Raw genomic sequence first — 72,089 nt, 5'->3', positions numbered from 1 at the left:
CATCGTGACACATGCTGGTAAGATTCAAGACGAGTGATGATCAGTGGATGTCCATACTCTTCTATGGGCCAGTGCTCGATGATGTGACTGGAGGCATGAGGTCCTGAGGTGCAGGTCCGTTCTATGTTCCATCAGTCCCATGCAGACCATCACCGGGTGTTGTACGTGATCTGACAGCAACACTGGAACGCTTGATGGCATTTTGTTCCTTCCAGTGATCCTGAAGGCTCACAGACTCACAGGGAGTAATACAGATGTTTCAGAGGTGCCAGGAGGGGAAGGTCTGCTCTCCAGGGCAAGATACAGGCCATATTTCTGTCTTGGGTCAACACTTACGCTTGTACTGGGGCACGTCCTGGCTGCCTGTACCACACCTTCTGGCCGGATATCTGCGGCTGCATAACGATATCAGGCACCAAAGGAGGTGTCCTGATCTGCCATAGGGACATGATGGGGGTCCCTTTAGCAATAAAGATCGGAGTGTTGACCACAATATCAGTAGGCCATGTACCTATTACTGGAGGGACTACTGAGCCTCCCACCTCCAACAATCTCCCCCAAGGTGCAAGTAGGCCACACCATTTGGGTCCTACCTGCACCTTCCAGGGCCATTTTATTCTATGGGCACCAGGATCTAAATTCTCAGAGGCAGGGAGCAGAATATTATTTTTGTTACCAATCTGGGATCTTACCTGATGATCAGTGCCCGTAATTTGGATCCTAAGCAGGGTGGCCCATGTTGTCTGCAACATTCTCAGGGCACTGGGTCTTTCATTCAGGTCCTGCAAGGTTTCATACAGTCTTTTTGTCTCATCTTAGAGCAAGCATTTTATAAAAGATGTTCTTTGACATGTTTCCCAGCTTGCCCTCACTTGTTTGGGGCATGTCTAGGATCAGCTAACCAAGAATATGCCTAATTACAAAGTTACCTTACATTCACCCTCTACAAAATCTACTTCCAGGCTGAGCCTCTTATCTCATGACCCCCCGTGACGTGATTGCTTTAATGGAAGTCTCATTTGCTGTTACTTCAAAAACAAAACAAAACAAAACCCACAAGAGGTGAGTAGACCTTTTCTTGGCTGAGTCCTTCACTTTGATACAGCATCAGATACTCATAGGCAGTGCTATCCCAGGTAGAGGTCACAAAACTCTGGGTGACATTGTGGCAGTTGTGCTTGCAGTTCAAAGGACAGCCCAGTGGCTAAGCCACTTACGGCAATGCTGGATGCTGAAGCTTCATTCCTCTTAAACCTTTGCTTCCCTCTCTAGTTGTGAAATTGTTTTTTCCCCAATAAATGCTTATTCTATGGGGGGAAATGTCTTAAGTGTTTTGTGGCTTAGTTTCTTTGCCTATGTGACTACTCGAGAACGAGCTGATGTTGAATATAAAGCAGCCCCTCATGTTTGTCTCTTCTGGGAATGAAAAAAGGTATGCATACAAAGCAACCATCACGTATATCCCTGCCAGGTCTCCATCCTTCTATCACATATCTTCATTTCCTAAAATGCCAACTGACAATGGCTTCAGTAATGACAGTAAGCTTTGGAGTGAATACACATTTACTTCTGTCAAAAACGTCTGATCAGTAATAAGAGCAAAGCAATGACAGGTGTCATTTAAAATACATATGAATAAGCATACCTTTTCTGGAGGCACTCTCAAGAAAATGAATGTAAATGAGTCTTCTAAGGTGAATTACTTTAATTTCTCTGCACTTTGGTGTCGATATTCTCATTAAGAGTTCAAAAATTTAAATGATCTTAATTTAATTTACTTCCTTTCCAAGGAGAACAAAAGCAGACAGAATTAAAGCTGCTGTAATTCAAACAGCATCCACATAATTCTGTGTGATGTAGTTTAAGTCATATATTTTCAGTTCTCATTTTAGTTTGTTTGGATTGCATTTTCAGTGTGTCCCTGAGAAGGCAAAAACCAAATGCACTGTAGTTTGAAGGGTATCTAGATAGCATGTAGTGCTAAACAGATATATATATTTTTCTTGTCCTAATTAACGGAGCATAGAAATATTGCCAGAGACATTTCTACTCAATAGAGAAACTGCATAAGTGGATCTGGCACATATATTTGATGCTTCTATTAAAATTTGAATCTGACTTTTATTGCATCTGGAGTTTGCATTGAAAAAGTATTATATCAGAAGAGTTCTTTTAACTGCATGTGATATTTACAGGCACAGAAATTACACTGAGCATGTTTGCATGAAAACAGAAACAAATTAATTCCTGCTGGCAAGACAGACCATTTTTAGATGAATGTACTCCCATTGGCTCTTCAGACCTTCTCAAACACCAATTCTTGTCTATAAAGCCCCTTTCAGATTCCTCAGCATCAGATTGAAACCAGTGGCATGTGGGATAGGCAGCTCCATTTAGAAAGCCATGGAGAAGCATCATGATGTTTTTCAGTCATAATGTCATTATCCCTCGTTCATGAAATTGATTTGGACAGGCTCTGAGCTCACTTTGCAAAGTATTAGTGCTACAGATGAGACAGTGGCTGTCTCAGGGTTGTTATCACTGAAGAGCATGCCCTTGAGAACTCTGGCCTGCCAAAAGCCACAGGCAAATCACGCTGGTTTACCTGGGCAGGCAGCGATTCTCCACCTTCCTCCATCTTGAGCTGTATCCTAAAAAGCAGGTAGTTTATGCACAATCCTCAGCACTGCTGATCACAGAAAGCAACCACGAACTTTTAGGCCTCTTGAAAGGGGCATAGAGTAGTGTCCGAGGGCTGCTTGGGAGAAATCAATGCTAGATTGAAGCAGAAATGGGATCTGTGGTCTCAGTCACTTCAGTGCAATGCTTTTCTTCAGTGTGATCCACCTTCCTTCATGAGTGACTGATAACTAAGTCAAAGTATTGTGGGCAATAAGAGATTTCTACCACAAACACACCCTTGTTTGCCAAGCATTTTCCATCTTTCAGGCAACCAAACTTCAAAGCCAGCTCCTTGAACGCAGCATATGTGTGAGAACTTTGCCACTGGCAATGTTCTCTTTGTGTTTCAGCTTCTACACTTCATATTTGTTGGTATTAGAAATCTGAACAGAATGAAAAGCATCCAGAGAGAGCAGAAGGCCCAGTGTATTAGCAATTATTGTTTGATTATACAAAGTGACAGCACCAACTCTAAAAGGTAGAAAATCAGTTTACAGTTGTTTAACAACTTGGAATTATTTTTTGCATGATGAACATCTGCTTTCAACCATTTTTTCCCCACATTCCTTCAAGAAAATTTCAGTCAAGAAAGTTTGCCTGTTTCTGGGGCTAAAGCTGAACAAAAAGCTCTCCTCTGCCTGATGTGAAATACAAAGACATTCTTCTAGCAGCTTAAATAACCTCCAGTCTGAAGCAGAGATCAGTGGTGGGGCTAACTGTGGCTGTGGGGCCACAGTCCCATGGCCAGACCCAATGTAGGTACCATGGCAAGCCGGTACCCAGGCCTCAGCCCCAAGATGCAGGCACCCAGGAGATGGCTGCTAGATTAACACAGAACTGTGAGGTCATGTTAGAGAAGAATATCAGTAAGTATTTTACTTAGACTTTCAGAAGTATATTCCAGTGTGGAGTTGTCTTTTTGTATCCTCCTATACCTTGAGAGCCGCAACCAGGACTGCAGATTTGGTTTAATCCCCACAGTTCACATCACACTGGGGATGGGCAGCTCCTTCAGCTGCCCCGATGTGGATACGTCCATACGCACTTGGGATTTCCCTATCACCTGGGGAATACTAATAAGTATAGGCTGGAGCAGAGGCCTGTAGCAATAGGAAAGCATGTTTTTCCCAAGGTGTTTAGCAACAGCTCTTACTAAATATATGGGAAAAGCCCCATACGCTGGGGACAGTTGAAAAAAATTGAAAGAACCATCACCTCATTCCTTGATACACTTGGGTCAGGAAGGGATTTATTTCAATGGCCTAACAAGTGGAAATCCTTAGTTTTAAGCTCAGCTTAGACTCACTAATTCTGCTCCAAAGCTTTTAAGAAGTCTCTTTTTCTGTTTCAGAGTCCCCATTGTACTAACTAGATTAATCAGTGTTTACATAGGGCTTTGCTATAATGTGTTATGTAGATTTAGCACTGTTAGGACTAAAGATGCACTAAGAAGTTATTTAAGAATCCACATTAGGCAAAATACTTTAGACCATGTTTAAAATGGAATTCCAGAGTAATAATCCCATTGATTTTAAACCTAACTTTATTAATTTCTTAGGAAAAATGAGCAATTGGTATGCATGCCAGTTTTCAATATATATATATTTTTTTAAGGCATAAGCAATGCACTTTTTCTTTACTCATCCGTAAATCATACTGAATATTTGTGGGTTATTTCACGTAAATAATTTGTAGAAGGATATTGGGAGACTTTAAACGTTTGGAGGCAGATGCCTCTTCTAAATCCCTGAAGAAAAATTGAGAATAAAAGCATTTTTAATTGCTTAGAGCAGATGGTAGGGTAATAAAAGTGCTGAACAGCTATAAAACAAACATCAGGAAATGACATCCATCAGAAAAGAACCAGTAGAAGTGAGATATGCAAACACAGATGTTAGAGAGAAGTAATTTTAGAGTAAAGACTCAAACTTTGTATCCCATGCATGATGCTCTGTTGCCTCCCAGCCTTTTGGTCCTTCTGATTCCAGTTTGCAACTGAGCGATGATGAACAAAGCATACCAGGAATTGCTTTCTTATGAGAAGGAGCAGCCATATTCAGTAATTATCTCTAATTAGCAGCAGCAGTTGCATTTTTACACATTACTGATTTATTCACATACCATAAATTCAAAATATCCCATCCTGTTTCCCAAAGAACTGGCTTCCCTACTCTCTGCTGCTCCAACTTGCCCTGTTAACACTTCCCTGCAGGAGTGGAAGGGGCCAGGTTTCCTGGTGTGGTTAATTGACAGCAATATTCAGCACTTGAGGTACTCACCTGTGCGCTCCTTAATGACCTGTGATAGAACTGGCTGCCTCTGGGTGACTGCCTGGACTACTAGGGCTTATGGTATCTCGTTTTCAGACTTTTGTACGTGATATTTTGATAGTTACTATAATCAATAATTACTGTACTATTCTTTCTAGAGCTCTAGAGCTTAGTGATGATCTGTAAACATAACACTCCTGAACTTATCTATTCTAGAATATCAGTAATTCCGTGGCCTATTTTTAAAGGAAAATGGTTTCAGGATCTCTCATGATGTGGTATGTTTTTATATGTTAATAGAATTCTTAGCTCTAGTATCAGCTGTTCCCAAAATCATTGTGTCCCTGTAGGACTGGTGTCTCTTGATGTACCTTTGGGTCGTGCACAAGGCACACAGAAAATCTTTATTGTTTTGTTTTGTTGCTGTACTGAAAACTCTGGGAAAGAAGAATCTCCAGAGGGAACTAATGTTATGATTTAGAGAATAAATCTATATTTGTTAAACTTAGAATTTAAAACTCTGGGGAGAAAAAAAAAAAAGCAACTTAAAAATTGAGTTTTATCAATGCTGACATGAAGCTGTGGTATGAAGCTGTGTTTAATGGTATGGAGCTGCATCAAGGGAGGGTCAAGCTGGGTGTTATGAAAAAAGTTCCTTCACCTGAGTGTGGTGGGCATGGAACAGGCTCCCAGGGCAGTGATCATGCCCCCAAGCTGTCTAAGTTCAAGGAGCATTTGGACAGTGCTCTCAGTCATAGTGTTTGATTTGTTGTCCTGGTGGTCCTGTGTGGAGCCAGGAGTTGGGCTTGATGATCCCTGTAGGTTCCTTCTAACTCGGGATATTCTGTAATTCTAAAATATGATTTTTTTAAAAATGGTTATTTTGTTATGTCACAAACCATAATACTGCCTTGAATACACAAACTGTGATTCAAGCCTCTTTAAAAGCATTTTATTTACTTTATCTCCTTACGTTTTGAATTATGCTTCAATACGCTCTGATTTTTATCACTGTCAGACTCTACAAACTAGTAAACAGAGAATCTCAGTTAAATTACTTGACTACTGAAACAGATTTATGGTTATGTCTTCAAAAAAGACTAGCCCTGCTCTAAACACACAAAAATTAAAATTAACTGTAAAGGAGAAGTCTACAATCAGAAGAGAAATAAAAGTTCATTTTTATTAAACAGAATCATAGAGTATATCAAGTTGGAAGTGACCTATAAGGATCACAAGGTCCAATTCCTGGTTTCACATAGGGCCACACAATAATCAGACCATACGGCTAAAAGCACTGTCCATTCACTGCTTGAACTTGCAAGATCAGTGCCATGACCACTTCTCTGGGAAGGCAGTTGCAGTGCTCAACCACACCCTCTTGGTGAAGAACCTTTTCCAGATATCCAACCTGAACTTCCCATGTCACAGCTCCATGCTGTTCCCTTGGGTTCTACCACTGATCATCAGACAGAGGAGATTATTACCCAAGTTTAACCAAACTCAAAGAGTAAACAAGGAAATAAAGTAGGAAAAATAGGTTAGATGCTTTCAGATTTTCATTTTTATATCAGGTAGCCAGGATAAGGGATATCTGTATCTCAAAGTTTGGTTGCTTAATCTTCATTGGTTTGGTTCAGTGAGAGTACAATGGGCCATAGCACGTGTGTGAACAACATGTGGCAGTTTCTAAGGAAGTAGAGCTTGGCTTTCTGCTTTCTTGCAGAAGTACAGAAAATTTCTAAGCTCATTTCCTCCCTGGAAATGGAAAATCTTGTTTCCTTTTGTGGTTTCTTTAGAATTCAGGATGTGCAGAAGAAGACCTGAGGTCTGCTCACAGCAGGAGGGTTCACATCAACAGGCTGCAGGGTGCACACTGACACCTGCTGCCTCAGCTCCACTCGTGCTCCATTTTCTTTGGGATTCCTCACCGCATAAAATTTTAGACCTGTGAATTATGTCTGTGCTTTGAAACCACTTCCTGGTTATCTGATGTTTCACGCTACCTGGCAGCACTGCAGTGACAGGCACTTTATCCTGCGTGAAAAATAGATGAGGTAGCTGAAAATACAATTTCTGTGGTTGTTTTTCTGAACCAGCAATATTTTGTTTCTGTTCATGACCCAACTTGTTTGGCTGATCTTTACAGAAAGCAGATATAACATTTCATAGTGCTTTTGTCTATCATGCATCACTTTTTACATTCCTGGTTACAGACTCCAAAATGGGAAAACAGCTTCCAAATAAGGCTATAAGATGTGCAATGCCCTTCCCGGGACATGTATCCCCTTCCCCTGCAGTATCACCTTTCCTCTGCCCTGCAGGCACCAGTTCCTCTCAGATAAATGAGACTTCTCAGTCTCTTCACCACAGCTTTTCGTCCACATGCATTTATTTAGGTCTGCACATGTGAAAATACGATTCAGTTGTTTACAAAGGGAGTGTATGTTGCAGAGAGCTGCTGTACACATGTACAGGATTTCAGCTTCAGCTGTACTACAGAACTGCAAACTCTGCTATTAGGTCCAATATGTTATTGGGGAGACAGACAGACTTCCATGGAAATAGTCTGAAGTTCACACATCCCAGACTGAGAGCCAGCACTACCAATAGCCAAAGAAATGGTAGAAGAAAACAAATGAAACGGAAACTAAGGAGAAAATAATTTACGATTAAAATATCTGCAGCATGTTTGTGAACAATAACAAGGGACTTCCCAGAAATTTAAAGCAGGAAGATCTTTTTTCCTTGAGAAACCACTAAATAAGAGCAGGAAAAAATTAGGGGATTCTTATGCCCAAAATGCATTAGGTCACCGGAAGTTATTTAATTGGAGTTCATAGAAAATGTAATCTTCCTAAAAGGTGAGAAAGTTCTTAACCGTTGACTATATACAAATGAACTTTCTTTTGTCCAAAGTTAACCTCACATAATTTTTATCATATAGCTTATTTTCAAATAAACGCCTGAAGAGTACTTTCACATTAATAAGGAAAATGCCATTTGGGATCACAGGATATTGTCAGCTGGAAAACAGCTGGGGCATCCCTGTCCAACTCTTGCTCACAGCAGGGCCACCTCTGAGGTCAGAGTGGGTTGCTCAGGGCTTTGTCCTCATCCACTTCTCGCAGCAATGAGTTTTTTTTCCCCCTTCAGAATAAAGGGAAAAGTTCAAGCAGAAGCTGTATTGATTCAGAACAAAGCAACACTTTAGAAGAGGATCTTGTCTTCGGTGGTGCTTAACCCTATGCATCTTTCCCTGATGTAACGAATGCAAGGAGGGCAGCTTGTCCCTCTCCAGCCTGTTCCTACCAATAATAATTCTGTAACTCTGAGGAGCTGCAAATCCAGAAATTCTTACTTTCTTGGATTCCTCTATTTGTCCTTTTCTTTAATTTAAAACATACATACAATAATGAAAATGTAGGACAGCACTACCTATTGTCTGAGCTTTTAGACTTATGACAAGAAAGAATGCAGTCAAATGTGACCAGATTCATAGCAGCCAAATAATTGCATGACAGAAAAAGCACAGATCTGGCAAAACACATATTTTGGTATGGCCTTCTTGGCAAGAAGTCTACAGGAAAGTCTGCACATTATCCTGCATCAAATAATGCATTCTTTGTTCAAAAGATAAAATTCTAGGAATTAATAAACATTCACACTACAGAAATTTTGATTGTGTACTAACTTTGCCATAAAACCCAGGGCTCACTTCTAGCTGCAGCTGAGGCCTGAGATAGCACCAAGCAAGTAATGGGAGAGAATCAATCCTGAAGAGAGAGAATTGATGGCCTGCTTCTGAATGGGATTGATTTGGTACTTCTGGGGACACAAAAAGGATTATTCTTTATCCCTTTGTATGTTACTATCAGAAAATGAATAGACCCTTTCCTTTGCTACAGGAGCTACTTTCCTGGTGAAGTCTGTCACATTTCTCAGCTTACTTACCAGGAGTGAGTTTAGATGAGGAGAATTTGGGATCTTACCAGCTGAACAGGTCATGATTAATTATTTTGGGACATTTCAGTGCTGCTTTGTTTTGCACCCTTTGCCAGAACAGATGTAGTGATGAGCCACTCATCTCCAGGAGCTGCTTATTTTTACAGTCAGTTTTATTTGTTCTATAGTGCTCTGACACACATAAATGTCCAGTAAAAGGCATTTAGCAGCTTGCTGCTTGTATTTCTCTACAGGTTTTGTGTCTGTTCCTCTTGTCATTCCCTAATGCAGGAGTTATCGACGTGCCAAGCACGGCTACTTCAGCACCTTGCTGGTAAAATGGAAAGCTGTGAAGCATTCAGGAGTTCATCTGGATCTCCTGATTTAAGAAATGCAACTATGTGCCGTAAGTCAAAACAGTTAGAAGAGAACTTGCCTTAAAGAAATCAAAACCACACAGCATTGAATAGGCATGTTAAATAAAGTTATAGACATAAATCAGTTGTTATGTACAAATCAGAAAGGAAAAATAAATAAAAATCTACTCAAATATAATTTCTGAAGTAGTTTTTAATTTAGGATTATATACACCTGAACCTGAAAATCTGTTGTGAACAGACACCTTTAAACAGGTATGGCAATGAGGATATGTACCTGCACTGTCTGTCAAGTGCATCTTAAAAGTGCTTGGTTTACAAGGTCAACAAGATCTTACGTTGTCAGCACTGCAAAGCCTGCCAGATAATGGCTAAATTAAGTTGAATTTTTGGTCCATTTTCTTTTTCCCTCTTTTGTATCTTCAGTAATTGAAGTCTCACAGGACAGTTTTCATGTTCCCACATCACTGACTATGTCCTTCATTAAGCTGTTTTCACTATACGGAAAACTGTGAAGCGTCTTGAGAGATTTTTGATTGGCTTCCTGATTGCAAAATAACATCAATTCTTGTTCCAAGCACATCTGCAGGAAAGAAAATTACTTGAGTTTGGCTCTTAGCTTACAGGTCTTGCCTACATTAGGGAATTTTTACACAAAAATCCCCAGTTATTGGAAACAAAGCTGGGAAGACATGCATTTAACATGCAGCTGAAAAGAAATGCAAGGAGCCCCAAAGGTTTGTATGATAATATATCTCAAATTAACATTTCAGGGTTTGATCTCATCAGAGGGAATGAAGAGGATCTAATTACAGAAGGATCATTTTATATCAGCATTGTGACGCTAACAACTCCAAAAGACAGAAATCATTTATTTTAATTTCTAAAATATGCAGAAGTGATGTCACATACAGCCTGCATGCAGATTTATTGACGCAGAATAAACCGTTTCTGTTGTCATGCGTAAGAGAAGAATTGCTCTTTAAATATAATTAAGATTCTCAGAGAGATTCGTTTCAATATTTAATGATTTTTAGGTCTTCCTGAAGTCATGTAGATTATTTCTCAGATTCTGCACCCTTTCCAGCTTTGGAAAATAGTTTTGCTGTGAGCATTATGTGTTCCCAAGAGCAACAAATCTGAACTTCAAAATTATCTTAAAAAAAAATACTACAATGCACTGTATGTTTTATGAGGAAAGGCTGGGTGACCTGGGTCTGTTCAGTCTTGAGAAAAGAAGACTCAGAGGGGATCTGATGAATGGTTATAAATATCTTGTGTGGGAGTCAAAGCGACATGGCCAACCTTTTTTCAGCGGTCTGTGGGGACACGACAAGGGGAAATGGCCATAAACCGGAGCATAGGAAGTTTTGCATCAATACGTGAAGGAACTTCTTCACAGTGAGCAAGACAGCACTGGAACAGGCTGCCCAGGGAGGTTGTGGATTCCTCTGGAGAAATTCAGACCTGCCTGGATGCCTACCTGTGCAGCCTGCCGTAGGGAGCCGGCTTGGCAGGGGGGATTGGACTCAATGATCTCTGGAGGTCCCTTCCAACCCCTACAATTCTGTGATTCTATGATTCTGCATCTGGCAACCATATGTCCCTCCTCCCACAACCCCTTACCAGGTTTGCAGAAAACTGCTTTTCAAAATACGTAATGAAATCAACAGAAGCTCCTTAAATATCTGTTAAGCTTGTCTTTCTGCACATGCCAAGTATTCTGTGTATGCAGTCACATTAAATAGTAAGTGCATAATGCATGTGGAGACAGATGGAGACTGGGGGAGAGGCAGATTGCTGAAGGAGCAAAGAGGAAGGAAGAAATGAAACGATGTGTTGGGGTTGCATGTGGGCAGCTGGTCCCTGGCCTACACTGATGTGAATGGAACAGGACGTGCGAAAATGGCTGGAGTTGGCAGATGACAGTGAGATGAACCTACAAAAGTAAGTGGGGGCACAGAGGTGTGGCTGAATTTCACAGTGATCAAGGCAGTGTTGCAAGAGAAATGCCCAAATGCAACAGCCAGCTGTATGGGAACTCTGGGGCTAAGGAAAACACCTCAATTATGCCCTGTAAAGCTGAAACAATTTCAGTAACTGTAAAACAAATAGCAAAATTGAAGGTGAACACAGCAAAACCGGGAGCAGTGAGCAGAGTGATTAGGGCTGTTCATCTGAGTGCAAAAAGGGTTATAAAAGAGCAGCTGAAAAGATCAAGGAACAGGAAAAAGGAGGATAAGATATATAATGACATGTCACATGTGGACTTCCCCTACCAGAGCTGAATGTTACCCTCCAAAACTATGCGGCTTATGTCTCAGGGAGGTGTCTGAAAACTTGCGGTTCCTTCAGCCCTGCTTTGCCTTGTTTGGTTTGTCCCAATGGACACACAAGCATGGGGCAGGGTTTACCCAGTGGTGACAGTATGTTCAGGGGCACCCACAGATTTGTTCATTGCTGACCCCTCGTTAACACTTTGCATTGAACCTCTCCTGCAGAACAGAACTAAGGATATTAATATACAAGGAAGTATTTCTCATAAAGACACATGCTGTTAAGGCAAACGCAGACTATCCATGGTTTTCAAGGGTAGCAACTTAGTGACTTATCTCCTTACAAATTCTGGTGTCTAAACCATCTTATAATCACTCTGTTCTCTGCAGTCGTCATGTTAACCAGGGCTAGAGATGCTCTGTTTCCCTACGCTTCATTTTTTATTGACTCTTTACATGAGTCAGTCTGGGACCGCAATGCAAGCCTGCTGCCTCAGGGATCAGACATTCTGATTGAACCACAGGAAACATCATTTCTTTGACCCTAAGGCTCTTAAAGACCAAAAGAGGTCAGTTAGTCTACACTCTACTCAAACATCAGGAGAAATTACACCTAAAGATAGGCATTCATCTGAACCTGAAGAGCTTTGGCTATGGCTGCTCCAGAACAACTCGCACAGCCTCCTCCATTGCTTCCTGTCCTAGTTGCATTAGTGTGGCACTGTTTGGCCTGCCACTCCCTAATGTCCTTTGATCTCTTCTTGCAGTAGAGAAAGGGTTGCACCCTGTGCAGTGATGGTAGTCAATGATTGCTGCCCAACCATAGCACCTATCTCTATCCCCATCTCTATCTCCATCCCTATCTCCAGTTTCTCAAAAATTGTGACTTCTAGCCCTGTTCCCCTTATTCCATCCAAGAAAATCCACATAACAGACGCCTCGAGCAAGGTGTAGAATGCCCACTTGCTAATATGGCATGAGCAGAGGTATGGCTGGGCAGAAGGCACATCAGCTTCTCACGGCACTCTGTGTGCCTATGGACACTGCTCACACACTGCTGCCTCAGAGCAGGCACTAGTGGCTGAATTTAGTGACAGGCAGTGTCAAATTCTAATAACTCCAAAACTTATTTCTACTGCTGAGCTTATTTGAAAATAACCAATAACTTCAAAATTATTCAGTAACACACACTCTAGATTTTAAAAGTGACAGTTGTATAGAAAGTAATAACAGCAAAAGATAGGTTATTGTATTTTGCACTCAGATTAAGTAAATAATTCCTTCATTGGCTGTGCAAAATTAGACGAATCCACAGCAAATATAATATGCAGGTTTTGAGCCCTGGAGGCTCTATTTCTGATACAATTTTAAAATCTTGGTACAAAGTGAGAAGTCTGAAAATAGGGCCAGGCCTAGAGAAGACAAGGTATTTTCTAAACCCAAAGAAAAGGACTAGAGTTGTCTATTCTACCAGAAAATGCATAATATTACTCATTTTCCTTTCAGAAATATTGATTTTCTCCAGAGTAACCAAACCTAGTGAGAATGTATATTTAATGTACAACTCTGTGTTAAATCTGGAAAGGGTTGGGTGTTTTTTTCTTTTTGTTTTTCTTTTTTTTTTCCCAATAGTAAAGAGTCCCGTTGTTTATGCTTTGATTTCATAGTATTCCAGATCCAATAAATATCTTATTCTCTTTTCCTCCCCTCTCAAAACATCTCTGAAAGGAAAGAAGAAACATGTAATTTTACTGTACCAGAACCTTAGATTTGTGGAATAATCTGCAGTTGACATATTTCATCACTAGAGGGAAATCCATCACAGCGCTCCTCAGTAACACAGGTAGGCAGACTACTCTCCAGAGCTGCAAAATGAGCAACAGACTTGAGTTTGGATGCAAAAGTTGTAACAGCTAAGTAGCATGTAGAGGAAGAAGACTGTTCCTTTCCTTTCTGAGGATGCCCAGATAAATCATCTCTGGTGTCCCAATGTAGGTGTCTGCAAAGCAAAACCAGGACAGAAAGCTATCTCAGCAAGGGGAGTACAAGAAAGGAGGTAAAAAGGCCCATTTGTACCACAAATCCTCAAACCATAGGCATTTGGAAGAAACAACAGCATTTGGAGACATTTGTAAAAACCACTTTCTGTTGCTCTCCCCCTGGCTGGTCTCCATCGACTTGGCTGCCGACCATCAATCAAGACACTGAAGACACCTTGTTCTGTCCAGTTTTAAAAGATATGTCCCTGGGACCAAAAAGCCAATTTTCAAGTTAATGCTCATAAATGACATGAATACATCATGTATGTAGCTGTACCTCTCCACTGGAGTCATATCATTAGGGATGATCTCCAGACCTGGCTGTACTGCTAAGAGAAAGGAAGAAATAAAGGAGATTGGCTATCAAGGGAGACAACTCAACTTTCAATCCTGGCTTTTAGGGATTTCATGGTATATTTTATCTTTGACCTCATTTGGCAGAAAAGTCAGGGGAAGCTACTGAAGCCACTGAATAGAAGAGGGTTGCATGAGCCACTGCTGTTTTATTATTCTGCATGACTGTTTGTCCATTTTGAGTATAAACATTTCATTTTCATTTCAAATGAAAACCACCTCCAGAAACACTATTTCATGCTGCTTTACAGTGACCCTCTGTGCTGAAGTACTGAGGAAATCTTGTGTATAGCTGGTATTAATTATGTTCCTTCTAATTGAAAGCTCCTTTGTAATGAAACATAATTGCCAGAATTTTTATTTTCTGTTTTAGTGTTATGCTCCTTACCATTCAAATATTACACCTAAATACCGGGCTACTTTAAACCCTGAGCTTCAGGATCTGAAGGAAGGAAAAATGAAGGTACTTTAGTCAGTAGGCCAGAACCTGAGCTTCTTGGCAGAAAGATCCTCAACTCTGCCAACCATGCTTTCTGCATTTATTTTCATCTCCAGCAGTATAACTAGTAACTTCCTCACTGCTCCAATGTCCCATGCACGGATGCTGAAAGATGGAGTAAATCTGTGAGTTAGCACAGAGTTATGCTCATTTATACCAGCAACAGCCTAAACTCTGGTCTCTATACATTTCCCAATTACATTGTTCCTTTAACCCATTACAAAGCCATTTTCATCCACTTGCACAACTTTTTCTCATCGTGGGTGAGCATTAGATTGCAACATTTCCAGGCTTCACAGATGAATGCCTGAATCTAAGAATCACCAAACCCTTGGAGATTGCACTGAAGAAATACCAGCTATAATTTCAGTTTTGAACTGCTGTCAAAATCCACTTAACTTTCAAAGCTTCTTAAGTCTGTTGCAAAAGCTGGAGTGGCTCTGTGATTGCATACTGAACAGCAGAAAAATCAAGATAGAGTAATACATCATGTCTCCTAGGAGGCTTTCTCTCCAAACAATATTTTCTTTTCTGATGACCATATATTTCAGAACATAAATTCTGACCACTGAGAAAGGATTTAGATAGAATTTAAATGTCTTTCCTAGACAACAGCAACTAGAAGAGAAAAGGAGAAGATGAAGTAAAACAGACAGAAAGAGGAAAAGAAATACTGTGGAAATAGCAGGATGTTTATTGGCAAAGACTGATCAAGACAGGATGGTGGAGAGACCCACATCCTGCCTCTGCCCTGCTTTAGGCCACTACCTCTGCCCAGCTACTGCAGGTCACTTTTTGCTGTGCACACAGGCAAGGCTTTGAGCTTGTTTCCACAATTTTTTCCTCCAAGAAATCAATATCTAATGGAAAATTAAACTAACTTGCAGGAGCCCCTTATTCAAATGGCCTGGCTGCTATATAACTAATTTTTTATACTTCTGCGCTTTGGAAAACCAATATAACAGACTATCATTTTTTTACTCACTAATACAGCAGGAGTACTAAACAAATTTCATACTGATTTTGTCAGTGAAAAAGATGTCTTGGAGTTGAGGGGTTACCTTCTTTCAGTACTTGCTTGTGTACACATATATATATACACACACACACAAAATCACAGGAAAAGCTCTGTTGGAAAGATCCTCCTGATCCCATCTGGTCTGATCCCTGTTCAAAGCAGGGCAACCTTGAAATTAGATTCAACTTCAGAATTAAATCAGATGCTCATGGTCACGTCTAGTCAAGCTCTTAATATTTCCAAGGATAGAAATGCTCTTTCCATAACAAACAAGTGGCGTAGGTCTAGAGCACATGCAGATCAAGGACTTTCAGAGTTTATCAACAAAAGGAAATAAGAAAACTAACTGAAGGGATTATATAAAAGTAAAAACTTTATCCTATTCATCAGAATCAGATCTAGTCTTGAATTATAATCCACTGTTTGGATTATAATCTACTATTGTCTGATTAATTTCTTTTCTATTCCAAATGTTTTACTTTCACCTTCATATCATCAAAATGGTGCATTTTCTTCCCTGAGGATGAAAACATTAATTGTATTATATTATGTAATTAAAGGGCTAACATTAAAATCGTACCAAGATGTTTCCTTTTAGGTTCTCTCCCACACAGAGTTTGAAAAACTTCCTTTACTGATTAATAGACATCTGGCAATCAAACAGTCCAAAGTTTGACCTGAAGTACTGAACTCTTTTGCACTTGTTCAACAGACAACTTTTTCAAAGAGCTATAAAAATAACTGGTTTGTTGTTGTTATGGCTTTAATAAATTGTCTGAGGGGAAAATGTTCCTTTTCAGCAGCTCAGATTTGACAGTAAGCAAAATAATAAAATCAATCGGCAAAAATCTATGTCCATTTCAAGATAAGTTTCAAAATGTTGCAGTATTTGAAGTGTTACACATTTATTTTGAAAGGCAGTGCAAAATGTTTTGCATCATAAAATATAATTGCTCAAAAATATCACTTGTTTCAGAAAACACTAACACAATGCTTTACATACTCAACACATTGAATAGCAACATGAAATTTCTCCGCTAGGTGGGACCCAAGTGAAACAAAGAATTGGAAACAAAAAAAAAAAAGGGTTGCTGTTGCTTAAGCAAAAGTCAATTCAGATGATCTTGACCCTATGGAAGGGCTGCTTTTGCTGCTGATGTTTGCTGAGCTCACCTATCTCCATTCTTCTTCCATTACAATCATGGACACTGCAAACCTGCCACTTAAGAAAACAGCACTGCACTAGTACACTGAGTTACAGACTAGGCTATTCACCTATTCATCACGCACAGTAGTAGGCAGATCCCTTGCAGAGGATGAAAATGCCCAAGGAGGTTGGTCTTGCCAACACGGAACCACAGAGCAGCAGGTATATGAGACATGATCATGCAAAGACCACAAACCAGGACTTGCTTTAACAACCCCAGCCGAACCCCAACTTCCTTCTGCTCACCTGATCTTCTTGTCAATTAGGATTGCCATCAGCTCCTCTTGTACAGAGATATTGACACATCAATGTGTCAGTAAGTTGAGAAGCATCATCTAAAATACATGTTTTAACAAAGCCCAGTTTTTCATTACTTGAGCAAGGGCAGCCCTTACTGAGAGACTAACCCAAGCCCTAGCCAATTTTTATGTTTGGACATCAGAAAGCTACCATGACTGACCATGGCACTTGACCTGTGCTCATTCTCCGGCCTCCAAAAGTTAAAACAAATGCAGCCACAATCTTACCCAGTCAACTATAGGACAGAAGATGGCAGAAAGTCCTATATCTAATTCCTTGGGGATTTTTCAAAGTGAGACCTTATTTTTCTTCAGTGAACTCAAGCATGCATCTTTCGCACACACAAACAAAATCAACCTGTGCTGATTTATGAATCAGCTCCCTATTTGTCCTTTTTCTGATCTAATGTTCCGTCATTGCAACCCAAAATGCACAAGTGTTAACCTGAGCCCTGGATAAAGGGCCTTCTGAAGGTCAAGACTTAAAAAAACATTGCTCTTTGGACATGCTAGTGTACACATACAACCTGGTGTAGCTGTCTTTTATAGCAACCAGCTCCCCTGGAGAAAGGCGTAATACTTTCAGAAGAGACTCTTAGGACAGGAATCTTCCAAGAATTACCATGAACTCATGGTTCAGATAGCCATTTTTAAAAAGGCAGCTGATGTGTATTGGAAGCTTGATCGAGTATTGGAGGCTTGATCGAGTGATCAAGCCTCATTTCAGAAAACCCAGAATCTAAAACATACAATCTACAGTTCATGCCAGAGCTCTAGCATAGAAGCTACTTCTACCAGCATTATCTTCCTCTTCTTAAAAATTGTATAATTCCCATACAAGCTCTATAGTGAGTCCTATTTATTCTAACTAGTTCCAAAACATAAATGGCCTCCAAAATATCCCTCATTTAGAAATGAGGTTGATCAAGGAACAAGACTTGGGATAAAGTTAGGAGTACTTTACTGAAAATACAGCCAAGTGCTTTGCAATTCAATTATGAAATAAATGCATTCACCTAACAGGATTAAAAATCAGCATCTGCAAAACTTGGCCAACAAATCCATTAAGGATCTCAAAGCTGGATCTTTGCAAAGCTTATGTGGCAAGGGGAGTCTAGAACATGACCCAGGTCAATTTATAGGCCAAGAGGGAGTGAAAAAGGCCTCCTCTGTTATGGCCCAGTCAAAATTCACTTTGCTACCTCCAACCAAGCCTAGCATTTTAACAACAACCTTCAGCCCTCTTTGATGCTACTGTGAAGTGGTGCCTCTCAGCACCAGCCCAAGTTCTCAGGGCTTCCTCCATGGACCTTCAGCTGAGGTAAAGGCCTAGCTTCAGGCAAGGTCCCCACCACCACAGGTGGTCCCGGCCAAGGAGAATGCTGTGGATGGAAACCCAAGCTTGCTTTCTCACATCTCTACCAGCACTCCACAGAGCATGGTCTCACATAAAGAAAAAGGAAAAGGATGAATTTCAAGATGCACACTTGCCTGTGGTTTTGAGATAAGGGATCAAAACCTGCCATGCCCAAAGCAGGAAGGTAACCAATCTGGTAAGGGTTAGCCAGGCTGAAGTAAAGGCTTCTCTCCTTGTTCAACACAATGTATCAGCATTTCAGGCCACACAGGATGGGGTCAGGTTTGGGGTAAGTTCTCATGATGCTATCTGTCCCCATGTTCAAAAAATATTAAGTCCAAGGTACTCTGGAGGCTACATCCCCGTGAAGACAACATAGTTGTTGCAGGTTACAGGGCATGTGCGCTGTGTTGACTTTGCAGAGCCTCAGTACTGAGGTTTCTCAGGGCTACTTTGCTTAGACCTGCCTAGAACTTTGTTTGGTTTTGTTTTTATCTGTGACAGCATTTGTAAGGACCAGGTAACTACACCCAACTTGCTTTGCTTGTCTTCACATGGTACAGCTATAGCTTGTATACACAGAGTAGTAATACGTAGCTTCTGTGTGTCTGACAAAATATTAATGACCTTAACATGACTATGCAGTGCAGAGAAAAACAGGCTGGGTATGACTGCTGGGCTTGCAGAGCAGGCCCAAAATTTGAGGTGAGGAACACAGGCTAGTGCTGAGGGCTGCAGGACTATAGCCAGCACAGCAGTGATCAGATAATGAAACACAGGCTTGGGAGCCAAACACCCATTTTAGTAGTAACAAAAATAATAAAGAACAAATATTTAACATAGGTAAAATGTACCGTGCATATGGAATTCGGGTGTAACAGAAATGCAGCTCTACGAAAAAAGAGCAAAGCACAAAACAACAAAGGGTTGTTAGGAAACATGGAAATGACCCTCAGAGGATCCCACAGTAGGAGGAAAAAGCAGCCAGCACCAAACTCATTCCAGCAAAATACTTGGGATGCTGACATCTCACCATACTCACTCTACTTAGACAAGCAGTGGAAGGACACCAAAGGAAAAGGGTAGATCCTACACATCACATGCTTAACAGTTTTAACCATATTGTTTATTGAGATTTTTTTCAATAAATAGCTCCTTCCTTTTCCTTCTTCCTTTTCTATTCAAAAAGAAAAGAAAATCTATCTGCATATCATTGCTTTGATTTTTTTTAGACTGACAATACATCATTTATGCTAATGGTAGGTTCTCAGCTTTCCCTGCTCTCCTCATATAACACGATTCTGTTTGTGACTGAGCTTGCTTAAGCATGGAAGTATTTGAACAAAGAACAGTGAGGATAGCTGGACTCTGGCTAAGGCTGGAGTCAGTTTGGTTTAAGGTTAGGGTCAAAGCTCAAGTTTGCAGGACTCTTTCACAAGATGTAAAGCCTGGCCTCCAGAAGGTCCATCAGGTGTGGCCGAGCTAAGCATGTCATCTACTGTGATCCTTTTGCAAGGGGAAAAGGGGAGACACTGTGTGTGAAGAGGCCGGATCAGTTCACTATTCCTTGTAAAGTCCCATATTTCCCTATTGCTCCTGCTCTCTAGTGTCTCCCTGGACCAGGGCTTAGGCCTTCGGGCACAAAGAACTTTGGACGCTTTTCTATGCAGTTTGGATAGAAGACAACAGCAAAGCTCTTAGGCAACAAAAACAGTTAATTAAGCAGTCAGCCTCTGAGCAGAACTGTCATGCAAAAGAGTCGATTTAACTCTTTTGCCTTGAACTCTTGTCCCAGGACTGTTGCCTCCACAATACCCAGAAGGACAGGCGAAGTTCAAGCAAACAAAAGATTATTGGACCATTAGGGCAACTGGGAGGAGGAGAAGCAGTAAAGTAAACTGCTTGGATAACCATGTAAAGATTGATTGGGTTACTATTGCAGAGCAGTGATAGAGACTGAACGGTTTAATAAAACAAAAAAAAGACAACCCCAAAGCCATACCCATTTATATTCCTATCAAAATTATTCTACACATCAGCAGTAAGAAAATATACTCTATGGGTAAGTGAAAAAACTTTCTTATCATCTCTCCCTTTTAAAAGAGATCAAAACCCAAGTGTTTTGAAAATCTTGTTTATTTAAAACCTTACTTTCCTGTTCACCCACTTCATATTTACAAATAGCTTGCTATGAACAAGAGATATTTTGACATACTATCACCCTGAAAAACAAACGTGAAGAATTTTTTCTTCTCACTTTCTTTCAGCTTTGGATGTTCCCGTAAATGGTAGTTTTTACAGGAAACAAACAAACAAAGAACCCCCCCCATTATTCTCATTCAACTCATCAGCTTTGTTACGACTTTCCACTCACATCCTGGCTTTTTTTTCTTTTACTATTTTTTAAAATTTTTCCATTTAAGAAGATCCCTACAATCCTTGCTTCACAAAGCCACACCTCTAAGGTCACAGATTTCATTTCACAAACATACACTCAGTTGACACAGCTAATCCTGGCACACCTTAAAGAGAAGCTCCTGTAGCAACCCTCATAAGTCATAGAAAATGCGTGTGTCAAGGGTGCCTGTGAACATAGTCTTGCAAATATGCATAGTTTCACAGAAAATAAAAGAACACAATAAGCAACCCTGAAAATTCACCTTTACAGCCCAAGTCCTCTACAGCTAGATATTTGTTTTAAAAAATTCAGCTGTAGTTAATTAAACACTTGGCCTCAGAGTGAGTCAGCAATTGCCTTAAGCCAACATGCTGGAGGCATTGGCAAGTATTCACTAAAAACAAATACAAAATTCCCTTTTATGAAGTGGGTGTGCAGTATTTCTTTATCCACTGAATCCTGAATAGTGAAAACAAAAAGGAAAAGTTCTGCAAAGTTCTAGAGAATCATGCGAAAACTCCCCTAGGAGCAGACCAAGCTCCTGTGTGACCCAGAGCCCTTTTATCTCAGGAAGGCCAGAGAGTGTTAGTTTGAACTCATGTTCCAGAAGCATTTGGCTCCATAGTGTTTTAAAAGCACTGAGTTTTCATCTGCCTCTGCCTAGCTTTGAATTAAAGGTATAGTGATACCAGGGCCTGAGTGCAGGACCCATACAAATCCCCTGCAGCTCCTGGCAATGGCATGCTGTGCATGCAGTGGGATGAGTTGGCGTTGAAGGAAGAGAATGCAGCAGCAGAGCTGAAAAAAGCCAGGTAACTCTGCACAGCACACATTTCTGTAATTTTATCTAGACAAGGAAAAAAAAATAGATCACTTCAACCTCTTAGAAAACCTTTTGTTCCTTGCTGGTCGTGTTGTCTGACAGCAAAGCAGCGCTGTTTGGGCTGAGACCTTGGCCTGGTTGAATGCTGTGTTTTTGTACAGCTAAAAAATGCAGACACAGATTTCACCCCCCAGAAGTCTTTGAGGGCTTGAGAGAAAAGGTAGAAGAGAGCTATTCATTCTTAGGTAAAAATGTGAACAGAAATGTTCAAGGAGAAAAGTTTTTTCCAGAGCCTCTTTCTCATAGATGAGCAGATAAACTTGATAGTTGATTTCTCTATACCAGCTTTCCTGTTTCAATTGTTATCTATATATCTGCAGCTACATAAGCAATTAGGAAGATATGTAGGTCCTTTCAGCAGCACAGAGTAACTAGAGTCCAGCTAGTTCTTGTCATTAAGCAAACATAAAGACCTTGATGCCTTAGCTCAGTAAATCTGTTTACTTTGCCAAAGTATTTCTAATACGGACTGCCTCCTTCATGGCTGTGCCATTGAGGTGCAGCTACCTCTGCAACAGGAAGGGTGCAAGAGGCATGCTATCTTGCACTTCATTTCATTAAACTTGTATATTGCTAGTAATTTAAAGACCTGTGATGAGTGCCTTACACAGATTGTATTTTACACTCGTAATCTCTGATCTACTTTGTGAGTCAGAGTAGAAATCAAGTCAAGTCATGAACTTGCAAAGTCTCTGAATGTACCCGATGACATTTTTACCACTAAGGCAGAGATATGAAATGCCCGCAGACCTGCTTGGAGCCATTCTTCGTAAAAATAAGACTCAAACTACTTTGCGAAATGGAGAAATCCAGAGGAGGATGGCAGCCAGGGTATATGGTGTATCTTTGAATAAAGCCTTAGCCACTAAAAAGCCAAAAAAGCTTGTTTTGATAGTACTTTCTGTCTACATTGTTTATCGTGCAACACACAGGTGACGATAATGCCTATTTTGTTATACTCCTAGGAGAGAAATTTTGTCATGTGCTGAGCAGCTGCTTGAATGGATTTGGCATCTACATATGGCTGATTTATGAAACAAATCACTAAAAAAAGTACATTTGACTAAGGAAGCTTGTTTCTGGATTAAGGTTATGCCTATTCCAGAGCATTTGGGCAGCAGTTTGTTGCATGGGCTGGGTTGATCCCTCTAAAATAAATGCAGGTGTTTCAATTTAAAGTTTATTTAATTGAAAAGAAAACAAACCCCACAGTTTCATTATGTAGCAATCAAATTCTTCTGGAAAACCTATTTTCTTTGTGATTTCCTGGTCACTAATCTCCAAAGGTAACACCACAGCCAGGTCATGATCAGTGAATACTAAAACTCATTAAATTAGTATAACATTTTAACATCTTTGAAGTCCTTTTCTGTTGTGTTACTGAGAGAAAAATGAAAGTAAATTTATCCTGCTTCCAATGGTATTGTATGAGTGGATTGAAAATCAGGTTATTAAGAGGTTTTACCCCAGGAATAGAATGACTGGTGTTTGGAGATATACATACCACCATTGCTTACTTAAAATAATACTCCACAGCACATGTCTGCAAGTATTTGCTCATTTTATTCTCAATTTCAAGACAATATTTGTAGTCTCCATTGTGTACTTCAGATTTTTATTGCTCTAGTAGTTCACAAAATGAAAGAAATCTCTCACATGCTGAGATTAGTATTTATAAGGGAATTTAGGTTCATCAGCTTACCTGCTAGCCCTGCTATTGACACTTACTCTTTCCAGGAGTTTTATTAGAGAAGTTAAGCACTACAAGCAGTATCACAGTCTGTTTGTATTGGGCATTTTACACACACAGTGCAAGGACGCACAGCCTTGCACTGATGAGTTTAAAATACACAGATTTTTAAAGGACAAGAAGTATGTAGTTTGCTGATTTATTGATGTTAACCTTATGAGTGTGTTTTCTTGAATTCAGATGAGCAAGGAGGAAGATCATCTATTTTTAAGGGATTCCTAATGGGTTTATGCTGATTTGAAGAACAAATGAAAACATGTCCTCCTGGAAACCTGTGACAAGTCTGGAGCTGTGCTGCTGTGCCTCATGCAGCCCAAACCCATGGTACAGAACACGCCTGCTTAGGTTACACAGCTCAAAAGGGAAACCCTGGATGATATTCTTTGTTTCAAAGGCTATTTCCATTTTCTCCAGTGACTATCCCCTCTCTTTCTCACCTGCTGACACATTTCCCTGACAGCAACTTTCTGTATGAAAAAAAAAGAGAGTTGTGAAGAGTTTGATCCTGAGAATGTGTGATGCTCTGAGACACATGCTGGCCTCATCAGGCCTTGAGACAGGTAAGCCTCTTTCAGTCAGACTTTCACACCTACTAGATGCTAAGCTTCTCAAGCATATGATCATAAATCTCTCAGGGAAGGTGGTGAAAGTTATCTGTGGTGGTGAAAGTATACACATGCAATAATAGGAGCAACTCACCACCAGGAGTCATCATGAAGCTAGTTAGCTTTAAATCTACACACTCCAGCTCGTACTCTAGTAACTTGTTAATCCATATGCTCAGGTCTGATGTCCTCACCAAGGCAAGAAAATACATACATAACAACCTGTGTCCTTACTCCAGTATCTTTGCTACTTAAATAGGGTCAAAAAATAATTCTGCAGAATCACCTGAAATTAAAATAAGATTTTCTCATTCTAACTGCTGAAAAACGAAGTTTCCAGTACTATTTGTAAAATGCTTGTACTCCTTTGACCCATGCAAAGAACCCACAGTATTCTCCTGGAGAAGCTGACAGTCCATGGCTTGGACAGATACACTCTGCTGGGTGAAGAACTGGCTGCAGAGCTGAGCCCAGAGTGGTGGTGAATGGAGTTAAATCCAGTTGGCAACCAGTCACAAGTGCTGTTCCCCAAGGATCAGGGTGGACAAGAGGATTGAGTGTACCCTCAGTAAGTTTGCAGATGACATCAAGCTGGAAAGAAGTGTTAATTTGCCAGGAAATAGAAAGGCCCTACAGAGGGATCTGGATGGGCTGGATCGCTGGGCAGAGGCCAGTGGGTTGAAGTTCAACAAGATCAAGTGCCGGGTCCTGCACTTTGGCCACAATAACTCCAGGCAACGCTACAGGCTTGGGGCAGAGTGGATGGAAGGTTGCATGGAATAAACAGACCTGGGGGTGTTGGTTGACGCTCAGCTGAACATGGGCAGCAGTGTGGAGAGGTAGCCATGAAGGACAGGGGAGAACCTTACTGCTCTCTACAACTCCCTGAAAGGAGATTGTGGTGAGGTGGGGGTCAGCCTCCTCTCCTAGCAATAGGACTAGACGGAATGGCCTCAATTTGTGCCAGGAGACATTCAGTAAACATGAAGCATGAATCCAGTCAGTTTACAAATAAAAGAACATATTTGCTTGTTCCCAATTACAACCCACCAACCTGTGGGCTTCTAAGATGCAGGCTGAGTTTTTCTCTTATGTCTACTCTTAATACCTAAATAGATAATAATACTCATCATGCTCTTAAGGTAATCCTTGCAAGCCCTGTTAAGGTTTGATGAGTGATGCTCAAAGCATCAACTAGCTTCAGAAGTCTGTGACAATTGAATGTGACAGGAGAAACAATCCTTCCCTATTTTCAGGATGCCATTGGAAAATACTCCATCTGCTTGGCTTACTACTTTCCAGTCTACCTACCTCCTAGCCCCTGAAGCAGTTTCCAAAAGACATTCTACTTGAAGGCAGTCCTTTTCCCACAGCTGATGGTTAACAACCTCATGATTTCAAACAACACAAGGCTGCATTTATCCAGGACCTAAGTAGGTGGATCTCCAGAGGTACTGTGTAGTGCTTTTACCTGTAATAGAATTGGCCATCAAGCATTAGGTAAGGACCAGGATCTTCAGAAAAAGGATAGATTTCTGCAGAGAATATGCTACTGGGTGTTGTTCTGGGATGTAGTCTCTGGGAGCCCACATGATTTCTGTGGCGTTCTGTCCAGAGATACCACAACTGTTTCCCTAAGGTTTTCTGGTATTATGCTTTCTGCCTAAGCACAGTAGACTGGAAGAAACAGGAGCAGAAATTGTACTATACAGAAGTCAAAATCTATTTCTTATACATAAGACTCCATAGTACTATCTAGTCCATTCTGAGCTGTTTTAGCAAGCATCAATAGAGACCAGTAGCTACACTGCATATCCCAGTTTTAGCAACCTGGGAAAGAAAATTTCAAAAATTGCTTTATGCACGCTCTTACCTGTCAGGTGATCAAGAACAAGCCTAACTGGTTTTCAGAAAGAACAGAAAATTCAGCATTACTCACCTTATGAGATGTAGTATTTCATCATTTCTCATGAATTCAGGTGTTCATCTGCTCACCCACAATTTGAAATATTTCAACAAATAATGAATTAACTGTGGAGAAGGAATGTAATGTAACAGGAAAGTAAAGTAAAATCAGGAAAGCAAATCTCAAATTTGCTCAAATGATCTACTGGTTACTAGCTTCGACTTAGATCTGAACAGTCATCAGAGCGAAGGATACAGGAGTATGAACTTTGTCCTCCTCCTTTTGTATAGTTTCTAAAATCCTTTTGTATGTTTAGCTCATTCATTCTGACAGTTTCAGATAGTAATCCTCACTGCCAGCCTTGCAGAAGACACTGCAACAAGTTTGTCAGCATGACTCTGAATTCATAAATATCCATTTACCCTCAACATCAAACATTCAGAAAACAAAAACAGTGATGACTTTTTTTCTTTTTGTCCCTGCCAACATACTGACTTACAGATTTGTGACTGGATTCCACCTGCCTAGTTTTTACTCCCTTGCCAGTTCCTCCCCAGCATTCTGCAAAATCCTGAATGCAGCATAGCATCAAAACTTAGAAAAAGGCATTAGACTGTTGTGCCAAGGCAAGTAGGCCAGAGAAAAAGATAGTATTTTATTTTCCCAACATAGCACAGGGAGAAAACGAACAAGTGTGCTGGCTTTATTCCACAAAAAGCAAGGGGGAGCCAATGCTGTCTCCACTGCAAGGTGCTCTCTTCTCACTATGCACTCTTTTGAACAACAGAACATGGTCAAATTAAGGCCAAAAATGTAGCACAAACAAATGACTTCAGGACACAAGAGCAGTATAAATAGTGCTGCTGTACAAGTAAACATGGGATGACATGTAATTTAAAACTTTGATCACCAAAATCAGCTTGTCCAAACAAAAATTAGTATTAAAGGACATGACCAGACAAATAGAGCAAATTAGAGCAAATATCTTTGATGGGATTTGAAGATGAGGATTCTCGTTCTGAAAATAAATTGATCTTTGCCACTCATTTCTTTTTGCTGCCAAACCATATGAATATTGACTACCCTTAATTCATCTGAAACGTTTTGCAATAGCAAAGCAAATTCATTCCTCACCGCACCCAATTTTTTTCTTCCTCTCATATTCATGAAGTCACATCAAAATTCCTATGTGACCCCCTAAGGAATGCCCATCTAACATTACTATTTTAAAAAGGATTATTAATATATATTTTTTACATTCATCATTTCACATTTAAAAACCCACTACAGTAATGCTCTTCTCTCAGGAACAACTGACACCAGCACTGACACAAACACACCAACTGCAAGGAACAAGTTCAGTGCACCTACAGTAGCACTTTAACTTGCATCTGCTACTTGTCTGCACTCACTGCATTTTTAGTTCACACTACGGAAATTCTCTGTGCCAGCTGGACTGCTTTTACTCTGCTGAGCTTGAATAGATACTCTAGGGTATAACATAGTAAAATCCAACCTCCAACAAGCATCTGCTATTCAGGATGCAAACAGAACAATACCACAGTAAAGCTCCTGAAGCACGAAGGAAAAAAAAACACCTTTTGCAACAAGTATTTTGCTGTATGGATCCACTTTGATTACATTACCCTATTTGCTCATGTGGACATAATTATCCCCTTCTGAAATTCTTGCAAAATTGTTTGAAAGGTTAAGCTTTCTGAAACTTTTTTTCTTGCTCAGATGTGAATTTAAACATTACTTTAAAAACTAACAGAAACTTCAGTATTTCAAACTTAGTTCATGAGTCTAAATATCAACTGAAGAGTTAATATATCCTTTTTAAAAGTAATCTATAACAAGCCAACAAAGTCTGAACTTTCAACTCAGCTTCACCTTACATTGAGAGATAAAGCTGGGACAACAGGACAGAGTAAGAAATTAGTATTACACAAAATCCCAGCCACTGATGTTTACACTGCAAGTCATGTCTCCAAGGCAAATACAGTGATGGGATCTACTCTAAACATAAATGCCTATAGTTGTAAATCAAGATGAGAACTCAAGAATACCAAAGTAAGATACTAAGCACTTTCACAGTCAACTGTGAGATGTTTTCTGTAAGAACAGAGGTTTTAACAGATCCTTAGTTGCATCAAAGGTGAAAAGAATCCCCCAATAAGGAATTCTTGACATATTATGGTCATGCATGTGTAAGAGATGTGTTTCTCATCTGAAATCACAGAACTCCTATCGCTCATTTTGATACAAGACCTACACTGAATGCGTTTTCCATGGTGCTCCCAGGGGGCAGTCGCTGCAATAGGGCTACAAGTGCTACAAGTGGTGACTGTCAGAGCTTACAAAGGCAAAGCACTGCTAACAGTCACTAGCTGGCGTTGAGGACATGCTGTTTATCTCAGAGGGGTTAGAAACATTTATTCTCACTAACTGTACTGGGATACACTATCTCACATTTCACATGCAACTTCCCTACTTGATAAAGGGTCTCACTTGGAGGACACATTATTGAATGGTTTCACCTGAAAAGGGCCCCAAAAAGCAAAAGCATCCCTTCCAAGAGCTTCACAGAAGATTGAAATGAGTATATTTCAGCCAGGAAAACGTAAGCAATTAAACTTTTATTCATGATCATTTATATATGACTAAAAAATAAAAATAAAAAAATTCACCACAAAATGCACACTTTCAGTCCTGTATTTAGCACAGAAAATGGTCATCTCTCCGTAGTACAGCACCAAGGAGCACATAACAGAACAATCAAAAACAGATTCTGAGCATCACTTTTTTCCCCTCACAACATACCATGACAAAGTTGAAGACTGCATACAAGTCTGGAAGTTTCAGAACAAGTTTCAGAGTCACCTGAGTGCTTGGCAAGAACAGTATTACTCAGTAGCAGTTATATTACCTGTAGTGGAATTTAGTGGAAGAGCACTTTCTGCCTTTTTTGCAGAACAGTTCAACAGTTCACAAAACGGAAACATGTAATTGGGTCAGTGGATTTCATATTTTACTTTTAATTTTCCCTTGGCAGTCAAACAGAACAGCTTGCCAGCAGGAATACCTGTAACAACTCTAAGAGCACATGGCAAGAGGGAAGGAAAGTTATCTTCTTATAGCCCAGCTGGCAGGACGCACCCACTTACAGACACCTGTACTCATTACTATACTCAGCTTTTTCCATTATGTTTATTTTAATTAGACCTCTTTCTCTAACATTCCACATATAAGAAGACAACATGATTTTTAAGTTAAGCTGTGTACATAGACAAAAACATGTACAAATTTTGGTAGTAATTTAAAGCTATAAAATTTATATGCAAAGAAAGTCCTACAGACCCATTACAGATTAAAAAGATATAACCAGAATCAGAATGCTGCTTACAAAACTATTTTAATACAGAAAATAATACAGTTATCAAATCATTCCTTAGAGAATATGTCGTTATACGAAAAGAAATGCTGCCTTTTTATTACTTCAGTACAGCAAATCAGAAGGCAACATCAAGAAAAGTGCACAGCAGAAAAGAATTGTTCAGTTTTTTGAAAAAGTTGAATTTATCTTCGGATATCAGGCGTTTGTCTGGAAATACATTGGGTTAGGATTGCTTCTATTCTCTCCCAGATCAGTCTCTTCTTGCATTAGTTCCCAGTAAGATGCTCACTCTGCCATGTAGGAACGATACATCAGGGCAACAATAATTGCTGCTATTGCCGGGATCACCCAGTTGGACCATGAACTAGGAAGAAGTTTTTGAAACAAGTAATTTAGGAAGTGACACCCAGCAAGTTTCAAAAAGTCAGTTTCAATAAAGTCTGCCCCTCCCACCCCAAGAAATATGTAATGTGAAGACAAGAGCAGAACACCCAGGCCAGTAACACTCTAGCCAAGAAAAAAAAGTTTGTCCTCTTCAGACTGCGCACTAAAGCTTACAACAGATTTGTTTGCTAGAAAAGAGGAAGACTTCAGATGTGTTTAAAGTCATAGCATCATGCCCAGAATATCACTCATTCCAAAACTATTTCATAGAAATTTAGGACTTAACATGTGACAACTTCCAAATACCCAGCTTCTCATTCCAAGGGGTACAAGAAGTTCCTCTGAGGTTTCAGCAATGGGCAACAGTAAGCAAAGTATAACTTTAAAAGTAATGATTTAATGATGTTTGAACATATGCCCACCCACCATACCGACAGATTTTCCTTCTTGTAGACAATCCTCTTGTTTCCCTTAGATACAACAAATCTTAAAAATGGAAAGACACATCACTAATAGCATCAAATGTCTTCTATTCAGCCAACAGCATCCAGAAGTGAGGGCTTGCATAAGCAATTTGGTAGAGCCTGATAAACATCAATGTGAAAAAAAAAACAATCTAGACATTACACTAACATGCATGTAAGATGGCACACAGATGCCAAACCATAGTACACACAGAATGGAACTTGTTATGCAGCATCCTTCCACTCTGTGTTTCCTACAGAGAGATGCTATAACATTCTGAACTTCAGAAACATTATTGTGAGTAATTTCAAATTTGGTACCATATGCCATACTGTACCTGGAATTAGACTCCACAGTGGTAATAAGAGTTTCCTAAAAAGCAAAGCAGAGAAAGATTTACATTAAGCACATACTCCTGTCCATACTTAACTGGCCCCTGAATTTCTCAAAACTGATCAAGGGAGACTAACTTTCAGCACAACTCAGTGCTCTGCCTCTTTCCTGTAACAGAACTGTTGAATAAGAAGCTAGATAGCAGCAGTTTCCGTAGTCAATATTGCAACAAAATTCATTAAAAAATACACTACAAGAAATTTTGCTGCCAGATTTCCATGAAACTTCAACCTTAGGTTACATATGAAAAGTTTTAGTGGCCTAAAAGACAAAGATCACTTGCTTGCTGAAAATCCAATTGAATGGACTCCAAATGAATACATGAGACTCTTACACTGAAGCAAGGTCCCGATTTATATCCAAATGAGGCTTATTAAGCTCAGTCTGTTAGTGTGGCATTTCAGACTGTATAAGAATTACAGGCAAGTTATTATATCTTTTATATTTATTTTATATTATATCTTTTGATATAGACATGCACTTTTTTAAAATTCAGTTTCCACAGAAAAAAAATCACTGGAAGATCAAATGCTGGCTGCACAGTTTTTAAGAATACTTATTCATTTCTGGATTAGCAATTGCACACAGCCCTGAAGATCTAAGCATTAAAGCTGAACAGAAAAATGAACTCCTTCAGTATGACTGAACTATAAATGTTCTCAAAAAGTGAAAAAGATTCCTCACATCTTTTCACAGGTCTAAACAGGCTACTTTTTCAGAAGCCTGTCACAGGTTGATGCACAACAAACGCTAGGTTTAAAGAAAAAGGCTCAGTAATCCCATCTCTATTGATTTTGTGGATACCTCCATGAAGAACCTTAAAGTCAAACCACGTGGAGCATGGCCTAACACCTATTAAGTGTAACACCTTATATAAACAGACGTGCCAAGGCCAGAAGATGGTCCCAACCGACCAGCCTCTACTTGCTCAGCAGCAACAACTGTGCAGTTTCATCTCTGATTTACTTGCTTCTTTAATAGACACTAATTTTAGGAGTTCACAAGCTGAATGTTAACACAACTTTAATGACAACAGAAGAATATGTTGGAACAAACACACTACTGCACTGACAGGACATCAAAGTCTGCTGCAGTAGTCAGGAAGCAAACAGCATCTTGAAAAGGGTTCACAATTGTAAAATAACTGATCTATATTACAGCTATCAAATCTGTCTGAATTCTTTATCTACCAGCGTTGCCGATATGTTGTTAAGCCATTTGCTTTTTTTTGTTGTTGTTTGTAAGTATAAGCTTAATCTATCCTGTCTATAAATGTTTTTCTTAAACTAGATACTAGATAACCACTGACAGATTCTAGACTCATCTTTTTGTTGTAGTATAATGTCATAAGACTTAACTTCATTGTTAGAAACCACAAAAATTACAATAAAGAACAGCTAACAGGAACAATAAATTATAAGGCCAGATCAACAAGTTTAAGAGGCTTATGATTTGAAACACCACACTTAAATAAAGTTAATTATTTTTGCTGCTGAATATACCATTTACAGAGACGCCACCTAACACTCAAAAGAAATAATTGCAAGAAACACACTTACTGCTGGTTTCTGAAGCTTCCGTCTGTCATCCTGCAGGAAAATAAAGAAAAAAAAAAAAAACCAACCATCTAGATGAGCACCCAGACATAAAAATAATAAATAAATTAAAAAATACATTTAATCACTCAATTCAATTCACAATTCTCATCTGTTAATGTGTATCTATTTTTCCACTAGGAAAGAGACTTGCAAAAGAGATGTCAGTGTATTTTGTTCAGCTACTATAAACAAGATCACCTCCTTGTATAATACTTGCCACGAGACAGTAAAGAAGTGAAACTTCATTCTGCACTCAATTATTTCTTCTATCAGTGTTTTCACATTTGTTTCGTCTCCATACAGTACACATTTCCCTAAATAGCAACTACTTACTCCTACCAAGCCTACTCATATTATTGAGCACAATTACCTAACTAGTTTGGTATAATCTCCAATGCAAAGGTCTCAAGTTCCGTGGAGCTTTCAGAAACTCCTGAAGCTTTACGAGGGACAGTCACATTCATTACAAAAGAAACAGCACCTTAGTGACTGTTTTAAGTGTATGGTACACAAAACTATTGAAATGTTTGTTCCAAACGAAAACAGGCACCCGTCAAACAAGAATGAACTGTACTGGCAGCCAGGATACAAATAATTTTACCGGTAACAGCTGCCACCTGAAACAGATGGTAAATCTGCAGGACTGCAAACATGCACCAGACCTGAATTACTTCATATTAGGAGAGGCTTACACTAGTAATATTCATCAAGAGAGAACCTCAGATAGGTACAGGATCAGGACTCTGATCCCAAGATCAGCGTGATATCACGGTCTTGAGTAGTACATATCCACCCCAAAAGCAAGACACAAAATATTGGGGAGGACAAGAGAACAGGCAGGGATGGAAAGTACAATTCCCTGTACGCTATCTGACTAGGTCTCCCATAAGTGGTTTTCAACTACTGCCATTGGAGAGCTTATAAACGACATACAGAAGGCAGCCATGGCAGCAGAAATTATCCTTCAAAGCTTGAGGCAGCAAACATGTGGTAGGAACAGTAAGTGTGAAAGTACAGAAAAAGAAAAGTGACATGATCTAGTGGAAACTGACAAGAAGCAGGCAACATCAACACAGCACAAGACACAAGGAACCAAAGACAGGGAAGACAGACAAAGAATCAGATTTATTTTTCCATCTTTCCATCTAAACGTCAGGATGCACTTCTTTAACTGTGGGGATGACTGAACACTAGCTCAGGTTGTCCAAAGAAGCTGTGCAGTCTCCTCCTCAGACATCTGCAGAAGCCAGCTAGACATGGGCCTGGGCACCTTGCTAGAGCAGAGGTGGGACCAGATGGACCCAGAGGTCCCATCCAGCCTCACCCACGCTGCAATTCTACAGTTCAGCTGAAGCAGTCTTCTAAATATACATACAAAGCTCTAGGCTGAGATGGAAGCCTGGCACACCATTTACAATGATGAATGCATGAGAGTGGCTAAGTAAACACTTGGCATGTTGATATAAGAAAGGTTCTTGACAGTTAGATATATAACTTTCAAGAATTACAGAGTCTCATTATAAAGCTCAAAGGGTGCACCAGAAACAGCATGATTCCATTTTCAACTTATTCAAAAACAAAGCGATGAAATATTCCAAAGAAGCCAAGTTTGAGATGTTACCATCCCGATTCTGCACTAGTCAACTCACTTCACAAGGGAGGACTCTCTCCAGACCAGGTGCATCCAGAGCTACAGAGTAGCATCCAACCAAACTGGGAACTCGCCACATTTTGAAGCAAAATATCAGCACAAAATAGCTACACACAAAAACATCAAGTACTGGTATTCTTGCATACTCACCGGGTGAAGCTCCCCAATAATAAATGTTTCCGACAGTGCCCTTGCATCTGTAGAGTGGCCAACATCTTCAAAGTTCTCAGTAGCATCTCCCCCAGCTTGCTCCCTGAGGACTTCTTCTCCACCCGGGTGCTGCAAGTTTTAATCAGTGTGAATTCATTATTGAAAACCATCCCCTATTCTAAATAGGGAATTTCATTTATTTATTTCTGAAAATAAATAGAAGTCCTTGCTAGACTTCTTAGAGCAAATATAAGACCCTCTAAATAACCAGAAAGCCTTAGCTTTCTCAGAGACCAAAATCAAAGAAGAAAGGTCTCCACTTCATCAGTGACAGACCAGCAAGAAACATTACCCTAGCAGCTAAAGCAGCATTTAGAACATTACCAGAAGCAATCAGTATTTCAGCAGTCAAGCTGTTATCTAAAGTTACACTCTGTGTTCACAGTTCCACAACTTGGATAGAAATATTTCTATCCAAACTTAAGTTGCAGTAAAGAAGATGCACATAAAAAGGGTAATCACAGAATCACAGAATTGTAGGGGTTGGAAGGGACCTCCAGAGATCGAGTCCAACTCCCCTACCAAAGCAGGTTCCCTACACCAGGTAATCAAACAGTGGAATAAGCTGGCCAGAGAGCTTGCAGAATTTCTACCTTTTAAGCCTGCCTCACCACAGTCCCGAGGAACCTGACCTGACCTAGGTAATCCCAGCTTCAGCCTGAGGATGGAGCCTCCTCTCCTAACCTCCAGGCGTTCTTTCCTAAAAAAGTTATTCCATAATTATCCAGTAAGCCAGCTACTTTGGTGCAGCTTAAGCAGTGCTGGAAGCACATACAAGACGCAAAAAAAAGCAGTTTGATTCTAGCAGAGTATGGAATCCCAAGACTCCACTGCTGGTAAAGCAGTGAGACTGCAAGAAGTCACTCACCTCTCAGTGCCTCAACTCATCACTATTCCCTTAACCAAACTCCCTGCTAACCACTGACTTTTATTCTTCCCCAGGATGCACTTTTGGAATTGCATGCAGCTCTACATTTTTATCCATTAATCAACTGCATATATACAGCAATACATCATTGTCTAGTTGAGCAAGTTCTCAGCATCAACAAGTTCATCAGTTATCAGATAAGCAACTTGCCAAAAAGATGCACTGCTTAACTTGGAAGCAGGGAGCTATTCCATAAACAACAGGAGTTGTTAGGTAAATAAGTTGAGACTGTTTTAGCCTTGGAGTAAGGCAACCATAAAGTCCTACTACTTGAGAATGGACAGAAGAAATAAGGTGTTGGTGCCTTAATTCCATTATTAAGGCTTCTGACTACAGAATCTAAAAAGATGAATGTACGCAAAAATTCTATTTAAAGTTATCTTGCCTAGCGTGTAATTGAACAGAAAAGCCATTCTTACAGGAGATTAAAGTGACACAAACATTTCTCCTGGTCTAAGGAACTGAAGTTACCATTTACTTCAAATCCTCATTGTTAACTTGTTATCAATCCTTTCTCTTTCACAAAAGACGACTCGTTCATATAGATTAAGACGACAGTATTCCAGCTATGCCAGAACTCCAAAGCTTGAATTCATCTTCACAAAGGCACGTGTTTTTACAGATTGAGAAAGCTGCTCAAAAGCAAGGCTGCTTTCCCTGAAAAAAAAAAAAAAAAACAAAAACCTAGAATGGCAAAGGATCTTTAGTATGACTCAGCAAAAGCAAGATTAAGCAACTGATAGAGCTATCAGCCATAGTAGCTGCACCAAAAAAGGTTAAGAGAGTGCATGCAGAGTAAAGATTACGCAAACAGGCTTGCAAACATGGCATGCTCACTAAAATCTTGCCCTTGAATACAGCCTGATAAGTATTCCGGGAAAGGAGTGAACAAAAGTTTAGGGATCGTTCAAGTCCAAGTCTAAAATGTTGAACTTGGATCTAACAGGTTCTAGATATTGTTGAATGAATTCCGTGAAGACTCAGTTACAGCAATATTTTTATACTATGTTTAAGAACTGTGCTCTCAGAAATACACCATCCCCCAGAGGCATGCTGTATTGACCATGAAAAGCCACGTGGAAAGATTACTGTCAAGTGTATGTACACCTTCAGCAGAAAAGGCAGCAAAATTCCTTGGAAAACATGCTTGCCAACAAAGTCGTCAACAACTAGCAAAAAGGAAATAAAGTTATGCAATTTATAAAGCTCTAATACCAAGTACATTCAAATTCACGTATTGAAGTGAATCCAAGCCCTACTCATTCACAGAAGTAGACAGATAGAACACCATTAACTTCAGCCAGTTGCCAAACAAGTGGATTCCTAGCATACAACTGCATCTAAGTTAAAGCCATTCCACGGGGCACTTTAACAAACCACCTGCAGACTGCTGACTGCAGTACAGTCATCCACTACTGCGTTCCCAAATACTTCCCTTGTACTACTATAATCATAGAGCTACACAAACAGTTCCAAAAGGCACTCCAGCCTCCCTCGGATGAATTTGTTTTCAGTTTGAGCAGCAACTGATTCCTCCAATACCATGGTTCTGCAGTCAGTGTCATCATAGAGGAAGCGTGACCATGACCAATGCCCTGCTACACAGCAGCTGCTGGAGTCAAATTCACTCTGACCTCTGCCACCAAAGCTGGACCAGTAGTACTCTTCCCCTTGTATCAGCAGGACTACACTAGAGATAAACACATTTCCAACTTAATCCAAATAGCAGAAGACATTACCAGTAACCTACTAGACAAAAGTACTTTGAAACTTCACACATTTTGTTTTGACAATAACTCTGTTTAAAAATGAAAATTTACAGCCTGCCTGCAAACAAGCAAACAACAAAAAGACTTGACTTCCCCTGACAAAAAAGAGAAAACATAAAGCCTCACAAATGACAAGAAATGACTTCTCTATCAAAAGCTCCCCGTTTTCCACGGTTCAATGAGTCCTCTCAAAGTTTGTCTGTGCACAGCCTTGGCTCATATTTCCACATGATAAGCAAAAACTTTCTACCAGAACTTCCACTGCAATTAGAAAAGCTTTCTGGAAGTAGAAGTTCATGGACTATCCCACTAATGACCCCTAAACCAAAGTCCTTTTGAAGTAAGTATTTTTGCTGATAAATATGTGGTTCAATCGAAATGAAAAGGTTTTTGCTGCTCAAACTACTCTAGCTCATTCCAAAGACTGTCCCAATTTAACAACATAGATATCTAAGTTACATGTGTAACGGAAGTTTGTAGCAAGGCAGCATAGACTAATTACTTATAGCAGCACATTTAGATTTAGATAAAGCAACTAAGCAGTTAAATTCACTGTTGTCATCTGGGTCAAAAGTCTGCAGTTACTTCATCCAGAACACCTATCAGATCTTCTCCCTCTTGCCACAGTCACGCAACTTCCCCAGTGTCATAGTCCAAGATTGTTTAACTACCATAATTCACCATTCTTATCACCCCATCCTGCCCCCCATACTTGAGGGGTGAATTGAGTTTTCAGTCCAATTTAAGTTTTGAGGAGATAACTGAAGGCCTCCACCAGTTTTGTATTCTACAAAATACACCAGAAGCAGAGACAGAAATGCCCTGAGAACCTTTGGCTCTACTGTGTAGAAAAGCAAACAGCTGTTAGTCTTTTAAGGACACTTTCACACAGTTAGGAGTTCTCCAAATTAGTTCCATCAACTGTTAGAGCTGCAGAACAGAAATTCTGCAATCACATAAGACTTAAGGGGCATAGAAGAGTAGTCCTTCTTGTGAGTTGTATTTTTGAAAGCCATCATTAGGGTTTTATACACAGTGCAAAGAAAACACTCACTGGTTGAGCACCCACTTCTCCAAAACAATTACAGCCTGCAGTGTTTCACAGGAAGAATGCTAAGAATTGCTCTTTTTCAAAGCATTTTTAAATCCCCCTGCAAGTTTCACCATAACACTGGCTTTAATCTTTAGACTGCAAGGTCTTGCAGTCTTGCAATAAGAATTCACGTGGTATATGGACAGACTTAACAGTGTGCTCCTACTGGCACCTTTTGATGTAAGCTATTCATTAACTTATACCCATCTTCCAGAAGAATATCACCATATCACAAAACTGTGAATTCACTGCCACATGGCAGAGAGGCCATTTTTTCATTCTGGCACAGTAAAACAGTATTTCTTTTTTCTGCATTTAATTCAATCAGCATTCCAAAACCCATTTTGAGAGAGCTCTCCATCCCATTTAGGAAGTGCTATGAAAGCACAAGTTCTCAGCTTATGAAGAAAGCCTACATTGGCCATTAATGTTTTCACTCTGAATCGTGTTTCCAAATCAATCTTTGAAATGATAAAGTAACTTAAACATGAAGTTAACACTAGGTGAATATTCAACATATTTCATAGCATGCTTCCAGAACACATAATTTCTCTGAGGTAGAGGCGTTCTTATTCACATTGGCCAAGCTTAAGCAATCCAACCAAGATTCCATCAAAGAAATTAGGAGGACCTAAGAAATTAGGCAAGAGGAAGCAGAGATCAGGACACTGATTATTTTGTTTTTTGGTTTTTATTTTTTTTTAATATACTAAACTACTTGTTTAGCTTGTTAGATTGCTGTCAAAGCATGTGCAGCAGGATTGCTTTATTTACTTGCCTAAAAACATGATCAAACATTACCACCATGCTTAACTCATTAATTTACATTTAATATTATAAATGTATTTAATTATCTGCAGTACAGATAAAGCCATAATATCCTGCTGTGAGTACACAATCACTTCTAATAACTAATTTTTCCTAGAGGATGCCAGACCCGAAACTATAAAAGTTTCCCAAAGTTGCAGTAACATGGGTTCCAACAGCCTTTAAATGAAGAAGATGATACCAAAGTTCCCAGTCTCAAGCATGGTCTTTCATGTCAAACATGTTCAGACAGCACACTCCAAAAACTGAGCTCTTTGGATTACCCATCTTAAGAGGATATACCTTGATATAAAAGAAAATTCAGATATATATTCAAATTATAAAATTTAAGAGAGTAAGAGAGTTTCCACTTGGAGAGGAAAAAAAAAAAAAGCGGTTGCTGGAGTCTTTACCTACAGTAAGATATCAAAGTATGTAACCCTTTTCTTCTCCAGCACTTCATCTTATTAAGCCTTGGCCTTAGGAAACTAAGCTAATGCAGTCACACTGTGTATACCTCACACCACCTACTAAATTCAATTCAGTATTGACAAAGGCTGATGGTTCCCCAAGCCCAAGTTCCACAAAGCATCTACAAGCTTTTAGTGGAGACTGCAGCTGCACAGACAAAACATACCCTCTAAGTACTGTAATGTAGTGAAAGGCAGCACCACCATTCACATCTTAAGCATGAGAACATCCAGTGTCTTTAACAGTGAAGCATTGGAAAGTGTTCGACTCCAGAAGCACTAAGGGAATATTTCCATAGTTTAAGGCGGCAGCTAGAAGAATTTCATGTTGAACTAAGGAATAAGACTGGTGAAGCTTGCTGCTGTTTCCAGTTCTTCACTCCCTGGTAAACTGATACTCATGTGTAATCTCCTATCAGGAAAGAGTGAGATGATGTTTTAGCAGCACTCTCTCAGAAGGACCAGTAGCCTTATCAGTAGCCTAGAATTAATTACTGAAATACATTAAGCTTTTCAGCTCCTGCAAGAAGAAGCCATAGGGGTACAGAGTTTGACCGGTAATATTATAGAAACAGCTAATGTAATTCCTGCTTTGCTGAGAAGCATTTACCATAACCCAGGATGCACCAGCATGCGGCCAGCATGAGTTTCTTCTTATCTGTCACGTGTAAATACCTTAGAGTGCCTTAGGTCTACAAAAATCAGTACTTCACTTCTGAAGTCAGCCAGCTACCAAAAGCATGCGAAGAGGGCAAACAATAAAGTATAACTACGGACCATTTTAACCCAAGAGTGCCATTCCGCGGAGTCGTCAACACGTGGAACAGCCAGATATTTAAGAAGTTCCCTCGGGAACGGAGCTGCACCGAGAGGGCTGCGCTGCAAACGAGGCAAGCCTAACGCAAGCAGCAGCCGGCTCCCACCACTGCCTAGGCGACGCTCGGGGACAGCCGCCGCCCCGAGAGCCGCCCGGAGCCCACAGCCGACCGCCCCCTACGGACACTTCCCGCTCGCGGGCACTCACTTCATCCAGGAACTTGGTGATGTCGTAGATGCGGTTGTGCACGATGATCCAGGTGCTCTGGCTGTTGTTATGCTTCTGCACCTCCTCCAGCCGATAGTAGCGGCCCCGCCACGCCTCACCGCCCGCTTCGCTGGAGCCCACCATGTCACCACCCGACAGACAGCACACCGCCGCGACTCACCACAGCCCCGCTCTCACGCGCGGACGCCAAATACAGCCCCGCCAACAGCCTATCACCACCCGCCTCCCCCCTCCACTTCTTGCTCTCTCATTGGCGAAAGGGTATGTCTTTCAAAGAAGTCATCACGCTATCGGCCGGGGATTGGCGGATCCCATGTACAGGGCGGGGCTAACGATGTCGCCACAGATGTGGGGTGTGCGCTCCAGGTCTCCTCCTCCCTGGGCGCGATCGGCGCTCTGCGCGTGACTCGGTCACGTGCGCCGCCTCCCCTCAGTCAGCCAAAGGCGTGCGGACTCCTGCCCGCTTATCTTCCCCTCAGGCCACACTCCGCTGTGGCTGCTCGGGCGGGAGGCGCTGTTGGCGCCGCGCTGTGGCCGTGAGGTGGAGCGCTTCACGGGACCGCCCTACGCTCCTGCCGCAGGTGCGCCCTCACGGCCTTCGTTAGCGCCTGCCCACCGTTCTGAGGGGTCAGGAGCTGTTCCCTCGCCTTCTCTCGGCTGCGATCTTCCACACACAGTTGCCCTGTTTTCCTTCAGTTTTATTTGAGGTAAAACCCAGCTCCAGAGCAGCTGTGTGTATGTCAACTCCTTCAGGTTGGCAGCGTCCTGATTCACTGCTTCCAGTGTGGTTTTAGGTTGTCTTTTTTTTTTTGTTTGGTTGCTCGTTTTTTGGTGGGGAGGAGGGATTGCTTGTTTGTTTCTAACGTAACTTAAGTGACATAACGCTTACAGGGCACGATTCAGGTGCTACCTCCAGTTTATGACAGCAAACCCAATGGCCACAAGTCCGTGCAGCCCCTCACAGCTTTGTGTAGCTTTCAGTACTAATGAGGAAGGCCTTCCTTCCCTGGGTGCCATTGCCCAGGCTGGTATGAAAACTAGAAATACTGCTCACCAATTCTGTGATTGCCTGTTTTGAATGAAGAACAGTGACAGCCATTCTCTGACTGAAGGCCACCTTAGCATGAGTTGTGTTGGTTTTAAGATGGCGTGTTACAATCACTGCATCTACAGGTGTAATTCCTCCTGCACAGTCAAGATCTACTGATAAGATAAAGAAGGCACTTGGGTTTGTTTTATGCAATTCCTGATTAGCAGATCTCTGTCTCTGGGCACTTCTCTCTTTTTGCTCTCCCCTGAGGGAACAAACCATCTACCAGCACTCCGCCCCATTAGTTTTTTATGATCATTGGGAAGAACACAACAAGTGGCTCCCACAGGAGAGTTGTCCTCTGCCAGAGAGCAAAGCCCAGGAACACTGTAATGTGCTTTACATTCTGTGATCTTTATCACAGAAATCCCCGTTTGAACTTTAAAAGTCTTTTGAAGGGTCAATGAAAGCAGAGGACCCAGCCTTTCTTTTCTGTGTTCACAATCTGATAAGATGATTTTTCTCTCCATTTGTTTGAAATGGTGCTTTGCCTTAAAGGCAACCATAGGTTTTTTAATTATCTGATGAAGTTTCCTGTCACTCTTCATTATAGCAAGAAGAAACTTGAGATATTTTAAGGATAAGAAACAAGGAAATACCATTTTCTCAAAAATTGTCTCAAAACACCAATCTTGGGATTTTCCTACAATTTGAGATAAAGGTTTTTAGTGTTTCGCAGTAAGTAATGCAAAGCAAAAAAATTAGAACAGCAAAACTGTCAGAACTAGCAAAAACTGTTGAAATCATTCCTCAAAAAGCTTATCCAGTCTATCATATTTATTGATTTAAACAATATCATATATTCACTGCAGGGGAGTTGGACCAGATGGCCCTTAGAGGTCCTTTCCAAGGATCCTATGAGTTACACAATCTGCTTTTCAGATATCTAATGACTTCATAACATTTGGACAACAAAATTGCTTTCTATTTATTGATAACTTCACCCATTTTGGTAAGGTCATTTTTCCAAAAAGAATTTTTTTTTGATTTGGAGGTGAGTAGGAGAAACATTAAAACAGCTGCTTTTGGTATGTAGCACTGGTGGCTCCCCTTGGATACAAAGTAGATTTTCAGCCTGCCTTTTTCTCTGTGGAGCACTTTGAGATCTCTGCTGTAGTAAAGGTCTGTATTTTCTTTGAATAATGAAATTTTACATGTACATTTTGTCATAAACATTCTATTTCCTTTGTATTGCACCTGGACTGTGCTGCAGTACGTAGATTCATACAGTAGGCACATAACAGAAAACCAGGTAACAACTGTAACTATGTTATTCACACTCTTGAAATTTGTTAGCATTGGTCTTTCTTACCGACAATGCATTTTGAGGAGCAAGTTCAGGGAAAGGAAGAAATTCCTGTCTCTGCTCAGTGTATAGTCCTGAAATAGTTATTGCTATTTGAATTGTGCAAAGCATTACGGAATGATAACAGTTTACACTGACTGCTCTCTCCGCCCATTTGTGGGAGAAATAGCAAGAAGGAATAGTAGGATCTTGTCCTTTGTCTGAACTTCTGGCTATTTTGGTTCTTTTCAATGCTTTTTTAGAAAAATTCCAAAAATTATGGAATTGCAGCAGGCCTGGTCTGTGTTACAGCAATCAGCATACACATGCTCTGCATTCTAACTCTCTAAAATATCCAGTCACATGTAATTCAAGACAATATTGTGGCCTGAGATCCAAACTGCCTCCCCCAAACTGCCTCATACTCTTGCCCACAAAATGTAGTCAATTTCTATTTTAAGGCATAGCTTAGGTTGTGAGATACAGCTTCATTAGGACCACTGTACTTCAAATCACCTTCCACTCCAAAGAACAAGTCTGTTCTCTTTTTACAGCTGTGTCAGAATGTAACTAAGATACCCACAACTAAGACATCCACTGAGACAAAAACGCTGCTTTGCATACTTTGAGTATGAGAATAGGAAAACAACATAGCTTAATGTGATTCTGAATCAGTAGAGATTGCAGTATTGCATAAGAAAATACTGCCTTTCACATAGGCAAGGATACAGCATTGACCTGTCACCTGATGAGTGGTGGATTTAAGCAGGGAGTACACAAGTCTCCTGCAGCACTAGGAGGGGTCCTTGTATGACTTGGTGAGGGTGTCTCTCTCTGCTGAACTCCTGGCACTTTAATTTTCTTGCCAGCCAGTAGGGGACAAACTTCACCGAAGAATTCCTCAGCACTTGGATCCCAGACAGATTCCAGCCCAAACAAACTCACAATGTGTAAAGGATATTTTCACCCTTGTTTACTCTTAATATTCTGGTTCTTAAAAGAAAATAAAGTATAACACATTTATTTAAAAAAAGTATGTTGTGCTGCCTGCTTCTGTTCGCCATATATGTATATTACCTATCTAATCTTGTCAGAAGACAATTAACTGATTAGTGGTTTATCTGATATCACATCCTTCCAAAGTTCTGTAAATACCTACCTTTAAAGAATGCAATTCATTCCTGTAAGATCCAGGTTCCATTTCAGTGAAATCAGCGGTAGAACATGAATGACAGAAGGCATCAGTCTCTATTCTTTGCCAGTCTGCCAGATCTGCAGAAACTCTGTGCTGCTACAATAACACTGAGCCCCCAGTTACCAGAAAGTGAGATGAGGAGCACTCAGATAAAAGTCTGCAGGTAACGAATTATCTGAGTTATTTTCAGAAGCTACCAGTGTTTGCTATTCAGCAATGTTATTAGTGCAACTAGAATTAGCTGTAATAAGATCAGCACAATTCTTATTAGCAGTAAACACTATGACATTTTTTCGAAGTAATTTATGTTTTTGATGGGTGATGTGCTGGCTTTGGGGAAAATGTACTATTGTGTTTTTAAATGCCATCAGTTAAAACTTACAGAACAACTTGCTTGAAACTGATGAATGTGTGAAGTTACTCTGTAAACATACAAACTTGGAATGCTTTAGGTACATCTTTTGAGATACTGTAATGCTTTTTGTAGGTTGAGACAATGAACAGGATACTCAGAAAGAATGTGCACATTCCTTGCACTCAGAAAGTGTTAATCCATTCCCTGTAAAGGGAAGAAATGAGAAATTCTGCCAAATAGAATACTTTGAGGCAGATCTGTTAATTTCCCAAAGGCCTGTAATCTGTGCCTTAGACCTCTGTGGGTGGGTTAAGAATAAGTAAATTGGGTTTGTTTGACACATTACACTGAGCCACTGGAAAGTGATTAAAAAAAAAGTCAATGTATTATCTTTTTAATAGTAAGAAAAAATAAACTAGAAGTGGGAGTTTACTTTTAAAGTTTTCCTATTTTTTTTAATCTACAGACAGCTAATATTCCTGTATCAAGATGTCCTTTCTGCACCTGTTATTGGAACATTAAATCAAATTTCAGTTGTCATGGCGGTCAGTAACCACTAATAAATAAGGATATGTAGTTACATATAACCACACATCTTCACAAAGGACTCTGAGCACCAAGAATAAGTTACTTAATTTCAATCACACTTGTACTACGCATTAGTAATGTTGATGAGTGCTTAGGTCTTTCTCTTTTGACAAAATTATCTTCTCAGGGAGTGAACCTCTTGTGGAACAGAATTGACTTGGTAAGATGCCACAAAGAACAGCAGAGCCAGGTTCTGCCACTTTGTTTTGGGCAGTCTCTTGCTCACTTGGCAATGCATCTTCACCAAGAAATGAGATTGCTGTATGGCAAACACCTAAATATAGTTTTGCTGTTACTCCCCTTGAAAGTATAGGATGTGCTATTTTCTTTAAGTACTCCTCAGTATGCTTTTTCTAAGGCAGCAATACAGTGGTTAAGATGTAAGGTTTGATAAAATTCTCTTCAATTTCAGACACTTGAATTTTCTTTTTTAGATACCATTCTACAAATCAGGATTATGTGAAGCATATGTAGAAAGACAAGGAGCTACTGTAAGTGCTGGAAGACGTCTCATTTCTTCAGACAGTTTCATCTGTCTGTGACTGCTGTTGACAAAGACAAGTATTTTTCACAGGGCAAGCAATTTGCTCTACAGAAGAGAAAGTTCAAGGTTTTAAAGAAAAGCCCATTCTGTTGTCAAAATGTATCTCATTAATCTGAGTATAATAAGTATACTCAGTCAGCGAAAAACCTTAAGAAACTCCCTTAGCAATTTCACTAGATTCCTCTGCTGTAGTGGGGTCCTAATCCTGCTTAAAAGCATTAACATTTAACCTTGAGGCAAAGACAGACCAAAGAGTCCTTCTGGTGGCATGAAGCTACCCACATAACCTGTAGGTTCTGTTGATGAGGTGTTAGAGAGCTGAGTATTTCCCCACTCATGTTTTGTTCTCCCAAGCCCACATAGGATAGGGTGTCTCAAAAGCAAAAGTGAAGCATAGAAAAGAGACAGAACCCAGAAGCATAACAGCAGTTCCTGTTTCAGGCCATTCTGCATATGCTTTACTATCTTTTAGTATGCACTAATTGTGGGTTTTATAGATGTGTGGAGGTACTGAAATTGCTAACTCACAAAAACTAATTGCAGTCAAAGCTCTGGCACAGCCAGTTGTAGGTATTGCTTTCATGCAGCTATACAGTAGAGTCAAACACACAAGTAGTATCGTACATGAGCAAAGCTCCATGCATGTTGCTTCAGCAATTGCAAGAGGTCTGGAATTTCACACAAACTTAATATACTTAAGTTTTGGAAGCTGTAGCTTTTGTATGAAGATATGTAATAGATAGCTCCATTGGGGAAAAAAAAACTTAAGCGAATGGAGTTATATTCCCTATGAAAACATTAGATGAATTGTAGCACACCATACTCCAACAAACCACGAAATCTAGATGTTTACATCAAATACTGTGCTAACTTGTAGCTATGTAGATGAAAAGAGGTGTAACTTACACTCAGATTTGACTTAAAAGTAACAGTATCTTTACTAAGATTCTGATATAAATCTTTACAAAAGGTACATTAAGTATTTTTTTTTTCCTCTTTTCTCATTGATGGCTTTTAGCTGGCAGCACCACAAAAAGTTAATCCAGCCATCCTCCAAAACTGTCTCTCCTACACGCTCACAGCCAGACTTACGCCTAAGTGGAACAAGGCTGGTCATCTCCTGGTGCAAGGTATTCCACACACTCAGATTAAGAATCAAGCATTTGTTTTTTTATTATTGCAGTTACTTTCCTTACTTTAACTACTATATTGTTTCCATATATCTTTTCTTTAGTTACATTTTCATTGCTTATTTACTCCTTTATTTAAGTTTTAAACCTAAAAAAAAAATTAACTTTTTTTATCTTTTCCTCTTTATAATAGACTATGTTATTTTAATTGAAAATAACAGAGAGAATTAATTATTTCCAAATCAGATATTATCACATAGCTGTTCTGCTCACAAAGAAATAAGATCACACAGGCTCTCAACTATACTAAGCAAAGCATTTGCGCTACTCACAGGTTCCCAGCTATACTAAACAAAGCATTATGCAGGCTGGCCAATAAACACATACAGGAGAAAAAAAGGTCAAACTCACCAAGGCAAGGAAAAGACTCCAGCTATACAGCACTCCTTCCCAGAAAGTAACCTAAACCCAAGAGATACTCTCCCTTCCATGGCCGGCCCTTATATGAGCCCAGCATGGCTCCATCCTGGGTCCACCCCTTCTGATCACGTGGGGAGCACAGATGCAAACAATTTGTGCTCCCTGGATCAGCCATACCCCTTCACCAGGTGCTCAATCACCAGTTCAGGCTGTGACCTCACAGTCCCCCTACAACAGTAAACGTCTTCTAAGAACATCATCTGTTTTTCAGATTTGTGCTTTCATCAATGGAACTGCTGGGCTTGACTATGTTTTCCTAGTACAGAAGCATTTTTCTATCATCTATCTCTGTATAGGAACTGCTGAATCATGGCCTGAACCTCTGATTGATCACCTGAGGTGAGCAATGAGTCAGCCATCGGAGCACAGGTGAAGGCAATTCAGCTGTGCTGCCAGAAGAGGTGGAGCCTGGCTGCACCTCTCCTAGACCCATTTAAGAGCTGACTGCCAGTGGGGAAGGACCTCCTTTGAGAGGTCCTTCTTTTGGAGTTTTATAGTGAGCCTAGGGTATGGGTATGCATCCTATCTATTCTGTTTTGGTTTGGTAACTGCGTATCTAAACTCTTTGGTGTATTTTATGACTGTTGCATCTGTGTGTTTGTTGATTATACAATCTTCTACTCATTATTGTTCTTCTAGGTAGAAGTTCTGTTGCCTGGTGTTTCTATATTGTGCAATAAGTTTTCAAATTACTGAATTATGGAAAAATAGATGTTTCAGATGCTATGGTGTGCTCCTACTAAGTAAAGCTGTTGTGTAGATCATTCAAAATATACAATGAGAAAAGTGCTATGTACTGTTAGCTTATTTCTAGCCACAGCATTAGCAGTATCTTTCTTTTCAGTGTCTTCAAAGCATACAGGTCTATGAAATCAGCTTATTCAGTAATAACAAGTAGAAGGCTAGGTAGTAGCTCATATAAAATGCAGCTTCAGTGAAATTTTAGCAAACACTGGCATGCTCCTGGTGCACGCAGCTTGCTTAATCATGTATGTATTGCTAAGTCTGGCAAAGTTTATGGTAGATGTTAAAATATATAGTAGTACTATATAGCTTTGATTTTGAATTTAAGAAATTCATGGACCTTTTAGTCAATTAAAAATGTTTCCATGTGTAAGTTCCTTCTCAGAAGGCAAAGAAATCTGTGAATCTTTATCCATTAATATACTTTTGTCTAGCTTGCTTTTTGTTTAAGATGCTAATGGCTTAGAAAATAATATTTACTTATTTTGCATTATTAAGGAAGAGATTTTTTGTCTCAAACAGGAAGGCAAAATGCAATTGGTAAGTACAGCTTTCTGTTAGGGGTAACCTTGTGTAAGTGAATAAGGTGTAATTATGTGAACTTAAGGTTGAAATGATGCCTCTATCTTATTACAGCATAATATTTTTTCATTCTGAAGTAATCTCAGACAAAACAGCCTTGATGGCAGCCTGTTTTTTTTCTATGTAATTGTTGTCAATTTGTCTGAAGCCTTGTAAGATTACACACAGATAAGTAGTTTTTTCTACTATTAATCTATAGCTATAGATTAAAACCTATCATTAAAATATTATGATTATTACAGTTAAATGCACTGGCCTAAAATTACAGTGTGGAAGCCTAATCATAATAATAGATAGGAAAAGGAACAAAACTGACTGTTTGCGGTTTGCAAAATTAAAGCATGCTGCTTAACTATTGCAGGAAATACAAAACTAAATTTATTTTTAAAACTCTGATATAAAAACGAAAGATTACGTTTTGGGGTATTGAATCCAATTTACAACAGATGAATATTTTGGCATCCAATTTGCAGCAAGAATATATATTTGGAAGTGTAATACATTCAGACTCTGCACCACAGGTGGGTGAATGTTCCAGAGGAAAGTCAGTAAGTGCTTGCCCTGGTCAAACATATAGTTTCAAGCTCCCAGTTGCATGGATGGCCCTGAGTTCACAGGGAGATGTATAGATTGCAGTTAGTTGTTGGGTTTATTTTCATTCTTAAAATGCAATTTTTATTTCCATGCTGAGGTCTGTTTTTTAAACTCAGTACTTTAACTGGTAATGGCTGTAAATAATCATTTGGTTCAGCAGCTTAACAGTTGAGTTGTGGTTTGGAACAGGACTTTGGACTTCAGTTTTATTTTAGTTCTAGACATCAATGTATCAGAAAAGCAGCTTTGCATCAGTGTGGAGGCTTGCTCAGTCCGGTTACCACCCCCCGAGGTATAACACAGTTCTATTTTCTATGGCTGTATTTATCTTGCTACTCTTTATCTTCATTTCTGCTAGGTGACTTACAATTAGCATGATGGGGGTAGAATGGCTTATTTCTGATGTATTAAGAAGTAATCACGTTGACTAACTATACAATCATTAAGTGTGTAACACCCGTGTTTTTTTATATTGAGGCATTCCAGCAAGCATTCCAAGTATCTTTGTCATACAGATTCTAGACTACTTTCTAAATTTCCCTCTAACAGTCTTTTCTAAAAGCAAGTCACAATCTCACTGTAATAAATAACCAGTTTTGAGTAACATATTAGAAGTGAAGCTGCAGGTAATATGTCAGCACTATGTATAAGGTAAATGGATGTGTTTTCTCTGGAATTTGTTGTGTTTTTTATGCAGCTTCCAAAACACAGGTGCAGCCTGTCGTGCATCTTTGTAAATGGCTTAAGAAGTAATGGCTGAGGCTAAAAATTGGCCATGTCAGTACATCCACACATACAGAGGCATATTTGTTAGATTTTCTGATTATTTTCCAAAATAAGTATTTTGGATCCAAAGTATTCTTTTAAAGAACAGAAAACATAAGATTTCCTTTGTGACCTAATTGGACAGCATGAATATTAAAGCTGTCCTTATGTCATTTTGGAATTGGATTAATGGAAGGGATCGTGGTGTGGCTTCACTGTCTGTTTGACTATTTGAATACTTTTCTAAAACAGAAATTGACTGATTTTCTTATCAGTTAAGAAATGCAAACCATGCTAGAGCATAGAATGAGAAAATGTTTTTTAAATCTGTGTTAGGTTGGCCCCAACAACCAAATTTTTCCTTTGTGAGAATGTGTTCTAATTCTGTTGCTGGGATCTTGGCACTTCGTAGAATCGTAAAATGGCCTGGTTTGAAAAGGACCACAATGCTCATCTAGTTTCAACTCCCCTGCTATGTGCAGGGTCACCAACCAATGGACCAGGCTGCCCAGAGCCACATCCAGCCTGGCCTTGAATGCCTCCAGGGATGGGGCATCCACAACCTCAAATCACTTGATCATGCAGAGTGGCTTCTGAAGTTCCTAGGCAGTCAAACGTGTTTTAAAATTAAACTCAGAAACTCTGCATGAAAGTGAGACAGTTCTTAGTTTGTTTTGTATTCTTATTAACACACTTAACATTTAAATTTCACTGATTTTACTTATTTCGTAAAGAGTCTGTGAGAGATGAATGAATAACGTATAAACTTCATTATATTGTGATATACGATTAGTGTTTATATTTAAATTTTGTACTACTATAGAGATATTTGCAAATAACTTTTTTCTATTTTAAGCTGGAAGATTTTGATATTTCGGCTAACACCATAAAGCTGTTTGAAAGCAATGAAAACACAGTTATTGATGGTCATTCCATATTAACTAACTGGTGCTATGTTTTGCCAAGGTAGGCATTTGTTTAAATTACAGCAGAAACAAATATTTCTTGGAACGTTTGCCATTCAAACTGTAAATTCAGTGCTAGTGATAAGAACACGTTTTACATTCACGAAATTTTCCTTCTAGGTCTCAGTGTTATGGAAAATGTGAAAGAAAAATGAGTGAATCACAAATTATGTGTTTAAACATTGTTTCAATTTTAGTACTATTTGCTGCTGTTGTAATGTTACTTTTCTTTGAGTATAATTGTAGAAGGAAGTGTAAATTTAAAGACAAAAATATTTTCATCTCTGCGACAGACTGTCTTAATCCTCACCTATGGCTTTCATCATAAGTGTCAGAAGTCATGATACATTTTCATTTGCTTTATACTCAGTGGTAGTGGGTATTACAGATGAGAGCAATCAGCCTTGTAGGTTCCAAGCTCTTGCCTATATTTCAGGAAATGTTGCTCTTGCTCTGTTATCTTATGAACTGAAGATGTTAGTTCTTAAAACTGGAGAATAATAATGCTTTAAATGCCAAATAATCATGGAATCATAGAATCATCAAGGTTGGAGAAGACCTACAAGGTCATCCAGTCCAACCATCTTCCTGTCACCAATAGTTCCCACTTAACCCGTGTCCCTCAGCACAAAGTCCAAGCACTCCTTGAATACCTCCAGGGTTGGTGACTCCTCCTCCCCAGGCCCATTTCAATGCCTGATTCTTTTTTTTTTTTTAAATGAGCTTTATGACATCCTTTATAAGCATTTTTTTCCACCTGTGCACAGCATGAAAATGGGTCAGATCATAAACATCAGCCATAGAATTCCTCCAGGATCTCCTTTCCACTCATATGAAGAATTTCAGATGCACTGGAAGAATCTGGTAAAAAGCACTGGTTTTGTATTTTCCCTCTCCTCCTTATGTTTAATATAAACTTAAATTTGTAATGCACATTTGTGGGGTTTTTTGTTTGTTTTTTAGTATGGATATATTCTTCCAGAGAATACTGAGGGGAGAGAAATATACTTGAGTGTTTACTTCAAGCCAATAGGGGAAAGGTTATTTACGTATCCTTTGAGAATATTTTTGTTCCATGTCCTCTATCACTCTGCTAGCTGAGACCTAAATTTTCATTTTTGAATGCTCCACATTTTCTTCTACAATTTCACAGAAATCAGTGGAATTGCATTGTTAGTCAAACTGAAACAAAAAAATTACATCTATCTGTGCTAGAATTTTATGCTAGAAATTATATGCTAGAATAATAGGAAGTCAAATAGGTCAGGTTGCTTCTCAGCTTCTGCAAATATGATATTGCCAATCTAAATGGTGCCTTAGAAGAATCAATTAAATTAACACTATTTCTGTAAAACTGTGGTGAGCAAATATTTATTTTAGAGAGATTTTCTTGCTAGGAAAGACTAGATTAAAGGTTATATACCATTATTGCAGTAGGGTAGAATGTTTGAAGTCCTGTAAGTTTGTAAGCTTTGGTCACTTAAAGTAGATGCTTTTCTTCAACTTTCTGGAGGAAAAAAAATCTTTAGACATACTTCATATTTTTTTCTAAAGGAAAGTGATTCATAATTGTGAAAATACAAAGAAGCTTGTTATGTATCCCTGAACACTATTCAGGTACCCTCTAAGATGCATTCGGAGTCATCCAGTGCAGTATTTCCCTAGAACAGATTCAGAAAGTGTATTGAATTCTTTTATTTCTGACGCAAAGGCTAAGTTTTCACATCTGTGTGGATTTCCAGTAAGGATGTCAAGCAAAGCACTTTATGCTACACAGGAACTCTCCCGAACCCCAGTGTGTGTAAGGTTTTTGTCATTTTTTTCTTAATAAAAATACTAATATCATGTATTCTGTTTCTGATTTGAAGTAAGCTTTGTGATATTCAGAACTCTGAGAGCATGAACATGTGCTTTCAACAATGATCAAGTTCTTTTTAGTAAATGTGTAATGTGTCATTATTTTACATTGTTATATTGTTGTTCAGTTGAAAAATACATTAGAAAGGAAATTAGCATTAGAACTAGTGTTATAGTATTAATTTGTTGCCATCAGTATTTGCTGTTCTATCATCCTTATTTTACAGTCAAGTTTCCAGGACTTTCCCACACTCCTTCTGGAATAATAAGTTTTAAAGATATTCTGCAAATTATTTTTTAAAAAACAAACTAAGGAAAAAATTAAGTTGTATAAACTTGGGTGTTTAAAAGCACTCCAGCTGTTCGATTTACTCTGGCAGGTGACGGAGAGGAGGCACAACACCCTTAATTGGAGTTTTAACAAAGAGTGAGACTCAAATTTCTCGGGCAGCAGTATGTGAAAGAAGTGAAGTAATTAATTCTCAACAAAGAATGCTGACAGAAATTGCAGAGATTTTAAAATACTATAATCCTCTTTCAGAACGCAGTTCCTATTTAGGTCTCTTCAATGATCAAAGCTAGGATGGTTTCTCCTTGTCATCTGCAGTTTTTATAGGCATTCAGGCATCTTTTGTTCAATATACAGATGCCTTTATTAGTCCTAAGAGCCTATCAGACAAACTCCCTGCAGACCCCTTTGAAAGGGCGTTGTCCAGTTGAGAATCACTAAACCAAAATAATAACAGATATTTTACGTGGTCTAGTAATGGCAGGACAAGGAAGAATATTTTAAACTACAAGATGAGAGATTTATATTCGCTGTTAGGGGGAAATTTTTCACTCAGGCTCTGGCACAGCTGCCCAGAGAAGCTGTGGTGCCCCATCCCTGGAGGTGCTCAAGGCCAGGGTGGATGGGGCCCTGGGCAGCTGAGCTGGTGGGGGGCAGCCCTGCCCATGGCATGGGGTGGGACTGGGTGGGCTTTGAGGTCCTTTCCAACCCATACTGTTCTATGATTCTGAGTCAATGATAATATCTGTAATTAAAGACTTTCCTTCTGAGAAATACAATATTGCAGCATAGTTTGTAAACAACAGAAAAACTAGAAAAGGAAAAAATGGATCTTCAGTTACGGTTACAAGAAAATATTATCCAAAAATACAGGCAGTTATAATTCAAAACAGGATTTTGTATGGTTATATATTGTTGAGTGTATCATATATATTGTATAGAGATGCATTAGGTGATCAGATTTTTAAACCCAGTTAATTGAGTTTAGCAGCTCTCCCTATATTGCAGGAAATACAGTCTGAGTCTATGAAATTGGCTGGAGAGATGGTTTGTGTAGTATCCCTGACCCAAACACCTCCAAGGAAACAGGCTTTGGCTAGCTTTTCTTCCTCACGCAGTAAGGAGAACAGCCACTGGATGGAGCATTTGATCAAAGAGCCAAAACCGCACACTTTCTCAAGTAGCAAGAAAAGTGCAGAAGAGATCAGCGTTGAAGCAACTGAGAAATTAATCAGTAAGCAAATACCTGGAATATCAGAGCTACCGCTTTGGAAGTCCTTAGGAGTGCCTGGAAGCTCTGCCTTTAAACACCCTCCAAAAAAGATTAGTAAGATTATACCAATTTTCAAACGAAGGTTGACACAGATGAATGGAAACACCACAAATCAAACTGATGGGAAGGAAAGAAAAAATGTTGAAAGACAATCACTGGTAAAATGTGCTAGATCTACTATGTTGACTGCTTGCAAGTCCAGCTTAGCTGGGGTTTATAAGACTGCTACTCACAGCAGCTCACTTCAGACAATTACTGAGAAAGCATGTATAAAACAAGATGTATCTGTATTTCAGTGGAAAACAGAGTCTAGTGGACAAATGATTAATTCTGACTCTTCCAGTAACTCAGCTGCAGGTTGGAGTTCGTGTGAAGTCAGTCACAATAAGGCAAACTCTCCTTCACTGCATAAGAATGTTAGGTCAGCGCTTCAGAAATCTGATATCAGTCCAAAACTAAATACATTTGCATCTTCCACTTCCAATTCAAGAGTGAGAAAAAATTTTGCAAGTCAAAATACCATACAAGTTCTTAGGAAACAATGCCAGTCGAAGAAAGTACATTTGCAGAATTGTAAATTAGAGAATGAAGTGAGAAATTCCAGTTTATTACAGCAACAAACAAAGAAATCAAATGAAGGACGAGGGTTAAATATTCATGAATCCATCTTAAATGATACAGTGTGCATTGCCAAAAATGATGAAAGCAAAGCATCCTACTGTTCTAAGAACTGTATTGCTAAGACAACCTGTCTTCCTTCCAACTCTGTCTGTGAACAGGTACAGTAAAGAACAGTCACTATCACTGGTTCTCACAAAATAAGCATATTCTGAAACAACACTGAGCGATAACGAGGGTGACTTTCATCATGTTCTGCCATAATTCTCAATATAATTGTCTAAAATTATCTAAAATTTCTACCACACGTATTAATGTTTTGAACCAGTGTTGTTCTGGAAGGGAAGATGATTTACTTTGACCTCTGAGACAGACAGTTTTTTTTTTTTTAATTTCAGGCTTTTAAGGTGGAATAACTAGTTTCAATTTCTTTAAAACTGTCTATCTAACTTTCTATCAGTCTATCAAGATTTGTTTAAGGGTGAATTTTTCAGTGTTCAGTCACTGTAAAACCATATCAATGAGCAGTCTCTGGAAGGAATCTCAAACCTCATTGTTTGTGTGGTACTGACTGCAGAGTATATAAAGCAGTGCTCTGTTAGACGAACATGGAAGGTTTTGCAAATATGAGTTTAATCTAAATTTTGCTAAAAGTACAAATCACAACACAAAGGATTCCTCCTTGGTATAAGGAAAATAATCTCCAGAGTGAGTGTAGTTAAGCACTGGAATAAGTTGCATGAAGAAATAGAACTATTATCTGTTCAGTTTGTTAAAACATGACTGGGTGAGGCCCAAAGTAATGTGATCTAACTTTGAAGTTATCACTGCTTTAAGTAAAAGTTGCAACTAGATGACCTCAAGGCATTCTCTACAATCCTAATTTTCTGTGATTCTTACTGTATTTTGATAATACAAATAGCTAAGCTGATTTTAGTACAATTTTTATGGGAATGATGTCCTGCAGATAGGATACATGGATGAAATGTGTTGTGCTTCTGTTTTCACCTATAAAATGTGATGTGTTATGTCCTGGCATTTTTTACCGTTCCATGTGCACAGTTTTTTAGACTTGTTAGTTCCTAAGTGCCAAACCACTGGGAACTAAGGGGCATAAGATTTTTTTTGCCATCTAACAGACACATTTTAGCTTCTAGAGTGACAAGACATGAAGCAATTTCTAAACAGGGTAAGTCAGGATATCAAGATGAAACCTGGTTTGAGGAGTAGTGAGATTATAATTCACGCTGCTAGTGGTAGACATTACAAATACTTGTTGGTGAGATCTGATTGACAAAATACTGTTGGTGGGTTGTTTTTTTTTCCAATGAATGTATAACCTTCCATACTTTAAGATGTCAGATATTTGTTCCCTGTAGACATGTGATGAAGCAGTGACCTCAAATCTGATTCATTCAACGAAGGAGAGCAACAGGGAAGCATCTGTAAAGAAAGGCTCTGCCAGAAAAAGACAGGTAAAAGACCTACACGCATACACCCTTAGTCCAATCTACAAGAACTCAAATTAAGAAATAAAAAGGAAAATACAAGCTTTATCATTTTATCATGTTCCATTTAAAACAGAGAAATAAAGAAATATTACTGAGCTCACTCTAGGTAAAAATGATCAGTTATGCTGGTATTACTTCAAGTGTGCATTTAACGCTCTTGTCTCCTGCGGAAGTTAGTACTAGAATGAAAGCTTTAATGATGTTACATAATGTAAATATGTTTCTGAAGTAGAATTGTACAGACAAAAGTTCTATCTGTCTGGCTTAACAATGGGTATTCTTATTGGCTGTGTAAATGTTACGTGCATGTTACATGCTTGAATTCAGTATTACTTAGGTAGAAATGAACTCCTAAAGGCTATTTATGAATCAGTGTGGAATTTTAAAAGGTATATTTTCTCAATTATTTAATGTATTTCAGATGTTTTATTATGAGGAAGGACAGCAGCAATTAAATGGGTTCCTAATACCAATTGTGCTTTTTGACCTTTTCCTCTGAATTCTGTTCTAATGACAATAGTGTATAATTTAAAATCCTCTTAATTTTTTCATTACTCTAAACTATTACTTGTATTTACCTCTAGGCTACACTTCTGCTTCTCAATGTCAGTCCTTCAAAACTCAGTTATATCTTCCATTTCTTTCTCTTTACAGTCACATTCTTAATGCTTTTACTGTCTAGAAATTAGGCTGATCAGTAAGGAGCAGGTCTAAAGCCTCTAAAGCTCAGTACAATTGTATTTTCTTACACAGAGATGTAAGTATTATCTGTGCTAATAGCCAACAGAACATACTGTACAATCACTCTATAAAATAAGTCAGGAGGCGCATATGTTGCACACACTTTTCTCTGTTTCCATCCAGGTTCCCTTGCCTTTTATGTTTTATCTTGAGCAATCAATGACCTTTTGAGGTCTCACTACCCATGCAGTATGAAGGGTCTTTGCACTTTGTATGTCGACCTGAGAGCCCTGCAAGCTGCTTTAGGGAGGTGGCAGCAAGTCCTCGCTGGCTGCCTGCCATGCCCACACTGCAGCAACACTCCTGCTGGCATCGGTGAATTGGGTGCACAGACGAAGGGGAGCCTCGGCTGGAGGCTTGGGAACACTCAGAAGAAATTTTTTAGTTGAGCTGTTAGCTTGTATTACTGCTTTGTTGTTTTCCTGATTTTTTTTCTTTTTTTTTGCTCATTTGTTTTGTTAACAGAAAGAAGAAGGCTCCTCAAAATTAAAGAAAGTCAAAAGAAGTAAGCCTTTTATTTAGGATACAATGAAGTACTGAAGAGAATTCTGGGTATGTTCGTTATGAAGTTAAAGGATTTTTCTCATTATTCAAATAATATTGCATATCCATAATAACCTTTGTATTTTATGGATTATGATATCAACTATCTCCAAAGGAATCACTTTTACTAAACAACTGGTTTCTAGAACAAAGTATAGAGGTAGCAGAAGCCAAGGTTAACTGGAACAAGAAGCCAAAGTCCTTGGTTTCTTTGGACACCAGCAAATAAAGCATTGCTTTATTTTTTTTCCTTTTGTTACAGACAAAAGCATATTCTAGTACTGAGAACTTGGCTTTAATTTGTATCTTTGCTCTTTTTTTAGACTAAAATAAACCTTTTTTTTTTTCTGCTGCTGCTGAGTTTCATTTGAACCTCAGCTAAAGTTAAAACTATAAACCATTACAGTGGGACTACAGTGGTTATTTAATACCACTACAAGAAATAGGGTAGCTAAATGCTTTTGTGGTGCCGAGATCTAATCCAAGGACAAAATGGCCTGTCATACAAAATGAAAAAAATTAGTTTTATGGCCAGATATTTGAACCACAAATATTTGAACCACAGCATGGATTGTTACTGATAACTGTCTTGCAGAATAGAATAAACTTTTCCTAAGAATATTAAGGGCGCGTATAACGTATGAAAACCACTAGTTTTATTGCTCTAGTAGCATATTGCACATTATTAGGAGAAAAATATGCAGGCAGGAGCAAGCCTTTCCAGTTCACTGTTTTAGAGATATGTAGAAGTAGATTTATTCAGAGAAAATCATTGGTGTGTGAACAATGGTCACATAGATACAACAGTACAAAATTATAAGCACAAATCAAATAGAAAATATACAAATTTAAAAAAAAAAAAAAAGCAAAATACAAACTGTGTGTCTTTTAATCTGGCTTTTGACTTCAACAATAATGCTAACAAGTAGCCAAATATGCATGTTGTCTCTGAGGTATACTTTATGTCCTTCTATTCTTAGTGTTGATAAATTCTCTCAGGTGAATGTTACTATCAATTGTCTTTCTTCCTTAAGGAAGTCTGTTGTATCCATAGAAGATTTTCATATGGGGCCTTTGGATTCTGCTATTCAGCAAATCTATTTCTGTATCTAGCGTGTCATCTGCCCTGCTTTAGTTTCAAAGCCAGACAGTTGAGGCATGACCCTTCTACAGATGTGATCTGTTTCAGCGTATTGAGCATAGATATCTGACTTGTTGAGAATTGACAGAGATCGTGTTCCTGAGAATGGCCAGAACTTTAACTTTTTAATGTACATAAAATTACAACTTTCTTATTTATGGATTAAACACCAAATGGCCAAGTTGATTATTGTAAGTAAAGCATAAACGCTGGAGAACAAATTGTCATTCATGAAGTGTTTATCATAGAGTCGTTTGAGTTGGTATGGACCTTTAAATTTCTCCAAGTCCCATGCAATGAACCAGGACACCTACAGTTACATCATGTTGCTCAGAATCCATCCAGCCTGACCTTGAGTGTCTCCAGGCATAGGGCATCCACCACCTCACTGGGCAACACGTGTCAATGCTTCACTACCCTCATGGTAGAACAACCTTTTTTCCTTATATCCAGTCTAAATCCTCTCTCTTTTAGCTTGAAACCATTCCTCTTTGTTTGATCACATATTTAATATATGATCTCTAAGAATACTATTGGTATGGATTCATCATCGGCACTGGAGACTTAAAAACAAAACTAGAGCTAAAATAACTTCTGCTGTTGGATCAGTGCCTACGATTTCATTTCTGAAAAATTTTGCTTTGATTTTTCTTTATGATGTATTACTGTACTTGCATTCAGAATACATGTTTTTTCTTCAACACTTGAGAATTACTTTTAAGTTTTCAAATTTACTGTGCAGCAACAGCTGTAGGTGAGAAGGTCCTAGAGTGGAATTCAGTTATGTAGTTGACAAGAATGACTTGAATCTTGTAATTCATGACAGTAAAAACATTTTTTATTTTTTTTACAATTAGCTTCTGAAAAGGGTTGGTTTGTTACTAATGTGCCACATTCACAGCCTGTACACTGCTTGAGGAATTCAGAGTGATTCTGATTTTCTTCCCAGTTTTACTGGACCAAAAAAAGGGGATATGTTGATAAAGCATATAAAGTGTCATTGAAAGAAGCACATAATATTTTAAGATCCTTAATATTTAATTCTAACACTAAACCATTCTCGTTCATTCTGTTTGTATCTGGGTGTAGACAATTCCCCCCTCTCTGGGGAAGGACATACTCAAAATAGCAGAGCTGAATTTCCCAAGCCACTCATCTACAGAACTCTTCCTGTAGCTCTACTCTTGTGTTGTTGTAGGATACTGACCTTTGGGTATGGTTGCCAAATTCCATTTAGCAAATGAGAACCTAAAAACTCATCTGAGAGAGTAATAATACTAATATTTTACACAACATTAATTTCTACCATTGATGTAAGGATACTGTACACACAATGAACGTGGGGATCCACGCAACTGGAATTAAGTAAAAATTCTCAGCAGTTTTTTATATGAGAGCTGGATTGCTATTATATTTTTTCTTCTAAAACGTGGATTGTCCCAAGCCAACATTTAGGAATTTCTCTTGTAATCGAAACGATACAGTATGAAATTCAAACAAAGCCATCTTTCAAGTGCTTTCTTGATGTAAAATATAAAGTTGAAGTAATAACTTTTTGTTGTATAAACGTAGCATGATCTGTTTATTGAAGGAACACATAACATAAATTTGAAAACATTTACATGGAAATTATGCGTGGTGAAAATATTTGTATTTTCATTGAAAAAAAGATTCTGAATATTTTTTAATCACTTTAATCACTCAAAGATAAAGCAATTTATTTTATAATGCAGGAAAGCTGATTTCCAAATCAGGTCGGAAATAACCTTTGGTCTGTATGCCTTAGTAAGTTGTTAAAGCCTTGCTCCAAAAAGTAGATATTATCACATTATTGCTATTATCCTGTCTATTTCTCATTGCTGCAGGCTTGTTCCAAATTGTGGTTAATCCAATTTAATGCATGGTCAACTATTTTAAAATGCTGGAGAATGGTTTCTTCAGATTCCGTCTGTTACAATTCTGTAGAGCTAAGACTTCATCTCAGCTAGTTAAAAAGCTGTGAACATACTTCTGCAATGGAAATTGCTGTCTCCAGAACCACAAAAACAATATTTTGAGGGATTTAAATTTAAAAACTCAAAATGTTAGAGGAAAGACAAGGTTGAGTATGTATGAACGACAGCTTTTTCATTTGTTCTGTGTAAAGATTAAAAAAAAAAAAAAGGGAAAAATAGAACTTGGAATGTTCTAGATACAAACTCTTTAAGGAAAACACAAATACAGAGATACACCAACTTTTGTTGCATATTAGCTGTACTGTTCTGAGTTGCCTTTAGATTTCTTTTGTGATCTCAGCTTTTTCTGTTTTCCTCATTCAGGCTTCCAAGAGGCCATTAACGCACTTGAGGATCTCCGAGCTTCGTGACCTTTACTCTGTTTATGTCATGTCACTGCTACCTGTTCTGGATGAAAAATTGAAGGTGAAATACATACAGTCAAGTGAATCCATATGTCACCACCTCCCCCAGACAGTTCAGGTTAATAATCCTCAAATGGTTCTGGAAATTCAGCTAATTGTTTGGAATTCTTTAATCACATTATGTCTATCCAAGCACTTGCTTACACTCCTGATTGCTGTTCCAAGTTATTTTGAAGTTTCAAGTTTGTATTTTTATGTCATAATCATATTTAATGACCCAATTATTTGCTATATCATCTGCATCTCTTTGTTTCAACAGTAAAACATTCCTAAATAACTTCTTCTTGTCAAATAGTTCAAAAATAACTGTAGTTTTTATTAGTCAGGGAATGATCTCAAGGCTGGATTTGATTACATCTTCTTTAGCTCCTGTTATATCTTTTAGTGAATTTCCATTCCCACAGATAAAACCACTGGATATAAAGGATTTTTAAAGTCCAATTCACAACGCCGCTCTCAAGAAATTCATGCAAAATATATGTTGCTGGCATTTAAGTAATTTTATCAAAATAAATGTAGTTACAAATTTACATATGAATTATTTTGGTTCCATTATTGTTGTTTGTAAGTGAATATTATTGTGTTACATGGAAATTAAGAGGCAAACACCAATTTCTAAACTCAAACAATCTAAAATTGTAGTATAAGGTTTGCTTTGGTAATACATTGCCAAAACTTTTTTTTTTTTTCTAAAGGAATTGGTACAGTAAGACTTCACATGCTTTATGAGAACTTTGGATATTGCCATGGTTGTGTTTTTATTTGCCTCATGTTTCGTGTTAGGATTTTTCTCTCCTGCAATAACAAGTTTGTTTATTTCGTAACATTTCGTTATTTATTTGAAATGGAAAATGTTAGCATAGTTCTAATTTAATGGTGCCAGAATTTAAAAGAAAGTGAGCACTTCAGTGACTTGTAAATTTATTGCATACAATACAAAAAAAACTGCATCACACAAATAACACGAAAAAGAGCAATATACTCATCAAGAAACCAAACCATATTTACGTCGTTTGAAAACTGGTATACAAAGCCACTTTTCAACTGCTGTGGATTAGTTATTCTTTCATAGGTTTGTTTAGATGTAATCTATCTATCTATCTTTTTCTTTCTCACAATATGGAAAAGCTCGTGGAAAAGTTGCCTTTCTGCTATGCTATGTAAGCTTGTGCTTCATCTGGTCTGTCTGTCATAGTAGCTATTTAAGTGCTGCCTGTTTCCAGCATTTGCCTGGTGTCTCCTTATTAACGGAAGTCATTCTGCATCATTCTCATGTTTTAAAATGTTTGCATCACTTTGTGTTATCTATTATAATACTCCAAAGAGAGAAAATACAATTATTGTATATTCAATTTGTTCCACTTCAAATAAACTGCTGAATAATCCATTTGTGCTAAATGGCCAAATCCTTTCTAGCCTGTGCTGTGGGTGGGAACCTGTTACTCTAACCCTCCCAGCCCTTGTAAATATGCAGCAACATGTTTGGTACAGAGTGAAAATGCACCGGGTGCAGGAGTGGTGGTGGAAATGCTGCTGTTAGGGAGGCGGGGTTAGTGCTGGGGCTGCCTTTGCAGGGGTTTATTGATGCTGAAGGGATCTTCACTGCTGCCTTTTGCTGTACGTGGAGCAGCATTAAAAGCTTCTCTCAGTTCCTCCTGTAATGAATTCTCACTAGCTGGGCAGTGCCCTCGCTGCCTGGGGTCATCTGGGGCCTCTGTCCGTAATGTCTGCAGGTTGGACTTCTCAGAGGGAAGGAACAGACAGACTCACTCACCTGCCCCAAAATATCCTGATGTGCATCAGTAACAGGTGGAATTGTAAAAAGTTAAAGAAATCCTTGGGAGTCAGAAAATGGCCAAAGGTCAAAAGGTAGAAAATATTACCCACCCTTTGATGGCTGCTGGTTTATCATTTTGTATGGCTCTTTCATCAGTTTTTCTATGTCTAAGTCAATTCAGACTTCCATTTGGCAAAGCTTTCTCTGTCTTCAGTACTGGAGGATTCAGAGGACTACAGCTGAACTATTTGTGATGAGTTTGCGTTATTTAGCAAATACATACTTCCAGAGAGCAATCTGGTGTATTATGCATATTTTCATAAGTTGACAGTGTTCTTTTCTTCCACAGATGTAACAGATGTAAGCCAAAGGGACTTCTTACATTCTTTAAACTGGCTTCTGCTCAAACTCCTTGTCAAATCTAAACTTAGAAAGTTACAAATTATTTAGGCAGAGAAGCTTGCTATTTATTCCCTTGGTGCAGGGTTTGTACCAGCTTGTGTTAATAGTTGGTTTTAAAACAGCCAGGTTGAAGCCCCCTCTCACTGTATCACAGAGTAGTGGAGTGAATGGAGTAATTCAAGGGCTTTGGGCCGCATGCTGATCAGCATGCTGGTCATCACTTCGTGGAGAACCATGAAGAATTTCATGGCATCTGTCCTATTTGTTCTGGAAAACGATGTGTTGCAGCTGTGAAAAAGATTCACTGTTCTATCTTGTTGCAGTGCTGTAGTTTTGCTAGTCTGCACAATGCTGAGCGGCGGCTCAACCTCTCACCTAAAAATTTGCAGCCAGGATGAGCATAAATATTTTCCCTGGGATCTGCACAGAACTGGATGCAAACTCTGAGTAGCTTAATCCCCCCAGGGCAGCATTAGATTTCAGGACAAAACAGCCTTACTTTGCTGGAAAATATGTGCAAATTGTTCCCAATTCTATCAGGAACACACGTAGCTTCTTGCAATCATCTTACTTTTTTTTTTTTTTTTTTTTTCAAAAGAGTGACAAATTTATTTTTAGACTCTGTGTAAAAAAGATCTAAGCTTACTCTGCATCGCCTTGTTGTATAATACTTTTGACAGACAGACAGTGTGAGTGCAGCCCAGCTCAGCTGGCTTCAACCCGCGTATCAATGTATGAATTTACTTAAATACTGTTAAACTATTTGAAGTGGCCATCTGGGTAGAAGTGCTGCCGTTGAACTTTCCTGTAACCAACCAGCACACGTTGGCCCAGTGAAATGCATTTTCCTTAATTACCTTAATAAGATGTTGCAGCAGATTTAAGCAAGTGCTAAGATTGGCCTTAGAGCTGCTGCCCACCTAGCTCGGCTCAACCTGCTCCAGCAGAATTGGCTCCCATTGCTCATGAGCCCCAGTGCCTTCCAGAATGAAAGTTATCCCATGGTGAGATGCTACAAAGGTACTTGTCCCCGCACAGTCAAAATAGATAAAGATACTTGTTTAACTTTTTATGTTACATTTGGGATTCTACTATGCAGCATTGATATTTCAGGTCGGATATTAGGAAAAACTTCTGAAGAGTGGTGAAGTGCTGGAACAGGCTGCCTGGGGAGGTGGCTGAGTCACTGTCTCTGGAAGTGCTCAGAAAACCTGTAGGTATGCTACTGAGAGACATGGGTTAGTGGGCAAATATTGGCAGAAGGTGGATGGTTGGACTGGACAGTCTTGGAGGATTTTTTCAATCTTTCTGATTCTATGATTCTATGTTTTTATTGTGAGCGGAGCTACACAGCTGTGGGATACTTTGGAGGAGGAACATGAAGCAAAATTCAGCCTTTGCTGAAGAGCAGAAAGGGGTGAGATGTCATAATTCAAACTGATACTGTGTACTTTTTATCATCAAAAGAAAAAAAAATACTATAAAATGAATTTCATTTCCTTTTCTGCCATTTATTCAGTGGAAAATAATAAGGAAAAAAGAAAAATGGACATTCTATAAATTAAATATCCTCCTGGAGATCATTGTGCATCTTGTAGCATATATGACCAGCATTATAAAGAGATGAAATTTGTGTAAACTCAAACATTGTTAACCATATACCTTACATAGTGCTCTTTTCATAGAAAGAAAGACTGAAGTAAGAAAGACAGTTCCAGAAGTTTTACTTCCTGAAAGATCAGACTTCAAAGGCTGACAAAAGTCTGTATTCCCCAACCCTGGAGGTGCTCAAGGCCAGGTTGGATGGGGCCCTGGGCAGCTGAGCTGGTGGGGAGCAGCCCTGCCATGGCACAAGGTTGGGGCTGGGTGGGCTTTGAGGTCCCTTCCAACCCGAGCCATTCCGTGACTCTATGAAAAGCATTTCATTCTGTATCAAACCTCACAGTTCCTGTAGGAATGCCCTCACCAAAATGCCACCCAGAGAAGCCAAGCACTTGGTCCAGTGGGCCAAACCTGGGTTATTATTTTTCAGTCTTCTAGCACTAACTGAATATTCTGCCTCTTTTTTGAGAGATTTTGTAGTTTGGAAAGAGTAACAATGAAATCAGGATTCTGCCCATCAGTGAAACTGAATGCATCCAGTAATGGAAAATGTATGTCTCCCTGTCCCTGGGCACTGGGCCAGCCCAGCATGGTAAAAGTATACATCTTCATTAATTCTCAGTTAGACAGGAATCGATTGATGCTAGCAGTGTAAACTCAAACAGTGTAAGCTGTTGCAGCTTTGAGCAACCTTGCCCATAAGTTCCTTTCGGCATCGGTGTGCTTCACGACCCGGGAGTGCACGAACTAGCACCAATATGGCGTGATGTCGAAGTCTCTCTTTATTGAGCAATACACCTCTTATATACTCATGCCCTGTTCTATGTTACCACCTTTTAGGGAGGGGTCATCCTATCCCGTGACAACGCGACATTCTGTTACGCCTCTTTTATGCCTATTACAACAGTAAGCCACCTCTTTCAGAGGAGAAAAATTAGTTTCAGGATTTAAGCCTGTTACTACTAGCTATGCTTACACTCTCTGGCCATTGGAATACCAGTGTCTGGTTAGTTCTGAGGACACAGCAGGGTGTGGGATGCTGACCTTCATATCCTGGAGAGCCAAACCTGCAACCTGTGGCTCTGAGCATGGTTCTCATTGCCTCTCCCAGACTGCTGCTGGTCTGGAGGAGTGGGAGTGGGCACCATGCTGTACTAAATGGCAAAGAGCCCTTTTGAAAACTGGTGCACGCGTCTGATGTGTGACTGCAGAGATCAACAATTTTAAGTAAACTCAGATTAAAAGCTACTTACTTTCTGCACTGTAAGTCAAGGTCAATACAATGGGAATTTCAATATTTAATGCTGTATGACTTTGCATAGAAAGTTGACATCTGATTGCATCTTTTTAAGTATTGCATTCAGTGTTCAAACCGGAAAGTTTGGAAGGTGCTATGGAAAGTTTTTTTCTGCTTTGCAACTGAAATTAGTTGTGCATTTTTCCTGAACTTCAGTCAAAAAGATGCATTTGTGTCCTATCGTATGCAATTTTTGACTCAAGGTGGAGATCTGAAGCAGCCTTGCTGGCAACTGAGCAGGACAACACAGACTGGGAGATCTGCTAAAACATCACCATAGACAAAATAGGCAAACAAAGGTACAGCAGGAAAGTTTTTGCTGAGCCCACCCCTCAGTACATCAAGGACATAACCACCCACATGCCCAGCTGCAATCTCAACTGAGCTCACTTAGCTGTGCATCAGTGATGGCATAACGTTGAAAGTATGCATCATTAATTTTTAAGACAGCTCCCGTTAGAAAGAAACTATTAGACTTTGTGATGAGTGTAATAGACTTGCCAGGGCTAAGTTTTATCAGCACAACATTCTTATTTTCATGTCTCTGAAGAGCTGGTATCTATTTAAGTTACAGTGATGCTCATTTATTGTGCAGTTTCATGCAGCACCCGAAGGAAATCTGACACAAAGTGTGGCTCCTTCACATCAGCTGTAAATGTCTCTCTGTACCATCAGGGAGAAGGCTTCAGAATAATAATGCACCAGCCTTTTAATATGCTCATTGCCAAAGGTTTAGCACTAAGTATTTTTTTATTTTATTTTATTTTGTGAACATAGGCAAAGATATTTATTTGCTATTACTTGTAAATATAATACATGATATAAATAATGTTATTATCACCTTTGACTGCTTCAGTCAGGTAAGCTCAGGAGATCTGTACAGGAAGGCTATGTGGTGCCACGAAATGTTGCTAGCACTTGGCTAGGGAAACATGTGGTCAGAGACTCCGGCTGATAAGAGCAGAGAGCAGGTAAGCATCACAATTTATAACTGCACCTCGGTTGCCTGCTTCTCAGTGAGTTCTTTGCACATGGAATTATGTCTCCCTTCAGGGTTACGATGGCACTTCTATTAGCACCAGTTAATCAGTCATGTTGAGCTCTGTGTTATATACATTCCTCCTTTCCTTCAGGTTGGTGCACACTCAGTCCAAAGTCTCAGAGCCTGCAGTCCAGTGAAGGTCTTCTCACCTCTGCCTTAAAAACTACAGCACGCTCAAGACTTCAGCATGAATAATGCACTTTGGGGAATGCTCTGCAGAAAGTAATTAATGAGCCTGGCTTTCATTCCCGGTGAGTCATGTTTGGGCCAGCAACAATTTTCATACAGCTTAGGTTGTTCACTGTTACTTCAGAGGAGAGATGTAACTAAGTGTGGAGCCAGGTGTTGTTTGAAAAGAGAATCTGGCAAGAACTGAAGTAACCTTTCTTTTCACCGTTTTGGTCTTTTGAGATCAAGGTAATTCATTCTTAGTCATAAATGTTTAGTTTCCCTCACTTTCTCCTTATAAATTTTACACACTCCTACCTTAGCTTCCACACGTGCATCACCCCAAGTGGTGGCCAAGGAAGGACCAAAAAGTTAGCCAGTACTCTATGCTTGCATAATCTGATTTGAAGGTACCCTGGGAGTTGTCTTCCAGAGCAGTGACTTTTCCAGGATGCAAGTGTGAGGGAAATTGCTTCTGATTTCAGACAGTTAATGCTATTCCTTTGGCTGCATAACCACTTTTCTTCTATTATCTCCTCTATCCTTTTATGCTCAAAGCTCATTGGTTAATGCTGAAAAGAGAATTCCTTCAACTACGTACATAGATGGAGGGGAAAACATATGAGGGAAAGCTGAGGTCCCTGGGTGGTTCAGCCCAGCACAGAGGAGCTGAGGGAAGGCCTGATGGTGGCTGTAGCTCCTCACAGGTAGCACAGGGGCAGTGACAGGGCCCAGGGAACAGCATGGAGATGAAGATACATCAGGGGAAGGTCAGAGGGGAGTTAGGGAAAGATTCTTCATCAGAGGGTGGTGGGTATGGAACAGGCTGCCAAGGGCAGTGGGCACGGCCCCAAGTTCTGGAGTTCAAGCAGCGTTTGGACACCACTCTCAGACATAAGGTTTGAATTGTGGGTGTTGCTGTGTGGAGCCAGAAGTTGGACTTGATGATCCTTGTGGGTCCAACTTAGAATGTACTATGATATCTGGGAAGCGGTCCTGTAGCATCCCAGGAGGTGGAGATAGAGGGAACAAAGGTACTAGTGGATCTAAGCAATGCAAGGAATTAGGGTTAAATGGGCTCAGGATTGAGGAGTGGAGCTATTTCTATCCTAGATGACATCAATGGATTTTGGCCTTAGCCAGAGAGTATCATACATATGCCCACATAGATGCTCAGGGAAATCTGATGGTGCCATTCAGTGCCAGCTGCTGGAGCCTAGACAGCTCAGGACTTGGTTTCCCTCTTTCCCTTTTTTAACTTTAGTGGCAGTGATAACTAATAACATAAACCAAGCAGAGCCATTTGTATGAGAGCAAATAGTGCTGCATGTAATGCAAACAACCAGCTGAGAGTTGAACAGATTTAGCAGTACCCCCCATGCTCAGGGTCTGGCAGAGTGCACCAATGAGCTGTGATACAGATCCAGGAGTTCTTCAGCCTCAGTTGTGCCCAGGAATAATCTAATAAAGGGGTACAGGGGTGGCTGAGAGACCAGCCCTGCAGTTCTTGACTGCTTGTTAAAAGTCATGGGAATTTCCATATGTAAGATTTGGCCCCAAACTATTTTTAGTATCTGGGGAGTATGTTCTGTTGCTTGGAGTTTGTGATAAAATGGGGAAATAAGTTCTCATGCCCCTTCGTCTCCTGTTTATCAGTATTGCTGCACTGAATCCAAAAGAAGTGAAAAGAGAACTTTATGTTACAAAAATACTTGCACAGACTATATGGAAAGCATGTGAATATTCCTGAAATATGATCAAAACAAAACCCAGATGACTTTAAGAGACTGAAGTAACATTATCTTTCCTTTATTCAACCCAAGCAGAATTTAAATCTGCTGCAGGCAGTCTCTAGAAATAGCACTTAATGTGATGCCAGAACATCCTGCAGAAAAGGTACAACATATTAATGTATGTAGGTTGTCTTTGATTTCATTTAGTTGTTTGAAAGGGCACAGCCAGATAACCACAGTAATGGTATTTGTGGGACCCACTAATTTGGGATGACTGCTTACACACAGCGTTGCCTGTGCCTGCTGAAGAACAACAATATCAAGTTAGACCAATATCTCAGTTATTAAAACATACCTGGCTTGTTTTATAGGATTCTGCATTGAAATTCATGAGACAGTTTTTTTGTTTTTTTTTTTTAATATTTACTCTCTTCCTGCCCTTGCCCTAGGGCTGTTGGCCTAATTTTACTTCTCTGTGGACTTCAGGCTCTAGTGGATTTACAAATCATTTTCGAGCTCACCTCAGGTTTTCATTTTGTCCTTGCATACCTCCAAACCCAGCCTGCAGATGGACCTACCCCAGTGCAGAGACACTGAAATGCTGAGAGACATTGACAGGTATTGGCTCTGAAAGGAATGAATAGAAGAAATAATTCAGTCAGTGTAGTAAAGTGCACATTAGCATTGAGATCAAAACTACCACTGATTTCAATGGAAGCAAGCTCAGAGTTCTTTTCCTTCTCTCTGCTGGCTTTGTTTTTTGTTGTTTTTTGTTTTTGTTTTTCCCTGCATTTTTGAGTAATTCCTATTTCTTACAGGCTCTGACGCCTCCATTTTTCTGTCCATCTTGATTTTAGGGTAGAGTTGACAAGAAGAAACAACCACAGAGAAGAAGAAAATAGAGCTGCTGAATGCCATAGCTAGGACTTTGAGGGTTTTTTTCCCTATAAGTTTTGCTAGAGACAGGTGAAGCTTTGAGTCCTGTTTCATTCCCTTCAGTCATTCCCTTTACGTGGTTGGCTGATAGCAGCTTTTGAATTTCCCATGCTGTTCTGGACTCCTCCTTAGTCAGCAGATTTCTCTAACTTCATAAGCAGACACTTGAGGTAGAAAAGAATGCAGATGTTCAATATACAAAGCAGAGGAAAAATACATACCTTTTTGTATTTTGCCAATTCCTGGTAATGCCTGCCTAGAGGAATATTAAAACCATATGCTCACATTGGTCTTGGTGCCTTTTGAAATGAAATGCTATCACTTAAATTAACTTTGTTTTTGTTGTTGGTGGTGTCAGTGGGTTTTTGTTTTATTTTGAATTCATTTAAATAAATGTACAAAGATTTCATAATAAAAAAAATGCTGACACACATTCTTGCAAAGAGGACATAGTTTGCCAGTAACTGACCCTGACTTGCTCTTAGCTGTCTTACTTAATGAGAAATGCATAGTGGGAATGGATGGCTGGAAGCCAGAATCAGGAAGATTTAATTGAGGAGCAAGTGAGAGTGATTAGCTATTGAAATAAGCTATGAAGAGAAGCTGAGGACTTTCCGTGCCTGGATGTCTTCAAATCAACAATCAGGTCTCATGTGGACAAAATAAATAACTGAACAAACATTTATGGATCCTCCACAAAGAGCAACACTATGAAAATCAGTGCTCTGTGATCTGCAGAAGATCGCAGCATTTAATGGTTCCTTCTGGGTTTAAGTCTGAGTTTAGGGCAAATTAGAATGCTGATAATGTGAATGTAACTTTCTGAACCCCAAATTCCCTTGCAGATTTTTTCTCCAAATCTGCCAGACTCCAAATGTCCAAGAACTGAGTGAGTGTGGAAACAATCTTGAAAGAGCTGCCAAGGAAATCATGGGCCGTTGTGTCCCAGGAGATGTTTGTGGGTGAAAACTTATCACAGAGAGAAGCTTTTCCCGCACTAAGGCCCCATGGAGAGAAGGTCTGCCTGCCTCTGGCACTCTTAGGCCTACAATATCAAACACTTTGACAGTCAGCAGAAAGTTCACCTTCAGTCAGTTCTTAAAATGCCCAGCATTACATCTCCTGTCTGTATACAATAAATGAAAGGTAATTAGAAAAGGAAGGACTCGGTAGCTTTTCTTTTCACAGTAAATAATTGTGAGACACCAAATAAGCTGCAGCTATTTCAATCCATTTTTATCGGGTCTCTCTTGCAAAACAAGTGTGCATGTGCTTTGATTTCAGACTAGCATTCTAACCATTTTCTTCAAAAGTAGAAAGAAAAATTGGCTCCTTTGCTTAGTGGGTTCCTGTGATCTGAGGCTGCACAGAGATATTTCCCGTTATCAGTATGCAGCCTCCTGCTTTGAATTGCCAACTTCTGAAATTCTTTTTCAACCATGCCTGAAATAGAATATTTCATGTGGAAATAAATGAGTTTGTGAAACTCTTTTAATTATCTTACTCCAGTGAAAAGATTAAAATATTAGTCTCTCACATTCCATACCCTATGTTTTAACTTAAAAGAACATAAAGAAGATTAATCATTTTCATGCAACATAAAGAACAAGAGTATTTTTTTCTTTTCCTCACACAATCCAAAGCCATCAGATTCCTGCACCCACCTGCTGTGTGTATGAGCTGAACCTTATCAAGTACAAATTAAGGATCTGATTAGCAATTGCTTCTGGATGTGGCCGTGCACGTTTGTATCTGTTTCACAGTCAAAGCAGAATCAGGCTTCCATGGGATCAAGCACCACAGGGAAATAGAAAGGCTCTGAATCAGCAAATGCAGTCCCTATCTGATTGTAAATGTAGAAAAGAAGTACCGCCTCATTTTGAGAAACCAAATTACATCATGTTAATATTCTAAGTGGCCTGATGAGTTTTTTTGGAAGGGAGGATGTAGTGGTGGCGTGGGGCTGCTGGGAATCAAGTTGCTCATGGGCTGGACCTCAGGGTTTGCATCCTTTGGAATGCTCACAGCCTTGCAGGGAATGTGCAGAGCCTCCTACCAGCTCCCAGGGCAGCCAGGTGCTCCCAGTAAATTACATGGGGATGCTGGAGTATTTCACAAAGTAGGTACTTTTTTTTTTTTTTTTTTTTTTTTTGCAAAATTGGTTGCTCTTTGCTGCCATTCAGTGAGACCTGGACAAGCTGGAGAGATGGGCAGAGAGGAACCAGGTAAGATTCAACAAGAGCAAGTGCAGAGTCTTATACCTAGTGTGGAATAACATCAGCGGAGGTTAGATGCTGGCTTGCTCAAGAAGAAAGGCTGAGAGACCTGGGACCATTCATCCTGGAGAA

The 72,089-nt window shown here is 39.4% G+C and overlaps 2 protein-coding genes and 1 long non-coding RNA gene across 3 annotated transcripts; 1 reads left to right on the top strand and 2 right to left on the bottom strand.

Annotated features, from left to right (window-relative positions):
• Positions 1–9,449: 9,449 nt before the first annotated feature.
• On the bottom strand, positions 9,450–13,528 carry LOC122179247. Its single transcript, XR_006178606.1, has 2 exons — positions 13,314–13,528; positions 9,450–9,857 (listed from the first exon to the last, which is right to left on the bottom strand). It is a non-coding gene; the product is annotated as an uncharacterized LOC122179247 (long non-coding RNA).
• A 14,961-nt stretch (positions 13,529–28,489) lies between these two features.
• On the bottom strand, positions 28,490–40,266 carry LOC122178769 (cytochrome b5). Its single transcript, XM_042869177.1, has 5 exons — positions 40,055–40,266; positions 33,904–34,032; positions 32,064–32,093; positions 30,449–30,483; positions 28,490–29,626 (listed from the first exon to the last, which is right to left on the bottom strand). The coding sequence occupies exons 1-5, from the start codon at positions 40,196–40,198 to the stop codon at positions 29,548–29,550; spliced, it is 417 nt and encodes a 138-aa protein (XP_042725111.1). The 5' UTR covers positions 40,199–40,266; the 3' UTR covers positions 28,490–29,547.
• On the top strand, positions 40,197–55,799 carry CUNH18orf63 (chromosome unknown C18orf63 homolog). The gene is made up of 12 exons (XM_042868914.1): positions 40,197–40,336; positions 40,422–40,611; positions 40,681–40,782; positions 45,023–45,079; positions 46,151–46,262; positions 47,985–48,026; positions 48,878–48,954; positions 50,284–50,393; positions 51,160–51,256; positions 51,356–51,441; positions 52,010–52,193; positions 53,547–55,799. The coding sequence occupies exons 1-12, from the start codon at positions 40,197–40,199 to the stop codon at positions 54,597–54,599; spliced, it is 2,250 nt and encodes a 749-aa protein (XP_042724848.1). The 3' UTR covers positions 54,600–55,799.
• The last annotated feature ends 16,290 nt before the right edge of the window (positions 55,800–72,089 follow it).

Source organism: Lagopus leucura, unplaced genomic scaffold (genome assembly GCF_019238085.1).
Source record: "Lagopus leucura isolate 7727_CA_CO unplaced genomic scaffold, USGS_WTPT01 Super-Scaffold_100002, whole genome shotgun sequence".
In the NCBI taxonomy this organism is placed as follows: Eukaryota; Metazoa; Chordata; class Aves; order Galliformes; family Phasianidae; genus Lagopus; species Lagopus leucura.
Note: the sequence above shows the minus strand (reverse complement) of the source record. Positions and strands in the feature narration are given on the sequence as shown.

What these genes read in the sequence shown, in the direction of transcription:
- CUNH18orf63 (XM_042868914.1), top strand. Translation starts at nt 40,197, where the DNA reads ATGTCACCACCCGACAGACAGCACACCGCCGCGACTCACCACAGCCCC. An exon ending in AGGAAGGCAAAATGCAATTG is followed by an intron (nt 48,027 to 48,877) that starts GTAAGTACAGCT and finishes GTTTTATTTTAG; the next exon opens with TTCTAGACATCAATGTATCA. An exon ending in TGGTGCTATGTTTTGCCAAG is followed by an intron (nt 50,394 to 51,159) that starts GTAGGCATTTGT and finishes ACCTGTGCACAG; the next exon opens with CATGAAAATGGGTCAGATCA.
- LOC122178769 (XM_042869177.1), bottom strand. Translation starts at nt 40,198, where the DNA reads ATGGTGGGCTCCAGCGAAGCGGGCGGTGAGGCGTGGCGGGGCCGCTAC. An exon ending in TTATTGGGGAGCTTCACCCG is followed by an intron (nt 32,094 to 33,903) that starts GTGAGTATGCAA and finishes ATTTTCCTGCAG; the next exon opens with GATGACAGACGGAAGCTTCA. An exon ending in ACTGTGGAGTCTAATTCCAG is followed by an intron (nt 29,627 to 30,448) that starts GTACAGTATGGC and finishes ACTTCTTCCTAG; the next exon opens with TTCATGGTCCAACTGGGTGA.